Consider the following 63,294-nt stretch of genomic DNA (forward strand, 5'->3'; position numbering starts at 1 on the left):
TGGAAGAATAGGCAGCTTCGTACAGCGCTGGCAGCAGTGCAATGTGGCATCTAATAGACTCGAAGATAGGCATTCTCTGGGACCCCGCAACTGGATCTATACCCTAGACACTCCTCAACATGGTTCACAAAAATCCTCATTGCAAACATGTTTACAGGAGCAAAATTTTGAGGACAAATGTCATTTTGAATAAAATATGAATAAAAGTGATTAAGAAGTGGATAAAAACATTGCAACACAGCAATGAAAATGGAATTAGAGCTACATGGATCAACAGAGCTACATTTCAGAGGCATGTTGAGTAAAAAATGTAAGTTGAAGAAAGATACGAACAATATGCCATCTGGAATTTTAAAACATGCAAAATACTATGTTTACAAAATCATGTATAGTAATAGTATGAAACTGCATGAGAATAAAATGCAACAAAGTTAAGGGGTGCCTCGGTGGCTCAGTCGGTTAAGCTTCTGCCTTCGGCTCGGGTCATGATCCCAAGGTCCTGGGATGGATTCCCACTTTGGGCTCCCTGCTCAGCGGGGTGTCTGCTTCTCCTGTTGCTTCTCCCTCATGCTTGGCCTCTCACAAATTAATTTAAAAAAAAACAAAAAACCTTAAAAAAAAAATTCAGCCAAGTGTCTACCTCTGACAGGCAGGAAATCTGATCTGGGAGGGTTAAACAGAGGGATTCAATTATATCTATAGGTGTTTATCTGATGCAAATCAGCATCAGACGAGCTAACCAGTGATGCATATATGGCTTTTTAAAATTCCATACTTTTTCTATATATTTGAAATGGCATTTAAAAAACAACCAAAGGGGACGCCTGGGTGGCTCAGTGGGTTAAGCCGCTGCCTTCGGCTCAGGTCATGATCTCAGGGTCCTGGGATCGAGTCCCGCATCGGGCTCTCTGCTCGGCAGGGAGCCTGCTTCCCTCTCTCTCTCTGCCTGCTTCTCCGTCTACTTGTGATTTCTCTCTGTCAAATAAATAAATAAAATATTAAAAAAAAAAAAAAAAACAACCAAAGGGGCGCCTGGGTGGCTCAGTTGGTTAAGCGACTGCTTTCAGCTCAGGTTATGATCCTGGAGTCCCGGGATCAAGTACCGCATTGGGCTCCCACCTCCATAGGGAGTCTGCTTCTCTCTCTGACCTTCTTCTTGCTCATACTCTCTCTCACTGTCTCTCTCTCAAATAAATAAATATTAAAAATAAATAAATAAATAAATAAATAAATAAATAAATAAATAAAAAACAACCAAAAAAGTGGGGGGGGGGATCTGCTGGCTCCAAATTAAGCCTAATATCAAAGCTTAAGAAATAGGTCTAGGGGTGCCTGGGTGGCTCAGTGGTTTAAGCCTCTGCCTTCAGCTCGGGTCATGATCTCAGGGTCCTGGGATTGAGCCCCACACCGGGCTCCCCGCTCAGCGGGGAGCCTGCTTCCCCCTCTCTCTCTGCCTGCCTCTCTGCCTACTTGTGATCTCTCTCTATCAAATAAATAAATAAAAATCTTTAAAAAAAAAAAAAAAAAAAGAAATAGGTCTAAAAGTGATAATGCCCCAGTTCAGTAACATGACAAACCTAATGATACAGATCATCCCCAAAGTCAGAAAGCGGCACAAAAGCTAGAACATTCCTCTAATTCAGAATAAGTCATTTAAAAAGTAAATTGTGGGGCACCTGGGTGGCTCAGTGGGTTAAAGCCTCTGCCTTCGGCTCAGGTCATGGTCTCGGGGTCCTGGGATCGGCCCCGCATTGGGTTCTCTCTGCTCAGCGGGGATCCTGCTTCCCCCTCCCTCTCTGCCTGCCTCTCTACTTGTGATCTTTCTGTCAAATAAATAAATAAAATCTTTTAAAAAAATAAAATAAAAAGGAAATTGTTTTTGGACATAAGCAGGATAGGAAGCCCCAGAACTGAACACCCCACAGAAATACAGACTTAACAATATATGGTCCAAAAAGACCTTGTATGGTCTCCAGAAGCCAGTTAGGAAGTCACAGATGCCCAGACAATCTCAAAGCCAAGAATAGGTGCACTGTAATGGGTAAGAAAAGAGGTTTTATTGCAACGATGTCAGTCCCTAACCCCATGCCAGCGAAGCTCATGATTGGGAGGTAAAGTCCACCTCACAGCTTCTCCCTTGGAAGAGAAAGAGAAGCACAGAACACTCATCCACTGTGCCAGGTTTTTGGGCGGGCTCCCCAAGAGACTGGCTTCAATCTGGCCTGTCTCAAAGCACTACTTTGGATACCTGGGGGCTGCTAAGAACACGAGAAAGCTTGTGGGTTGTTGAACCAATACCTCAGACCCCCGACAGAGCAAGACACTATAACCTCCTGATAACAAAAAACTAACAAAAAACCCCGTCAAGCCTGGGGTGAGGAGGGGGCTGGATTATGCACACCAAGTATAGAGAAGACATATCCCCATAAAAAGTTTGAGATGCCCCCAGAAACTGAGCTGGGCTAACTGATGAAGATCTTCCCCAGTTCAAAGCCAGCCTATACAGACAGAGAGGCAGCTATTTTCTCAAATGCAAAAATCACATTATTTAAAAAAAAAAAAAAAAAAAAAAAGGTACGTAAACAGGGAAACATGGCCCAATCAAAGAAACCAAAATAAACCTCCATAAAGTAGCCGAAAAGAAATGGAGATCTATGAATTACCTGACAAAAAATTCAAAATAATAAGCTTAATGTGCTATAAGAAAACCCAGATAACTTCACAAAATAGGGAAAGCAATCTGTGAACAAAATGAGAAAACAAAGATCTCAAAACTTTATATTTAAAAAAATGGCAATTCTGGAGCTGAAGAATACAAAAACTGAACTGAAAAATTCAGATTCGATCAAGCAGAAGAATCAATGAACTCAAAGGCCATTCATTCGAAGTTATCACATAAGGGACGCCTGGGTGGCTCAGTTGGTTGGGCAGCTGCCTTCAGCTCAGGTCATGATCCCAGCGTCCTGGGATCGAGTCCCACATCGGGCTCCTTGCTCGGCAGGGAGCCTGCTTCTCCCTCTGTCTCTGCCTGCCATTCTGTCTGCCTGTGCTCGCTCTCCCTCTCTCTCTTTCTCTCTGACAAATAAATAAAATCTTAAAAAAAAAAAATCTTAACAAAGTTATCACATAAGTACATAAAAAAGAATGAACAAAAATGAAGTAAAGTCTAAGAGACTTATGAGATACAATCAAGCCAGCTGATGCATAGGACTAAGTGAAAGCCAGGTGGAAAAGGCTGCATAGTCTATGATCCCAAACATATGACATTCCGGAAAAGGCAAGAGTATGGAGAGAATAAACGATCAATGGCTGTCTGGGGTTAAGGGAGGAGTCAGCAGAGCACGGAGAATTTTTAGGGCGGTGAAACCACTCTGTAGGATACTAAAAGGGTGTATACATGTCATTATACTTGTCTAAACGTACAATATGTACAACACCAAGAGTAAATCCTAATGTGAACTATGGACTTTGGGTGATAATGATGTGTCAGTCTAAGTTCACTGATTGTAACATATGTTACCACTCTGATAAGAGATGTAGATAATGCCCGGAGCTGTGCATGTGCAGTGGGGAGTAGGCATATCAAAAACCTTTGTACATTGTGCTTAATTTTGCTGTGAACCTGAAACTGCTCTAAAAATAGGTCAACTTAAAAAAAAAAAAAAAAGACCTCCAATCACCTCAAGGAACTAGAAAAAGGACAAAATAAACCCAAAGTTACCAGAAGGAAAGAAATAATAAAAATTAGAGCAGAAATGAAAGAGGGAATAGAACATATCAACAAACTACTGGTTACACCAAGAAAAAAGAGAAAAATCAACATAAATCAGAAGTGAAAAGAGGACACATTACAAGTGATATAGAAATAAAACGATATCCTAAGCGGCAGTAACAATTATATGCCAACAGACTAGATAACCTAGAAGAAATGGATACATTTCTAGAAACATGCAACCTACCAAGAGTAAATTGTGAAGAAATTAAAAATCTGGACAGTAACTGAAACTAGTAAGGAGAGTGAATCATAATAAAAATATCTCCAAAGAAAAACCCCAGACAAGATGGCTTCACTAGTTAAGTCCACCTGTTATACAATTAACAATGCTTTTCAAACTCTTCTAAACAACTGAGGAGAGAGTACTTCCGAAGTCATTCTATGAGGTCAGCACTACTCTTATACCAAAATTAGACAAAGGTGTTACAAGAAAACTATGGATCACTAGATCTCTTAGGAGTATTGGTACAAAAACCCTTAAGGGGCACCTGGGTGGCTCAGTGGATTAAGCCTCTGCCTTCAGCTCAGGTCATGATCTCAGGGTCCCGAGATCAAGCCCCGCATTGGGCTCTCTGCTCAGCTGGGAGCCTGCTTCCCCCTTCTCTCTGCCTGCCTCTCTGCCTGCTTGTGATTTGTCAAATAAGTAAACAAAACCTTAAAAAAAAAACCCACAACCCTAAACACCAAGCAGACCAAATCCAACAACACATTAAAAGGATTACACACCAGAGGGGCACTGGGGTGGCTCAGTGGGTTAAGTCTCTTCTTTCCGCTCAGGTCATGATCCCAGCATCCTGGGATCAAGCCCCACATCAGCCTCTCTCTGCCTGTCTCTCTGTCTACTTGTGATTTGTCAAATAAATAAATAAAATTAAAAAAAATAGATAAATAAATAAATAAAAGGATTACACACCTGAACCAAGTGGGACTCCTGGAATACAAGAATAGTTCAACATTTGAAAATCAATCCATGAAATCTACCACATTAAGGATAAAAACCACATGATCACCTCAACAGATGCCATAAAAGCATGTCACAAAATTCAACACCTTTTCATGAATAAAAAACACTCAGTGAAGTAGGAACAGAAGGAAATTACTTCAAGGTAATAAAGGCCATATATGAAAATCTGCAGTTTAATGTCACATCCAATGGTGAAAACCTGAAAGCGTCCACTCTGTTTTTTCTTAAATTTTATTTATTAATTTGACCGAGAGAGACACAGCAAGAGAGGAACACAAGCAAGCAGAGTGGGAGAGGGAGAGGCTTGCCTTCCACCACCAAGCAGGGAGCCCCATGTGGGCCTTGATCCCAGGACCCTGGGATCATGACCTGAGCTGAAGGCAGACGCTTAAGGGCTGAGCTACCCAGACACCCTAAGAGTTTGCTCTCTTAAGGTAACTGGAATATATATTTATTTATTTATTTATTTTTATTTATTTATTTGACAGAGAGAGATTACAAGTAGGCAGAGAGGCAGGCAGAGAGACATAGGAGGAAGCAGGCTCCCTGCTGAGCAGAGAGCCCGATGCGGGACTCGATACAAGGACCCTGAGATCATGACCTGAGCCGAAGGCAGCGGCTTAACCCACTGAGCCACCCAGGCGCCCTGGAATATATATTTAAATTCACAATGTGCAACTGATATTCATCCAGAAAATATTTGTATTTTTTAAAGGTCTGTGAAACCAAATGAAATCAATGAATAGGTCACCGGGAAGGCACAAGTGAGGATATTAATAGAACTGGCTTTGTATAAAAACAAGGATGGAAGACAAACAGAAAAGTGAGGTTAAAGGAAAAAAGGCTTCGTATTTGGATAGGTAAACAGATGAGTTCTTGACCAAAGGAAGGATGATGTATGGCAAAGCAAACACATTTAAAAGAGGTTCCTCTGCTTACACATGCATCTGATAGCTTTGAAATACACAAAGCCTTATTCCGTATTAATGTGTGAGGGTAAGTCAACAAGAGGTTTCTGTGTGGAGGCCAAGAACCTTTTTCTCCTAAGCTGCTTAGCCTAACATAGTTCAAAGTATAGCTACAATTGAGGGGCACCTGGTGGCTTAGTCAGTTAAGCATCCGACTCTTGATTTCGGCTCAGGTCATGATCTCGGGGTCATGAGATCGAGCCCTGCACTGGGCTCTGTATTCGGCGTGGAGTCTACTTGAGATTTTCTCTCTCTCTCTGTCTCCCTCAGTCCTCCCCCCATGCTTGCGTGCTCTCTCAAGTAAATAAATAAAATGTGTAAAAAATAAAGTACAGCCCCAATTTAAAGATGCCAAAGAGTAGAACTAGGTAAAGCCTTTGCTAGTGGTTTTTATTCTTTCTAGCAGGTAATGTGCATTACCTAAAGAGTTCAACAGAAGCCATACTCATTGGCCATGTTTTATTTGTCCTTCTCTTCGAACAGGATAAGCAAAGATACAGACAGTATTCAATAAAATAAAATAAAATAAAATAAACAAATTCTAAGAGACCGCAAAGCACATGCTACATTTAACCTAATTTTATTCATGCTTGCCTTGGGATGGGGAACAGATCATTCAGTAAAAACATACAGTAAAAACAAAATATGTCTTATCATGTACAACTTTTAAACTACAATAATGATGTACCTTAGTTACTTCCATGCACACAAGTCTAACATTACAGTTTTTTTTTTTAAAAATAAACACAGTTAAGACTTCTAGGAGCATTTTATAATAAAGTAATTCCTAATGTTTCTTTGTAGATAGATCAAGCACCTCCAAAATACAAATTCCTATACACAGTGAGCGCTTTACTTAAAATGAATACTTAAGTAAATTAAGTACGTGGACAGCCTTAGGATGAGCTGACATTATATAATCAGCTAAGTCGGCAACAAACCATAGTGCCAAATGGAAACGTGTGTTTGCAAATAAATTTCAAAAAAACTAAGTTAACTTTTTATAATTAAATACAGAAAATATACTGATTTGCTAAAATAAATAAGATGTGATGTAGTAACACTTCACTATAAAGAATGCATACCAGAACATTTATAAACGGTGCGTGAATCTTATTAAGAATAGTTTACTATAATAAACGCTGGCTAAATAGAAGTGCATATGAGAAGCACTATGGGTGGTCTATGTTTTGCCACATACTTTTGTTACCTTGAGGTAGATAACACATGTGTACCAAATTCGGCATTCATTTTCAGTTGCTGCTGGTATCATGTGTTTTAAGAAATGTGTACAGTATGAAAAACTTGAAAATACTCATGAATGAAAAATGTTTTAGGAAAAAAATAGATATTTTCATGCAATTATGTACAGTCTCACTGTGTAAATTTCAAGGCAAGATTTTTGTTTCCTGTAAAACAGATCATTGTTCTATGAGAGAATGTTTTTTACTTGTCTTAGTGCATTTCTTTTGTCGCCTCCTGCATTGCATTATTTTGCTCTAATCTTTATTTTTTGTGTGCAAACGACATGCCAGTTAAAATGAAAACCATCTCACATGTAGAAAAAAAGTCTGGATTTTAAAAACCAAGAACTAATAAAATCCTTTCTAAATGACACCATATGATTCAAGTAAAAAAATGACTGAAACACTAGTAATAAAAAAGACAACACATTTCATGAAGAATACAAAGAGAAATGTCTGCTGAGTGTTTTAGTTCAGATGTTTCAGAATGCTGCTATATGTCTTATGAGGAATCTGAGGGGACGATTTCATAGCAGAAGGTGTTAAGGTGGCCTGTATTGACTTAAGTGGGGACCCAACTGGACTGTGAAACTGCGGGATGCCTATGGATTCAAGCTGCTTGTTAAAGAGGAACTCCCCACTGTTGTTCAGAAATCCTTCCTCATTTCCTCTCTCCCCAAGCTTCCCATCCTCTACTGGCTCAGTTTCTAGCATCTCAGTATCTTCCTTCCTGCTAAAGAACTTGTCCAAGTAACTGGTGTAAGTGTTTTCCTTCTCAATTTGTTCATCCTTCCTTACCTCACAACAAAACTGATTAATGAGAAAACAGTCCTCCCCACCACCCACAAACTGGCTATCCCAAGAAGACTGGTATAAGGCTTCTAATTGAGCCAAATTTGCCATTCCTTTTTCCTGCTTTTCTCGGCTTACTGACTTTGATATCAAACCTTTCAATTCTAGTTGGGACACTGAGCTATTCAAGTCATTTAATTTATCAACAACATCAGTAGGCTCATGTTGTGAACTAAGTTGAATAGTGCCTGCAATAAAGGAATCAAAGTCAAATCCCTGATTCTTTTCCCTTTCTTTTTCAGCCAGTTGCTGTGATGCTTCCTCTAGAGCTATCTGGGCTTTAACCAATCCATTCCTTTCACATTTTGACTTGCCCTTCTTATCAGACTTTTCTTTGCTTTGTTCTTTCCAATTGGAAAGATCTATAATAAGCTTGGGTTCATAATAATGGTTAACTTCACTCTCTCTCCAAACTAAGTTATCTAAATATGATGATGACCTTGTTTTGTAGTTACAAGTATGGCTACACTCCAGATCACAATATTTGTTTTCATGATGATCTGGGTACTGCCAACAAGGATCAGTAGAGTAATTGGTATCAAAAGCAGGATCCTCCAAATACTTTTCACGATCTCCATCCAAATATTTTCGAGGATCAACCTGTACTTCTTCTTCATCAGTGACATCAGACAGAGCTCTTGGGTCAAGCTGAACTTCATCAATATCAAAGTTGTTATGTATAGGCCAATCATGCTCTGAAAATTGACAATCATGGTACCTGAAAAAATTAATGCAGTAATGTGAGTTTTAGGTATAGGATTTCATTTTCAAATTCACTGAGTGCCTTTCAGGTGAAAGCACCCTGCTAGGTCTATATGGGGACAACAGGAGTATAACTCATAATTTTAATGGATAGGTAAAATTGTTACTACATATAGTAATATGAGACAATTTTGGTAATTACCAATGAAACATGTAATTACAGTAAAATGCGGAGTCATCTATTCTTAAATTTAAGACAAATATCATTTCACACTTGGTCCATCTTTTCTCTATTTTTCATTGACCTTCAAAGAATTGCAGATAAACATTGGACTGACTGGTATGTCTACAGTTCAATTCCAACAGTTTCATACAGAGAAAAAATACTTCATTTTCCACAAAACAGCTATCTCTAATCTCAATCAGGTCTCTTACAGATTTTCACACTCCTGGTAACAAGTCAGACTAGAACAGAGGAAGCCTTGCTGGGATTCATCAAATAGAAAAATAATCCTCTCCATGTACATGCACTATTGAATGTGGTATGCTCGTATTGACACATCACAGCAAGGTGACTGTTCCATGCCCCACACAGAGGCAGACTGAAACAGACAGACAGACACAAACACACACACACACACTTGGGGGATGGGGAGAAGGGACTAGAAAAGAGACTGGAAAACATCTGAGTACGTATGAAAGAATTACATGTAGACAGTAGAAACGTTCACTCAGACCAACAAGTTGTTGCCAGATGTGTACACATACAAATACCTCAACATTTTAGGAGGGGGACAAAATGCAATAACTAAACAAACTAAATTAATACTAACTACTTCTTTAATTATTAAATATTGTTCTTTTAAACATAGAGATATATGAAATTTTAAAGTTTTAAGATTGTCATTAGTGACTGACACCTGGCTAAATATTGAAATCACCCAAAGAGTTTAAATAATATTGATTCATGGGGTGCCCTGGGTGGCTCATTGGATTGCGCTTCAGACTCCTGGGTTTCAGCTCAGGTCATGATCTTGGGGTTGTGAGATCAAGCCCCACATGGGGCTGTATGCTCCGCTCAGAGTCTGCTTGAAAGATTCGAGAAAAAATCTCCCTCCCTCTCTGAAACTCCCCAAGCTCATGCTCTCTCTCTCTAAAATAAATAAAATCTTTAAAAATAATGGTATTGATTCATTAGTACATGCCATGATCCTACTCAGAAGCAGAATTATATTTAAACTTCCCTAGGAATTTAGAAATCCTAAAAGAAAGCTGAGGGAAAAAAATCTTTAACTAAAATGTGTAATATTATCCATTTTGATATTTTATACTATTCAAAGTAGAAGAGTCTCTTTATACTGAACCTGCATTCAAGCAGCCCAAGATTAATTTTGTGTCATCAGGAAAACAGATCTGAATAGCATATACCATGAATCAAAATAATTTCTATTCTAAGATACAAGAGGTTTTACATAAAAATTTGAGACATTATGGATATACCTATTTGGATACAGTTGTCTTGTTACCAAACATTTAAAAAACAATTGTGATTTTTTTTGTAAGTACAAAAGCAATAGTTTAAAATGGTTCAGATTTCCAACCTTCAACCCTCATGTTTAAATAAGGACCTTTTATTTGTTAACAACTAAACATGCCTTAATGGCTTTGAAAATGTTTCAAAGTAGAATTTACATTTTCCCATTATGTATATCTTACCCAGTAACTATTAAATATTTAAATTATATAAAGGTTATTCAAAGATATTAATAACTTTAGCAGAAACCCAAAGAGACCATTACTAAGCTTTTAAAACATCTATACCGTCCTGTCCTATATAATTCAAAAAATAAAACTCAATTCATTATGGTTTATTGAAAAGAAAATAAATGGGCCACGATCATATAGTAGTCAGTACTCTGCACTATGAAAATACAACAAATGATATTTTTCTAACAGGATCAATTTACCTTTCCCAGTTATAAATATGACTATGAGTTTCATCCATAAGCAAAATATCATCAACTTCATCTTCAATATGAAAAGGATGACTTGAAATTGGCTCATCCATTGGAAAAGAATATATGCTCATGTAAGGATGGGAAAGCGCTTCTTCTGCTGTCAACCGATCCATTGGGCTAAATGTCAAAATTTGTTCCAGGAAATCCAGTGCTGCAAAAGAAAGGGATAAAATACCTTAACTGTACTGGAGGTCCACTATCCAATAAAGGAAAGAAAAGGATTAGATAATTAAAAGGTAAATTAAGTTTATCAGACAAATAAAACTAATTTATCGGATTTACAGAGTAAAAAGAAAAGACACTCAATAACAGTAAATATTTGAAATGTACCCCAATCTCATACTATGGTCAGTTACAAAAAAAAAAAGAATACATTAAGTTGAACCATATAAGACTTCTATTTCTGGGGGCGCCTGTGTGGCTCAGTGGGTTGGGCCGCTGCCTTCGGCTCGGGTCATGATCTCAGGGTCCTGGGATCGAGTCCCGCATCGGGCCCTCTGCTCAGCAGGGAGCCTGCTTCCTCCTCCCTCTCTCTGCCTGCCTCTCTGCCTACTTGTAATCTCTCTCTGTCAAATAAATAAATAAAATCTTTAAAAAAAAAGACTTCTATTTCTGCCAGTCAAAAATGGTAAAATAACAGCAATTTCATATGGTTCAATCTAATACTTTATAGGTCATAATCTCAGCTCTGCAACTCACTAGCTTAAATGAATTACTTACTAGCAGTAAAGGGCTAGACAGGGCTTAAACTTACTGAACTTCAGTTTTTTCATGTATAAAATGGAAACAGAGAAAGATATAAAATTAAATGTAAAGCATAGTGTCTAGTGCTTCATAAAAAATCCTTTCCCCTTTCCTTCCCTTATCTCACTGACTAGCTGTTGTACTAATTTGCTGATCTCTGTTTCACAACAATCACATTCCAACATCACACACAAATGCACTTGATCACTTTAGGGCTTTGGAAGAGTTACCTACCACACATCCAATTCCTCCCACTAACTTAGCTCATAAGCTCCTAACCCATCCTGAACCATTATCGGTCACCAGCCTGAAGGCTGCCCTTATACAACCACACACTTGTATACCAGTCCTTAACTGTGAATCGCTTTGCCCATCTACTTTCCCTGTGCCTAGTCATACAGCACTGATGAAAGCTCAATGCAAAAACCACACACACACACACACAAAGCTCACGAAAAATTCATATTGTAGGGCGCCTGGGTGGCTCAGTGGGTTAAGCCGCTGCCTTCGGCTCAGGTCATGATCTCAGGGTCCTGGGATCGAGTCCCATATCGGGCTCTCTGCTCAGCAGGGAGCCTGCTTCCCTCTCTTCTCTCTGCCTGCCTCTCCATCTACTTGTGATTTCTCTCTGTCAAATAAATAAATAAAAATCTTTAAAAAAAAAAAATTCATATTGTAGGATTGCAATTTGGCCTTTGCTATTGCTCAGCAATGTTCCACACCATCTCTTTATGCTCTCAATTTTTATCATATCTAAACCTACTTCACATTTATCCTAATACCTACTTCTTCACTAATGGCCTGTCATATATCTTCTTATCCTTACCTCTGTCTCAAAGGAAAAGATAATCCTTTTCTCTAAAATTAAGCTATGCTCTAGAAAGGACACTATTCTCAATTCCCAATTTCTTATTTATGTAAACAACAGCTGATTTCTTATAGCCTTTTTATTTTACGAAGTGCTTTCATATACATTATCTTACTCAATCCTCAAATCATTCCAATAACGACTAAAGAAACCTAAAGCTCATTGCTACTCATAACCTTCAGTGGCCTGGGGCTGAGGACTGTTTCCTATACCACCCCCCACTTATATTACCGTAATCTAGGAAGTCATTTCACAATACATCAAGCTATTCTTGGTTCTCTTGCAAAAGAGTCCATCTTAATTAGCCGAGGGCCCTTGTGTCTCAAGGCAAGAGAGACTCTAAAGCACACAGTTATAAAGGGCTTACCCAGCACAATCACCATTCTCAGAGGGAAAGGAAATATGTATTCAACTACACAAGAGGAATATACTCTAAAATCCCTAGCATTTGGGAACTGTAGGCAGCAGGAAGAGGTAAGAAAGAAACTAGCCCCTAAGCTAAGCTCCCAAGTGCATGCAGTATATGCATATGTAAACTATTTCCACAATTGCTGAAAGTTCTATTGGACAGCACTGCTCTAAAGGAAATCAATCTATTGCCTATGATGGTGTGTAGTATGTGAAGATACAGAAAGGCATGGTAAACTACAGCAAAAGGGAGGATGAGAGCTAAGAATAGAGGAAAATGAAAAAGGATATTTCATCTAAAGACAAAAGACCACTAGGGTTCCTAATCATCTTAATATTTTAATTCATATGTACTTAATCTTGTTTTTTTTTACTCTCTGAAGATCATGAACATGTGAGAAAAAAACACGTATTATTCTTACTAAGTACCCAATGCCTCAGAGTATATGCTCTGCCCAAGAGTAAAACTCCAATATTAATCAAGAAAAAACTGGTATAGAATGTATCTACATAGTAAATCTTTAGTTTCAGGAACTTAAAAAACTCTGCATTGCACTTGTATGTGAGCATAGCTCTGCCACTTATGCTCTTTGCCTGATGGTTAATTAACCCATTATAAGAGACATACAGTCAATGCATTATGAATAATTCCAGCCATCAGCCAAATAGTCAAGTTGGTTCACAGCTAAGACATGATCCCAACCCTAATGAGGGCAGGGAAAACGAAGATTCAAATTTGGCTACACTGCAAATGCTGCAACAGCATGTCCTACATTACTAGCTTGCCTCTTTTAATAAGACATAGCAACAGCGACAATGACGCCCAAAGGCAATCAAGTTTATTCCTATCCTTTAACCTGGCCGAGCAGAGCCAAATCTGTAGTGGGTTTTAAAAATACACAGGTGGGGCGCCTGGGTAGCTCATTCTGTTTGAGCATCTGACTCTTTGTTTCGGCTCATGTCATGATCTCAGGGTCATGGGATGGAGCCCTATGTGCCAGGCTCTTCCCTCAGCTCTGGGAGGAGGAGTTCCCCCACCCCTCCCCCTTGCTAACATGCATGTGCTCTCTCTCTCTCAAATAAATCTAAAAAAAAAAAAATAAAATAAGTAAATAAAGTAAAATAAGACACATGCTCTGCTCCCCACCCTCCTTTTGAATTCTGACCTAATAGCCTGCATTTTTAGAAAGCTTCCACAGACGATTCTGAGGCACAGTCAAATGCTATGTGACTACTGTTCAGTTATGAACAAGGATGTCATCACAAGGGCTCCAAGGTCAGGAGCAAGATAACCAGCCCTGGAATCTGATTGTGAAGATAGACTTAAAGGCCAGACAGGAATGTAGAATACTGAAAAGAAAGCCTACAAAACCTGTTGAAATTAAATACAGCTGGTTTCCTTTTTACTTAGGCATTTATTATAGGCGTTTAAAGCACATTTGAGAAAACAAAAAAAGTCATGATTTTGCCATCTAGTGCCTATTTCTCAAAACACTTGCTCCTTTATTTTATTTTTCAAGTTTTTATTTGCTTTTTTAATTTGACAGACAGAGATCACAAGTATGCAGAGAGGCAGGCAGAGAAGGGGGGAAGCAGGCTCCCCGCCAAGCAGGGAGCCCGATGCGGGGCTCGATCCCCGGACCCTGGGATCATGACCTGAGCCGAAGGCAGAGGCTTAACCCACTGATCCACCCAGGCGCCCCTATTCAGTTATTTTTAAGTAGGCTCCACGTCCAGCACAGAGCCTAACGGGGCGGGGTGGGGGGGGGTGCACACAACCAACCCTGACATTAAGACCTGAACTAAGATCAAGAGTCGGTTGGACACAACCCACTAAGCCACCCAGATGCTCCCAAACACTTGAAATTTTAAAACACTTTGATACACAATATCCTGAGCCACATATAATGATCAGAGTGGGTGTTATGAATAAGGGGTATATAATTCAGACAAACCTTAAGATGCTTAGAAAACTGTACTTCCCAACTTGTTGATTCATAAAGAACTATACAATCCTGACACAATCAGACAAATCTTAAGATGCTTAGAAAACTGTACCTTCCCAACTTGTTGATTCATAAAGAACTATACAATCCTGACCTTCTTAAAGCTGTAAGACACAATCAACTTTTTTTTTTAAGATTTTTATTTATTTATTTGATAGAGAGAGATCACAAGTAGGCAGAGAGGTAGGCAGAGAGAGAGGGGGAAGCAGGCTCCCCGCTGAGCAGAGAGCCCGATGCGGGGCTCGATCCCAGGACCCTGAGATCACGACCCGAGCTGAAGGCAGAGGCTTAAACCACTGAGCCACCCAGGCGCCCCAAGACACAATCAACTTTTAAGAAAGATGTTTCTCATGTCTAAACCTCTTCCTTAAAAATGCGTTATCCTGGGTGCCTGGCGGGCTCAGCTGGTAGAGCACGCAAAGCCTGATCTCAGCGTTGTGAGTTCAAGTCCTGCAATGGGTAAAGAGATTACTTAAAAGTAAAATCTTAAAAAAACAATTGGGATGCCTGGGTGGCTCAGTTAGTTAAGTAGCTGCCTTCAGCTCAGGTCCTAATCCCACACTGGGCTCCCTGCTCAGTGGGGAGCCTGCTTCTCCCTCTCCCTCTGCTTGTGTTCTGGCCCTCTGTCAAATAAATAAATAAAATCTTTAAAAATTTTTTATCTTATGGCAGGTAACTACTACAACAGTTAAAGACTTTTGTGTATTATTTACAACAACAAATCCTAAAAACATATCACTCTGAGACACAAAATTATTTGCTTTAGTGGTCAACAAAGGTTTGATTTTCTTCAAGTTTCTATCCCTTCCAAGCTTGCATAAACTCTCACATTTAACACCTAATGTTCCCAACACAATCTGCAAACTCTTACGTAATGTGTTTGCTCACATAGAGTTTTTGCTCTTTCCTCCATCTCTTCCTTGCCCTGAAGTCTTTGCTTTCCCCAACTCAATTTACTTTTTCATAACTAAATCACATTCATGTTCATAGCCACACTTACTTATCATATAACCCTCATAAAACTCCATTTTAGCTTAGTGAGGGACAGCGACTCTAGATGTGTGCCTACGATAGATAGTTATCAGAGGTGTAAGCTGTAAAGTTGATGGAGTTAGAACCAGGAGAGGGATACACTTTATGTAACCTGAAAAATCAGAGTAACAATCCTACAAAGCCCTGCCTAAAAGCCAGACAAAAAGGGGAAAGAGCTTAAGTTTTAGTAAGGTATAGTGTCTAAAGATGATTTGGGACACACAGATCCTGCTTGTGTCCATGTGCCCATGCACATCCACCCCCACCCCCATCACATGATGGTTACTCTTGAGTAACAATACCTTCTCGACTAATTCCTGGAAGCAGCTGAGTTAAAGGTTTGTGTGGCTCAGTCATGTCATTTCTAATGTAAACTGGAATTACGCTGAGAAGCTCCTGACGATCTTCCTCATGTACAACAGGAATAGATTCTAAAATCAGCTGCATCTGTTCAAGTTCATGTGCACCTGAGATTAAATAAACAACAAATATAAACAAACACATTCCTCAAGGTTTACTTACTTGGCAACAGACATTCTAAAGCTATAGGAAACTAACTTAAATACTGTAATGACCACTGGGAGGAAAATGACTAACTGAATCTTTAACCAGTAGATTTCTTTGCTCTGAATATCAATCTACTCAAAAAGTACATCTGTGTCTGCTCACGGACATACTTACTTTTGGCTGCTTTGTTTCCCTAAGAAACTGACCCTTTAAGTTTAGCCTCATATTAAGGTATCACAAAATAGTGAAAAAAGCAATGAAGTGGGATTCAAGAGACATGGATTCTAGTCTTGGCTATACCACTAATTAACTGGCTATACCTCTGGGAGTATTTAGCATGGTTAAGGACTTCATTTCATCATCAGTAAAATGGAGGGCTGGACTAGATTCGCACTACAGGAAGTTTTATAGTTACAGGTCAGGCTCAGGTAGCATTTCAGAACCACTATTAAAGAAATAACAGAGGGAACATTAAGCTAAATAGTGACTAAAAATTCAGTTTGCTTTTCCACAGATTTCTAGAATTCACTGCACCTCTAAATTTTTCTTCAGTATCTACGGTGACCAAGGCACTTTAAAGTACAACTGTGAGCAAGAGAGACCAAGTCCCTGCCTTTGTGGAGCTTATAATCCAGCGGAAGAAGACAGATAATAACTCTGTCAACATTTATGTCAAATGGTGACAAACGCTATGAAGAAAAATTGAGTAAGCAGGGAGGATAAAGGGCACTTTATGAGTAGGACTGCTAATTAATACAGGATGACCAAGTAAGGCCTCAGTGAGAAGCTAAAAATGGAGGAAGTTAGGGAACACACGATGCATTCACTAGGAGGAAGGGAGTTCTAGGAAGATGGGAAAAGGTGCAAAGGCTCAGAGGACAGTGGGCTTGGTGTGCTTAAGAAACAGCAGTTAAGTGTAGCTGAAACAGAGTGGTTGAGGGGGAGGGGTGTGTAAAAGAAATGAAGTGGTACCAGAACACAAAGGGTTTGCTTTATCCTGAATTTGATAGGGAGACACTACAGAGTTTCAAGCAGAAAAATGGCATGTTCTGATTTATGTTTTCAGAGAACTCCTATGGCTGCCATGTGGTAACCAGGCTACAGACAGCAGATATTAAAGCAGAAAAAGCAGTTAAATCCTGCACTAGACCAGGAGAAACATAATGGTTGACTGAACTGTGGGGAGGCGGGTAGTGAGAGAGATAATAACAAGCAGTTAGATTCTATTCATATTTCAAAGGAAGAGCCCATAGACTCTGTACTGACAGAAGTATAGGATGAAGCCAAGATTTTTGACTCAGCAACTAAAAAGGGGATCTGGTTTACTAAGATGAAGAAGACAGCAGAAAAAGAAAATACGAGGGAGAAATATCAGGAGTTCAATTTTGGATAGGTTAAATTTGAGATGCTATTTAGACATCTTAGTCCGTGCCTTTTATTGCACTGTGCATTTGGAACCTGGACTAATAAACAGATCTCCATCATGTTGCTTTTACTGAATGGTTCACAAATCTCCCTTTATAAGAAAGCAGTAGAGTAAACTAAAACTGGATCTTTCAAATCATTTCTGAAACAATTCCCATTAACTGTTAAAAGTTTACATGGGTTTAAGATCAAAATTATGTTATTCAGATGTTTCTTAATCCAATTATTTTTAGTACTATACTTGAATAATTCTAAACAGATTTTTTTTTAAAGATTTTATTTATTTGTCAGAGAGAGAGGGAAAGAGCGAGTGAGCACAGGCAGACAGAGAGGCAGGCAGAGTCAGAGGGAGAAGCAGGCTCCCTGCCGAGCAAGGAGCCCCATGTGGGACTCGATCCCAGGACCCCGGGATCATGACCCGAGCCAAAGGCAGCTGCTTAACCAACTGAGCCACCCAGGCGTCCCATATACTTGAATAATTCTAAATATGCTGAACGAACATTTAAAAATACATTTTAAAAAAAATACATTAAGGGGGCGCCTGGGTGGCTCAGTGGGTTAGGGCCTCTGCCTTTGGCTCGGGTCATGATCTCAGGGTCCTGGGATCGGCCCCCGCATCGGGCTCTCTGCTCGGCAGGGAGCCTGCTTCCCCCTCTCTCTCTGCCTGCCTCTCTGCCTACTTGTGATCTGTCTCTGTCAAAGAAATAAATAAAATCTTTAAAAAACAATAATAAATAAAACAAAAAATAAAAAAGTAAATAAAAATACATTAAGTACCTATGTATAATTAGAACAGCACTAAGTTTTGACCCATTTCAAGTAACACAGAGCATGACCTAACAATTTTAAACAAATTAGTTTTCTTGATAAAATATTCATTATTGTGGTAGCATTAAAATTATGTCCACCCGGGGATGTCTGGGTGGCTCAATCAGTTAAGCGTCTGTCTTTGGCTCAAGTCATGAACCCAGGGTCCTGGGTTCGGGTTCCACATGGGGCTCCTGGCTCCACGGGGAGGCTACTTCTGCCTCCACCTGCTCCCCCTGCTTGTATTCTCTTTCTTTCAAATAAATAAATAAATAAATAAATAAATATCCTTTTTTTAAAAATTAAATGTCTCAGAATCATGAGTTCAAGCCTCATGTCAGGCACTGGGCATGGAACCTCCTTAAACAAATAAAAATAAAATAAATGTGCGGTGCCTGACTGACTCAATTGGTAGAGCATGTGACTCTTGATCTCAGGGTCGTGAGTTCAAGTCCCAAGCAGGGTGTGGACCCTACTTTAAAAAAAAGTCCACAAATTCTTTGGCCCTATTCCCTTCAAAAAGTGGAATTCAGGGGCACCTCGGTGGCTCAGTGGGTTAAAGTCTCTGCCTTTGGCTCAGGTCATGATCTCAAGGTCCTGGGATCCAGCCCTGCACCTGGCTCCTGGCTTGTTGGGGAGCCCGCTTCTCCCTCTGCCCCTGCTTGTGCTTGCTCGCTCTCTCAAAGAAATAAATAAAATCTTTAAAAAAAAAAATCTATCTAAAAGTGGGTCTTTCTGCCCTAGTAAAGCCAACCAACATCTTGACTAGACCCCCCCTAGCTAAGTCACCTCCCAATTACTGACTCATACCAACTTCAAGAAAATCAGTGTTTTTTGTTTAAGCCACTGTGTTTTGATGTAAGTGACGGGAGGGCCACTCTAAAAAATAGTAATGTCAAAAGAGAGAAAAAGACCTAAATTCGTCTTTTCGTCTCTTCTCTAACTAAAAAAATCTTCAGTACCCTACTATTTCCTAGTTTTCCAAATGGAAATTCCTCTGTCTACTTTCTAAGTATTCTGGCCCTATTTTAAACTAGTCTTAAATGTGTTCATTATTTGACACCTTGCTTTCATCCAACTTTTCTCACTAATTTATGCACATACATGTTTTTTTCATCAAACTTTTCTCACTGATTCAGGCTCATACCCTCATTTATATAATACCATTTTTTTCTCTCTTCCTCCCACCAAAATTCTTCTTCACTATTCCTAAGTAGTGGAAAATCTTTTGACTTCTTTATGCCTTTTGTTCCAGACATCAATGATGAACACTCTAAGTTTATAGCTCCTATAATCTATCCTAAATAATTTTATACAAACTCATTCTATGTTTTATAACACCTGATGTTTTTTCATTCATGGGTTATTCATCCCTTCCCATCTTGACTAAATCCTCTCTCTTACATTTCTGTGGACTCCCCATAGCACCAAACTCAGCAAAAAATTATTTGTTTGGTTGTTTCTATAAGATCACAGCAGTGAGAAAACAGGATACGGCAGTTCAGGCAACACAGATGACAGGGGATGAAGAATCATTACATTTTCAATGACAGCTAAAAATTTTCACTAGGAATGACAAATACTGACAGGATTACACAACTCAGGTATTATTTAACACAGATTACCAATGAGCATTGTGAATCCACAAAATATAAAATTATGTTTAAGAAATAAGATAATTATAAAAGAGCACTAGAATTCTGACTAAATTTGTTGAGTGAACAATTCAGTGAATATATTAGTAAGTTTTTAAAATATTTAAATATTAAAAACACCATTTATCTTTTCATTTCAGTATCACAGACTATAGTAAATTGTGTTAAATCATACATATCTTGCTTCATAGATACATGCAAAATTATTTCTTTGAGGTAATTTTTTTTCAATATATTTTAAAATTTCTAACCTGCAAAGAGGGTTTTACCAGTCAGCATTTCAGCAAAGATGCAGCCTGCAGCCCACATATCAATGGCTTTAGTATAATTATTAGGAGAAAGTAAAAGACGTGGAGACCTGTACCATTTAGTAACCAATCCTTCAGAAAGATGACCCTGGAAAAGAAACAAAAACATACTTTAATTTTTTTACTTTAGCTGAAGAACAGTACATAACACTTGATGCATTAAAGAATCTCTCATCTTAAAAAAAAAAAAAAAAAAGTACTGTGAAATCCTAAAACAATACTGTTGATTTCTATGTCTATTTTCAAGGCTTTTGTACTTTTCAGGCTGAATGAAGGTTCAATTCCCCCTGGGACTGATCATCTATAAGAGGATATTTACATGAAGTCTGCTGACCAAAATATACCATAAGAATTTAGTGCTGATTCTATGTCACAAATTTCTAACATGTTTCACAAGAGGAGCTATTTTTCACTCAAGTCTTAAGTTACTTAAAGAGCTGGGATGCTTTAAATCAATGAGGGACAGGTAAAGACAGGTAAAGTATAAACCACTGTCAACCTCCTGACAACCTAGTGGACCTGGCTCTACTATGTATCCCATTCCTAATCAGTTTTACTACTTCACATTTATAAAGCATTTAACAAAAATAGTTATACATATATGACCTTACTTCATCCTTAAAACAACCCTGAAAAATTATGAAGGTAGATATGAACTCTAATCTAGAGGGGTGGTCGATGGATTAAGGAATCTGCTTAAGGTCATATAGCTTATTTGGATGTAGAAATAGCACTCAATTTTAAGATAGTTTAACTCTCAGTTCAGTGATCTACCCACCATTCTTCATTAAAAGATGTGGTGAGGGGCGCCTGGGTGGTTCAGCGGGTTAAAGCTTCTGCCTTGCTCTCAGGGTTCTGGGATCAAGCCCCGCATCGGACTCCCTGCTTAGCAGGGAGCTTGCTTTCCCCTCTCCCTCTCTCTCTGCCTGCCTCTCTGCCTACTTGTGATCTCCGTCATATAAATAAATAAAATCTTAAAAAAAAAAGATGTGGTTGTCCATTTCATTTTAAATACTAAATTTCTACATTCAAGTTCTTAAAAAATAAATTATGCTTAATATGAGATGATACATGTAAATGAGAAGGTTTGCTTGTTTAGATGTATGCTATGGGAAGCCAAGCTAGCAGGGAGTTCCCAGAGGTTCTTTATAACCAAAGGAGCTCCACTTTAATATTTTAAACATCAGGGTCCCACAGACAATTTCATTTGAAAACTAAGAGACTGAAGTTCAGCTCAGAAAATATTAACTTCTTCTAAGAAGGCAAATTGTTACCTAAAGTACAGTTACTATAAATCCTTTTAGCTATTCTTTTTCTTTTTTATTTTTTAGATTTTATTTATCTGACAGACAGAGATCACAAGTAGGCAGAGAGATAGGAGGAAGCAGGCTCCCCACTGAGCAGAGAGCCCAACGTGGGGCTCAATCCCAGGACCCTGGGATTATGACCTGAGCAGAAGGCAGAATCCTTAACCCACTGAGCCACGCAGGCACCCCCTTTTTAGCTATTCTTACTTCCATTTTATCTTTATGCAAATTTAGATACTAAACAAAATTAAATTTGCCTAAACAAGGCCTAAAAGAATAGTAGAGACTCAAAGGGACAAAAGACCTAGGAGTTGAAATAGAAACTTCTCTTACCTTCAGATAGGACCACAACTCTGCCCTAAACACGTAAGAATATATTCCACTTTTAAATAAGGGACAGTTTTAATTATAGTAAATAACCATACACTTTTAGGAATTTGTAAGTAATCAGGATCACACTCCAACTTCCTTTTATAAACATATGGACATTCTGAATGAAAGTAGATCTGTATCAGAAAAAAAGATACTACATAAAGTTCAATACAATTAACGATAAAAACCTGTCACAATATACTAAGAAGATACAAGTACCTAGTCCTTCCTGATGATGTCCATTAGTTTAAAGGTCTGTCTCACCTAGCTTTCCACGTACCTTATGGGAATAATGGGGATCCATGATTCGTGCAAGACCAAAGTCACCTATCTTCAGCACCAAGTCTTCAGTATTAATGAAAAGATTAGCTGGTTTGAGATCTCTGTGCAGTACGTTTGCAGAGTGAATATATTTGAGCCCACGTAGCAGCTGATACATGAAAAGCCTGGCATGCTCTTCCAGTAAAGGGCCCTGCTCCAGCACATTAGCCAAGTCTGTCTCCATGTACTCCTGAACAATGTAGACACTGTTCAGTTCGGTAAGAGAGCCTACATCGTCTGTTAACTGGCTTCCACTAGGACCAAGAATTTCAAACACTTTCACAATGTTATCATGGTCAAGTCTTCTAATAATTTTGATTTCACGTAGAGCATGTTTGACACTCTGGGGATCAGTAAGGACAATTTTCTTGATGGCTACTCTTTTGTCACAGTCATTGTCTACAGCAGAAAAAACCAAGCCATTGCCTCCACAACCCAATGGTTTTAAGTCCATATACCTAGAGCCCAGATCAAAACCATGAATGTTCATGAGACTTTCAAATTTCTCTGCCATTTTGAAACCTTTACTATTGCCTTTTCCTTTCGAATTGCTGAACTTGTGTAAACAAGGAAGAAAACTGACATCAAAAGGAAAGATCTTTCAAAAAAGGAAAAGAAAAATAATTTTGCTTCCACAACAAGATGATTTCTTGATGTTCATTGCATATGCCAACCAGGCCCGTTGAGTTCCCCTTAGATTTAAAGCTCAAAAAGCTCTATTCATACTGAGAATTAAAAAGATTGCAGTACTCATAGTTCAAGAAAGGGGCAGCAACTCTGCAGACATTTAAAGAAAACACTCAAGAAACTCAAACGGAATGAAATGACATACTATGCACTCAGATTTACTGTGCTAAACGATTTAACATTTAACAAAAATGTGAATAAATATGCACACAACAGGCTTCTATGAACATTCTCCTCACAGTGCAGATACATTCAGTGTTGGACTGGTCCTGAGCAGCATCATTCTAAGGTGCTGGTAAGCACTATTTCCGTTTTGCCTCTTTTCTTCCTTTGTTGCTGTATATTTCAACAGGAAGCCCTGGCGGCTGTTGGTTAACAGAAGATGTCTTTTGTTAGTGATCAGGTGGCTCCAGCTCACCACAATCACAATCAAAGCTACCGTCCATCTTACTCTGATAAAACCTGGAGGATGAGAAAAAAGAAGGAAAAGAGTCACCAACAGGAAATACTAAATACTCTTCAACTTTGTAAAATGACACAAATCGGGCAGTTAGCTATAAATGACTTACTGGTACAGAAGTTATTTATTTATAGTTACTAAATGGAAAGATGACCCTCAATCAAAAATAGCTATCCATGATGTAAGCAATTCACATGTACCGGGCTCAGACTCTAGATCCTACCACATTAGATTCTTTATATTTATGGTCAGTGGGTTGTATCATTTCTTAAAGGCCAAAGAGCAAAGGAAGGAAGGTTCACAGCATTTTTACAGAACTCTTTAGAATTTGAGCAGTACTACATTACAACCATTTCTCTTAAAAAAAAAAAAGTATACACACACACACACACACACACAATAAGACTGCAATGTGTTACTTCCTTAAAGAACATGTTTACTACTACATTTATTAACTACACCAGTTAACAGTGAACAAAAATCAGTACAAATTATACTTATATACAAATTATACTATATATATTTCAATTTATAATAGAGTGAACTCAAACAGTGAATAAACCAATGAAAAGGTGTCTGGAGCTTCATCGATAATCAGAAAAATCAAACCACCTCAAGAAGATACATTTCAGATTAGAAAAAACATTTTTAAGAGTCTGTTACTATCAAGTCTGAGGAGGAATGTGGAAAAACAAGAACTTTCATACAATTCTGTTGAGTTTAAATTAGTAAAAGAATGGCAAAGAGCAATTTAGAATAAATAAATGCATAAATAAGTAGCCTACCTATGACTTGGCTATTTTTCCTCCAAAAAACACTGCCTAGAGAAATACCTGAAAATGAACATACAAATGCCCACTTTTTTTGTAACGGCAAAATATTTTAAAAAACAGCCTAAACTTTCAACAATTTGAGGATAAATGAATTTTATTTATAGCGTACACTATTACATAATAGTAAAAATGAACAGAGATGGTTGAAATCACAATACAATAAATATAAAAGGCAAACTGCAGATAGAAATGTACATGCTGGGGCACCTGGGTGGCTCAGTCATTAAGCGGCTGCTTTTGGCTCAGGTCATGACCCCAGGGTCCTGGGATCAAGCCCCACATTGGGCTCCCTCTTCCCTGCTCCTCTGGAAAGCCTGCTTCTCTCTCTCCCACTCCCCCAGCTTGTGTTCACTCTCTCGCTGTCTTTCCCTGTCAAATAAACAAAATCTTAAAAAAAAAAAAAAAAAAAAAAAGGAAAAAGAAATGCACATGCTAAAACCACTTACTTCAGGTTTATAAGCATGTATGATGTTATTTTATGAGTGCATATATAAATATGGCAAAAGTATTAAAAACATATTTGGCTGTTAAGTACCAAATTCATGATAATCATTGCTTTGAGGAATGAGGGAAGCAATTACCATAAGGGTGGGATTACACAGTATGCTCCAACTACATCTTTAATGTGTTCTTTTTTTTTTTTTAAAGATTTTATTTATCCATTTGAGAGAGAGTGAGAGAGAGTGAGAGAGAGCATGAGAGAGGAGAAGGTCAGAGGGAGAAGCAGACTCCCCGTGGAGCTAAGAGCCAAATGCAGGACTCCTGAGACTCTGGGATCACAACCTGAGCCAAAGGCAGTTGTCTAACCAACTGAGCCACCCAGGCGCCCCTTTAATGTGGTTTGTGTTTTTTTTTTTTTAAAGATTTTATTTATTTATTTGACAGACAGAGATCACAAGTAGGCAGAAATGCAGGCAGAGAAAGGAGGGGGGTAAGCAGGTTCTCCACCAAGCAGAGAGCCCAGCACGGGCTCAATCCCAGGATCCCAAGACCATAACCTGAGCCGAAGGCAGAGACTTAACCCACTGAGCCACCCAGGTGCCCCTAATGTGTTATTTCTTTAAAGAAAAAATTGTGGAAGTATGACAAATTATTAGAATCTCATAGAGCTCAGAGGTATGTATATGAAGAAATCAAATCATAGTGTGAGAAGACAGGCTGACAAATAAGCAAAACACAGATATCAGATGGCAATAAGTGATGGAAAAAAATAAAAGAGAAAAGAGCCCAGGAGAGTGGTTAGGGAATGCCTCTAGTAAGGTGGTACTGGGAGCAAAGCTCTAAAGTGGGTGGGTCTCAGGGGTGCGATGTGGGAGTAACTGCTATGGACAGAGGGGCTAGCACATGAAAGCCAGAGGGTGAGTATGTGTCTCATGTCTAAGAAATAACTAGGTAGTCAACATAGTAGCTCATTTACGTGTACATGCCGATAAGCAAATAATACAGCCTAAACCTTAAATGCAAAGGCTTCTTGTTGCTGGTTTTTTATCTAAAAACTGGTATAGGTGTATATATAGTGTTATATTCTGATTGGGTCTGAAGAAACTGGAAGTGGGACAGGTGCAATATTCATTTATTCAAAGGGCTAATCATTTAAAGGCAATGAGAAACTGTACCAAGACATGAAATAAAGCAGCCCACTCTGAACTTGAATTATGTGACAACTTTCAATCACCTTCGGGCTTAAGAGAACTGCTAGGACTCTCAAACTCATCAGCTGTTTCACAAGGGTGAAGCTTTTATACAACAAGGAATCTGCCTTTACTTACTTCCTGCTACATACTCCCACATAACTCAACATGCGGAAATATAAGAATCTGAAAAATACAAGGTAACAGCTACTTGCCACAATCTGAGCCAATCTTCAACTTCAAGAAATCCACACCCATTACAACTATGTGACAGAGAAACAGATGACACTGATAACTCAGAGACTAAGTAGATACAAAATCCTTAAGGCAACAGCTTTTTTAAAAGATTTATGAGAGAGAGAAAGTGTACATGCAGGCGCCACAAGAGAGAGAGTGGGGAGGGGCAGAAAGAGAGAACCCCAAAAAGACTCGCCTAACACCTGGCGTGGAGCTAAATCTCAGGACCCTGAGATCATGACGAGAGCCGAAATCAAAACTCAAGACACTTAACCAAATGAGCCACCCACTTGGCCTGGCTACAGCTTTATTTAATAAAAATTGATATTTACTATTGCTGAGTTCTTTTAATAAATATGAGCACTTCTTGTATCTGCTTAACATTGTAAAGGACATTAACAGCATAACAGCTTTCTTTGTTTTACTCTAACAGTTTCTTCTGTTTGCGAGTTTTTGTCTGCTTCTCAAGGAAAAAAAAAAACCTCAAGGAAAAAAAAAACCAAGAGGACTCCTAAAAATTCTCTACTTTGTCTGTATAAAACATTTAAAAGTTAAATTTTGCAAATAAACTTTTGAATTAAAAAATATTTCAGACTTGGGGCGCCTGGGTGGCTCAGTGGGTTAAAGCCTCTGCCTTCGGCTCAGGTCATGATCCCAGGGTCCTGGGATCGAGCCCGGCATCGGGCTCTCTGCTCAGCAGGGAGCCTGCTTCCTCCTCCCTCTCTCTCTGCCTGCCTCTCTGCCTACTTGTGATATCTATCTGTCAAATAAAATAAATAAAATCTTTAAAAAAAATATTTCAGACTTTTAAAGGACTTTAATGAATACTGTCTCCCCTTCCCAATTTTTTCTATTTGTATACACCTTCATGTTTCCAGTTCCCTACCAAATGTCCCTTTAAAAACAGTATTTTTTAAAGTCTCCAATACTTCTGAGATCTTACATTTCTAGTCTCCACCTGAAACAGATGTTTGTTCATACAAACATGCACGCGCATGCATACTTTCTCTCTTCTCTGTTCTTGCCCTTCAATGACCAATCCCGTAAACCTCAGCTTTTAGGTTTTTGATAAATGTACATTTTAAAGTCAGTTCTACAGACTTGACATAAGAACGTTAAAATCTCTAAGTACTCTCTTAAGCTTCTAGTTCACTAGTGGAGCAATCATAGTCAAGCACAAATAATTTAGTTTTGCTAAAAAGGACACCACTATCATTTGACAGTTCCAGCACGATTACGGAACTGCAGTCAGATTACTGGAGAGAGGTAAGAGAATGAGAGCTCTACTCAAGACTTCCACCCACATCTGCTCTCTTTAAATTACAGTGAAACCAAGAAGAAGCACAGACCAAAAACTACAAGGATGACAATACTTTTTCAGAAATCTCTGTGACTGGTCAGCACTCAACAGGGGTAAAGTAGGTAAAAATTCACCTTGGGGAAGGCAGGAACTTGTGCCTAGGCTGAGAACTGCAGAGTCCTCATTATAGATTCAGGTGATGACTATACTGAAAGACTTGAACAGACTTTTCAGAAATACAAGACCATTCTAAGAAAGAAAGGAATATTAATCACCCAACTGTTAACTCTAGGTCAGAATTATGCCAATAAAAAGTTGGGGGTGGGGGGTGGAGCAGACCAATAGCAGTGCTTGCCCAATGGTATGCCTCACTGCTCTGCACTATTCTTCAAAATCCTTCAATAACTATTAGACCAGAAGCTACTGGAGCATGTTTTCATCCAGGAGCTTGGAAAGTAAGCCCACCTTAAGCAGTAAGTTGAAGGTAATGTTACACTGGTGTATGATGAAGTGGATCCAGTGAATGTTTCCAATTCAGTCATGCTCCATTCAGCAAGTAGTTGCTAACAATGTTATATACCTGTTAATACACTAGGTACTGGGGATAAAATGGTAAGTAAAAACAGACTTGTGCCCTGCCCTCATGGGGTTTACAGTATGGCTGGGGATAAACAATAATAAACTAGTAAGAGGAAAAGGGGGGAGGCAAAAGGGACAAGTGGTACTAAGGAATGGTACAGGATGCTGAGAGCCTGCACACTGGGGGATTTGACCTAATTAGGGAGACCAGAATGTATGCCTCTGGAAGCCATAAAAAGGCTTAGTGACCATGAAGATCCTCCTTATCACCCTGATACCGGATTGTGAGGTGTCCAACTACCTTCCACTTCCCACATCCATCATGGAATTCTTGGGCCAGACTCAAATATGCAGATACAACTCAACTGGACCAGCAGATTACTGGTCAAGCATGCTCCATTTGAATCAGCAACCTAGAAATGTCCCATTTACACCACTTTCTCTATTATCTTTGACATTTAACTTCATTAAAACAAGTTCAAAGAAAGATCTGGGGCTCCATATTCCTTTTGCACTTCCACACACTTCAAGGGAGGAAAACAGTAACTAAGATGAGACAGTAACTTAAAATAACACTTCCCAGCATCCAGTTTCTCTGCCTCCAAACCTCAGTGCTGCTAACTGTGCTGCTTGCAGAGGGATCCTTACTTAAATTTTAATTAGCTGGGCCAATGTTTTGCTTTTAACAACGAGGTAGAAAAAAATGAATTATAGGGAATGATTTACAAAAATAAGGTTGGCTTGGGTGCCTGGGGGCTCAGTCGGTTAAGTGCCCAACTCTTTTTTTTTTTTTTTTAAAGATTTTATTTATTTATTTGACAGAGAGAGATAACAAGTAGGCAGAGAGGCAGGCAGAGAGAGAGAGGAGGAAGCAGGCTCCCTGCAGAGCAGAGAGCCCGATGCGGGACTCGATCCCAGGACCCTGAGATCATGACCTGAGCCGAAGGCAGCGGCTTAACCCACTGAGCCACCCAGGCGCCCAAGTGCCCAATTCTTGATATGGACACAGGTCATGATCTCAGGGTCCTGGGATTCAGCCCTGAGACACACTCTGCACAGCGGGGAGTCTGCTTGGGATTCTCTTTCCCTCCCCCTCTGCCCCTCCTTCGTCTCTCTCTCTCTCTTTCTCTAGTGCATCTTCTCTCAATAAAGAAACCTTTTTTTTTTTTTTTTTTAAAGATCTTATTTATTTGAGAGAGAAACAGTGAGAGCGAGCATGAGAGGGGAGAAGGTCAGAGGGAGAAGCAGACCCCCGTCAAGCGGGGAGCCCAACACGGGACTTTATCCTAGAACTCTGGGATCATGACCTGAGCAGACGGCAGTTGCTTAACTAACTGAGCCACCTCAACAAATAAATCTTAAAGCCCTCAATAAATAAATCCTAAAAAACTAATAAAGTTGGCTTTATGCTTTCCCCTTTGGCTTTCTTTCCACCATAAAATGGAAGTAAAAGTTTTCTATGTAGAACAGTCTGGGCACCGGCTTCCTACATTTATAAGGCAGTTCCCTGAAACTGCATTAGCCACACTGGTCTCCTCAAGCGCTCCTTTCGTTCCTTAATCACCACCTGCTTTCTGTCACTGAGCCCACCTCTAAGCCAAGAGAAATGCAGGTACTCTGAGTCAAGTCTAAGCATATTCAGTCAAGTTATAAAATGCAAAAGAAAGAAGACAGTAATTTTGCACCATTTCTCCATCCTGTAGAAACTGGGTTTTCCTTCCCTGCATATCAGAAAAGGAGTCTGGGGACGCCTGGGTGGCGCAGTTGGTTGGACGACTGCCTTTGGCTCAGGGCGTGATCCTGGAGTCCCGGGATCGAGACCCACATCGGGCTCCCAGCTCCATGGGGAGTCTGCTTCGCTCTCTGACCTTCTCCTCGCTCATGCTCTCTCTCACTGTCTCTCTCTCTCTCAAATAAATAAATAAATAATCTTAAAAAAAAAAAAAAAAAAAGGAGTCTGGATGTGCAAAGCAAGTTTGAGGTGAGAACCTTAAACATAAACCTTACTTACCTGGTTTTCTCTTCCATCTTCCACCCGGCCGCTTAAATGTTGACATGGGTCATAGGGCCTGATCACATGCACTGACAGCTCTCCACCTTCCCCCTCCTCAATGGCTCTTGCCTATTTTGCTCTTCTCCCAGGTCAAGTGAGTAACTTGAGTTAAATGGAATCCAGCCAGCCTCACATCTACTCAGCCAAAATCCAGTTGCTTTTGGAGAGAAGGGCAAAGTTGAGCTCTACTTAAATTCATATAGGACTATCTCTTAACCCTGGCACAGAGAGGGGTTGTTATAGCAAATTCATCCTTCCCTAAGATTGTATCTCAAGCTCTCACCAAAGTTACTAAATTTCTAGGGCAGAGAAGGCCAAAGGCTACAGCTTAACTGCGTGTTCTGCGTGTTCAGATGCATTCTTGACAATGCCCTTGCTCCTGATGTAAGGTAGCCATTATAGTTATCAGAGATCCTTCTCGGGATTTGAACCTCAAGGAGGCTCATGGTGTAAACAATGTCAATGAATGATCTTAGTCATCTGGAGTGAGAGAAGGGACCTTGCAACTCAAACACCAAAGTCTAACAAGCCCTTGCCTGCTACCAGTAAGCAGTGTGTGCAATAGAACAAACTTAGGAAGTCAAAGAAAGGATTGCTTGGCTTCTAACAAAGTATCCAAAAACTCTTCTACTCCCCAAAAAACTCTTCCACTCCCAACTTCTGTTCTTAAATTGTCTGAAGCTTTGCCTAAATACACGTTAACACTAGGGACTTGCATTTGCCTTTGACTGTTTAAAAAGCCAGTATGCGGGACGCCTGGGTGGCTCAGTCAGCTAAGCGGCCGCCTTCGACTCAGGTTGTGATCCCAGGATGAGCATCGGGCTCCTTGCTCAGCGGGGAACCCACTTCTCCCTTTGCCTCTGCGGGCTACTCTGCCTGCTTGTGCTCTCTCTCTTTCTGACCAATAAATAAAATCTTAAAAAGTCATTATGTTCATTTTGATGCTCATCTCTAGTTGCTATTTCTTCTAGGGTATCTGTATTAGAATATAAAGAACTCCACAGATGAGATAAATAGGTCAAAAAATCTTTAAAGACCCTTCCAATTCTCAGTCTATCATCTATGAAAGTCCTGTACAAGTCTTTTACTTCACTGGTCATTTGTTCCCAAGTACTTATTACGGTGGTATGCCCAGACTGGGGGATATGTGATTCAAACTGCTGTATATTAAACATTAAACAAACACAAACCTCTCTATATATTTATGGCTAGAAATTTAAAAATAATTATAATAACCCTTCATCCCCTCTCTTATCTTTCTCCTCCCTAAGCCCTCATTTCTAAGACTCCTCTCCTAACTCATGTTAAGGAAACACTGGTGCAGGGACGCCTGGGTGGCTCAGTGGGTTAAGCCGCTGCCTTCGGCTCAGGTCATGATCTCAGGGTCCTGGGATCGAGTCCCACATCGGGCTCTCTGCTCAGCAGGGAGCCTGCTTCCCTCTCTCTCTCTCTACCTGCCTCTCCATCTACTTGTGATTTCTCTCTGTCAAATAAATAAATAAAATCTTAAAAAAAAAAAAAAAAAAAAAGGAAACACTGGTGCATATATATAAACAGGAGACATGTGGGCAGCCTCCTTCTTCAAGTATCTTTGGCCATATGAGGATTCCAACCAGAAGAAAATATAAAATTTCTGTAGCAGTCAGGATAGGTTAGAAAATTGTATAGTTAACAAATAACCTCCAACATCTACACTTACAAGAGAAGTTTTAAGTCTTGCTAATGCATCAAGTCCCAACACAGCTGTCATACAAGTTGTCAAAGTAACTACTAGCTCTGTCCACTGCAAAGAACAAAGAACAGGGAATATTTCGCTGCTCTAAAGCTTCCATCCAAAACACACTTCACTTCTGCTCACCTTTTACTGACCAAGGCAGATCACATGGTCACACCTACTTCAAGGGAGTAGGAAAATGCAATCCCAACATGGTTTCAGTAGCAGAGAACCAAGATGTTCTGAACAGCTTTGACTAAAACAGCTTCAATTCTACCATCCATCCATTTTTATTCTACAAAAGCTTGCTGAGTGCTTATCATATGCCAGATGTTGTTTTTGGCATAAAGGCATAGCAGGGGTCAAAACAGGTTAAAAAAAACAACAACAAAGAAATCACCCTGACCTCATGGAGCACAAACTCCTAGGTCATTGTAGTTGCTTCCTCTCTGTCCCACTAACTTCTTCCTCCTCTCTTTTCTAATACTATTCTCCTTCCCTGTCTTGGGCCATTCTTCCCTAGTCTAGTCTAATCTCTATTCAGGTGCCTCTACTCTTCTAGGGTACCATTTCCCAGGGCATCACCTTCCCACTTTCCCCTCTCTTCGCTTTGCAGTATGTAACTCTATTTTAAAATAAAAGGTTTGAGGGGTGCCTGGGTCGCTCAGTCAGCTAAACGGCTGCCTTTGGCTCAGGTCATGATCTCATGGCCTGGGATTGAGTTCTGCATCAGGCTCCCTGCTTAGCAGGCAGCCTGCTTCTCCCTCTCCCTCTGCCTGCCGCTCTCCCCACTTATCCTCTCTCTAATAAAATCTTTTTTTTTTTTTTAAGATTTTTATTTATTTATTTGATAGACAGAGATCACAAGTAGGCAGAGAGGCAGGCAGAGAGAGAAGAGGAAGCAGGCTCCCTGCTGAGCAGAGAGCCCGATTCGGACTCGATTCCAGGACCCTGGGATCATGACCTGAGCCGAAGGCAGAGGCTTTAACCCACTGAGCCACCCAGGCGTCCCGTCTAATAAAATCTTTTAAAAAATAAAATAAAAGGTTTGAGGGGCACCTGGGTGGCTCAGTCAGCTGAGTGCCTGACTCTTGATTTCAGCTCAGGCTGTGATCTTGGTATCATGGGATCAAGCCCCACATTGGACTCCACACTCAGCAGCTTGAGTTTCTCTCCCTCTAGCCCTCCCTCTACTCCCTCTCTCTAAGTAAATAAATCTTTTTAAAAAAATAAATAAAAGATTTGAAACTCAGTTGCTTTACTAATACTTTCTGAGCATAGTACCTGGGTGCTTAGTAGGCACTTTATAAACTGTACTAACTGAATTAATGTAAACAGCATATTTTATTTGATAGTAAAACATTCTGCAGAAAACAAGCTCTACCCTCAACTTCCTCGGAATCTGCTCACACTTTGACCCACTGGGGGAACATCAGTGATGACTCCTAGATATGGTACTTTCCTTTCCAGGAATTCCCCCCAGGAGCTTCACTGTATGGTAAACACATAGATTTGTCAATATGTGAAGAAAGCAAGGATTTCAAGTAACTCAGACTGAAGAAAAAAAAAGAAAACTTCAACTTTGTTATAGCTCCTGTTTTATTCTGTTGAGGTAGTAAGAAGGAATTATGCCACTGAAATAGTGTCTTATATTAGCAGACAAGCAGGATTCTATAAAAAGTCCCATTAGCCCATGTGATACCAAGTAGGTATTGTGAAGATATGTGAGACCTTGACATTATTCTAATTATTCTTCAGTCCATCCTAGCAGGCTCTATGGCATTTAGCACCACAGCTTTCCAGACTGCACACCAAATATAACTGCTGTCATTTTTCAGCTAACCCTAGTGAGGGTATGAAGAAGGCCACAACATGCAAGGCCATCCATATAAAATATTTCTGGACTCTCATCAAAGGGAGAACCACATGCTTTATTGGTTGAGTACCCAATTTTTAAAAAATGAATCAGAATAGCATATAACTTTCCTGGAATATCCTTCTTCCTTTGTTTCTCATTTTCTTCAAGGCTGAACAAAGCTTACAAGATTAAAAAAAAAAAAAAGTGTAAGTTTCCTATCAGATTCACACTGAAGTTTCATACTACTGAAAAATTCCTCTCTGGTTTTACTATAACCATATTAAAAGGGGGAAAAAATGAGTTAAGGAAATGTAACATCTAGTCCAGGGTCCATGGCTAAATTCGTTTATAATCAAAGCATTTCTAGACCTCAGTTCCTCATCAGGAAAATGACGTAGCTAAACTACATGACTTCTATGGCCTCTTCCAGCTCTAAAGTTTTATCATTTTAATGAAAAGTTCAGGATTTCCACTTCTTATTAGAATGCAGAAAAATTACAAAACACCATTACTCACACCATATAACATGATAAGATAGATAAGCTACAATACCGTAGTTTTTGAAAAACCCATCAGGAAAGCTAAAGATGCAAAGAAATCTAAATAAACTAAATTCTAGAAAATATTAAGCCTTTCATAAAAGAGACCATGGCTATTCTCATTCCTGGCAAAGTGGCAAAGCAAGGAAATTTCCACTAACAGAACTGAGAAGAAACCAGCCAAATTTATAACCAACTTTTAATAGCTGAATGAGGTTGCAATTAAAGATTAGAATTCAGAGGAGGCCCAGCTATAAGTCCCACCTGCCAATTCCTTCCCACAGGTCATCACAGAGAGCTGAAGTCTGAGGGCAAGGCAGGAAAGCTAAGAGAGTATCTCATAAAATATACAGGCCTCCACCACATCCAAGGCAGCTGCTCTGAAGGTGGAGGACAAGTCAAAAAGCATGAGATAAACCCCTCCAATTCATTCTGAGTACAAGGCAGATAGTATCCCTAAGGCAAATAAACAGGGTACAAACATGAAGTAAAGAAAAACTGAGGTGAGGGGTGCCTGAGTGGCTCAGGGTTAAGCCTCTGCCTTTGTCTCAGATCATGATCCCAGAGTCCTGGGATCGAGCCCTGCATCAGGCTGTCTGCTCATCAGGGAGCCTGCTTCCCCCTCACTCTCTGCCTGCAGCTCTGCCTACTTGTGATCCTCTCTGTGTCTAGAGAAGGAAGGAAGGAAGGAAGGGAGGAGGGAAGGAAAGAAAAGAAAAAAAAGAAAAGAAAAGAGAACCTGAGCTGGTATTGGAGAGCAAAGAAAATATCCAAGCAGTCCAAAGAGCTGCTGGCAGCTAAGCTGAACAGGTTCAGAAAGCTGACAGGATAGAAGTATAAGAAGAGATCACAGAAAATTTTTTCTAAAACCGAGGTGTCTGGGTGGCACAGTTGGTTAAGTGTCCGACTCTTGGTTTCAGCTCAGGTCATGATCTCAGGGCTGTGAGACTGAGCCCCATGTTAGGGTCTCTGCTCATTCCAGAGTCTGCTTGAGATCCTCTCTCCCTCTCCCTCTGCCCCTCCTGCTCTCTCTCTTTCTCTCTCTAAAATAGATAAATCTTTAAAAAACAAAACAAGGTGGTATGGTTGGTTCCGTCAGTTAAGCATCTACCACTGGCTCAGGTCTTGATCACAGGGTCCTGGGATCGAGTCCTACATCAGGCTCCTTGCCTAGGGGGGAACCTGCTTCTTCCTCTGCCTGCTGCTCCCCTGGCTTGGGCATGTGTGTACTCTCTCTTGACAAAATCTTTTTAAAAAATAAATAAGTAACAAAACAAAACAACTTTCCAAAACTGACAAAAGATACCAACTCACAGACCGAAGTACTCAAATGAACTACAGGCAGAATAAGTAAAAGAAACCCATACCTAGGTCTATCATAGCCAAACTGTTGAAAATGGTGAGTTGGGGGGTGGGGAGAGCAACTGTTAAAAGGAACCAGGTGAAAGACAGTTAACTATATACTCGTAAGTACAATAGGAGGGATACCTGATTTATAACTAGAAACGATGAAAGCCAGAAGACAAGAGAACATCATTTTTCAAGTGACAAAAAGAGAAATATCAACCTAGAATTTTGTACCTAGGGAAATGAAGATGAAATGAAGATATTCATTCAAAAATGAAGACGAAATAAAGACATTTTCAAAAGGGACAAAAGTGAAAAGAATTGGTCTCCCTCACAATGTGGGAAACAAAGACGGAAGAATTATTAAATTTCCTTACTACCTACAGCCCACTGACAAGTCCTTGAAACACGCAGAGTGACATTCCTCTAGGGACTCAACTGCCTCCACATTAACACTTTGCCAAGGGCAAAAGGCAATCCTAGTTGGACACCCCCACCCACCAGATCCAGTAAGCCTACTTTAACATATAAAAATTCTTTTGGAAACTTCCTTTATCTCTAAAACACCCAAGATACATGTTAGCGGGCACCTGGGTGGCTCAGTGGGTTGGGCCGCTGCCTTCGGCTCAGGTCACGATCTCAAGGTCCTGGGATCGAGTCCCACATCGGGCTCTCTGCTCAGCAGGGAGCCTGCTTCCCTCTCTCTCTCTCCCTGCCTGCCTCTCCGTCTACTTGTGATTTCTCTCTGTCAAATAAATAAATAAAATCTTTAAAAAAAAAAAAAAAAGATACATGTTAGTAATCACCTCTCCCCCACCCCGCAACCCAAGGATATGGCCTCCAATATACATCCGAAGGGTCTCATGACTAAGGTTTTATTAGACAGTAATAAACGATCTTTTCCTAACAATAGGTAGCCCCTTCAAGGTCCTGGAAACCTTGCTTCCAAATTCCTTTGAGACTTACACTATCCCTAACCCCCTCCCAACTTGAATTATATAACAGGCCACTCTTCATGACCCCGGTGCAGCTCTTTCTGCCCATGGGTCCTGTCCCCGTGCCTTAATAAAACCACCTGTTTGCACCAAAGATGTCTCAAGAATTTCTTGGCCATCAGCTTTGAACCCTAACATCTTTCCTATAGCACTTCAGAGTTTTGTTAAAGAAATGTTAAAAGTTCTTATGCTGAAGGAAAATGACAACAAATGGAACCTGCATAAAGGAACAAAATCTCCAGAAAGGATAATTAGAAAATATAAAAGGTCTTTAAAAAAAAAAAAAACAGAAAATTTATCTACAAGTTTATTATTTTTTTTAAAGATTTTTATTTATTTATTTGACAGAGATCACAAGTAGGCAGAGAGGCAGGCAGAGAGAGAGAGGGGAAAGCAGGCTCCCTGCTGAGCAGAGAGCCCAATGCAGGGCTCCATCCCAGGACCCTGAGATAATGACCTGAGCCGAAGGCAGAGGCTTAACCAACTGAGCCACCCAGGCACCCCCTGTCTACAGGTTGAAATGTCTAAGAGACTACTGATTATTTAAAGCAAAATAATAATGTATTACAAGGTTTAAAGCACATGTAGAAATAAAAGACAACAAGCGCTCAGTGTTGGAAGGGGGTGAACCGAATCGTGTTATCATAAGGTTTACAGTATTGGTGAAATAGTTTATTTTTAAAAAATTATGATAACTATTGAAAGGCTCATGGGTCATCTTTAAACACCTTCCTTTTTGGTCATTATGTTTACTTAATAACACGCCCATCAGTGGAAAGTAAAAGGAAGGTTAAAAAGAAAACTAAATTAAAAAAAAAAAAAGAAAAAGAAAACTAAATAAATCACCAACTGTAAGTAGTTTTTGTGTACTTTTACATCAATCATAATATAAACCAGTATGTTAATATTAAAGTACCATCACAGGGACGCCTGGGTGGCTCAGTTGGTTAAGCAGCTGCCTTCGGCTCAGGTCATGATCCCGGCGTCCTGGGATCGAGTCCCACATCGGGCTCCTTGCTCGGCAGGGAGCCTGCTTCTCCCTCTGCCTCTGCCTGCCTCTCTGTCTGCCTGTGCTCGCTCGCTCTCCCGCTCTCTCTCTGACAAATAAATAAATAAAATCTTTAAAAAAAAAAAAAAATAAAGTACCATCACAGATTCATGGATAGTTCCAAAGGAAATGGAAATTAACCATGTTAATCAAGGTAAACATATATATTTTAACTGAAATAACTTTGAGGAGCTGTACTTCCCTGCTTTAAAAGTATACACTTTCAAGATAGTAAAAAACTGTATTATGGACTATGGCCCCAAAGTTCAAAATGGAGGATATAAGTAAGTTTGGCACATATCTATCCCACATTATCAACTATTATAAAAGCAATTAATGGGGAAAAAAAGGATTTGTTTATATAATAAAGGCACTGAACATGAGAACGGCATTTTTAATATCTGAATTTTCAAAGAATATAAAAAACAAAAATAACAAGCTTAAGAATGTATTATGCGTAAAGCAGTATACTGGACATATACTCTTATAATAAATCCTAACTAGACTATATGGGTTTTATGCACTTGACTTCAGAGGATTTAAATAATACATTCAACATTACACATCAATGAAAGAACTATGATTTGAATCTCAGATTGTAAACCAAAGCCCAAGATCTTCTTTCAAATAATGATGATTTTTTTTTTACTGACCAGTACACCAAGAGAACTTGGTGATAGATTAGATATGGGGGATAAGGGGAAGAGGATTTAAGAATAACTCCTACATGCCAATTACTGAGATGGGGAAAACTGGGAGAATGATATGGGGAAAAGAGTTCTATTTTGGATACGTTAAGCCTATTCATGTAGTGTCTATTTAAATAAGTGAGTGGTAACATCAAGCACGCAATTGGATTATGTGTCTGGAGTTCAGGCAAGAAGTCTAAATGTAAGTCTGAGAATTACTCACATGTAGATAGTACTTAATAAATTGAATGAGACCACTTGGGGAAAGAATTTAGAAAGGTGGAGGAGGGCAGGAACTAAACTCTGGGATATGCCAATACATGAAGGCAAGAAAATGACAGAAGCCTGTAAAAACTTATGCCAAAGTGTGAAGTAGGAGAAAAACAAGAATACGTTTCATAAGCTAAGAAAAGCAGGTGAATATGCAGAAAACAATGATCAACTATATTGAAAGCTGTCACAAGATCCTGTAAGATGGATTTGGTAAATTAAAGTCATTGATATCTTGATTAGAGCAATTTCAAGTGGTGAGATGGTTTAACAGAAGTCAATCAGGAACAGGCTGAGGAGCAAAGTGAAGAGAACACACAAAGGCAACTCTTGAAAATTTGCTTGAAGGATGATCAGAGAAATGAGAAACTAGACAATAGCTAAAAGAGAAAATGGAATCTGAGAGGGTTTGTAACAGATTTTTATATCCACACTGTTCAATATGGTAGTCAATTACAGAATAAATGAAAACTGGTGAGCAGGGCTGAGAAACTGATTTTTTTCTAAATACATTTTTATTTATTTGACAGAGACACAACGAGAGAGGGAACACGAGCTGGGGGAGTGGGAAAGGGAGAAGCAGGCTTCCCACTGAGCAGGGAGCCCGACACAGGGCTCGATCCCAGGACCCGAGGACCATGCCCTGAGCCGAAGGCAGATGCTTAACGACTGAGCCAACCAGATGCCCCATACATTTTTATTTGAATAGCCACATATGGGGTGCCTGGGTGGCTCAGTCAGTTAAGCATCCATCTGCCTTACGCTCAGGTCACGATCCCAGAGTTCCAGGATCAAACCCACATGGGGTTCCCTGCTTAGCAGGGAGTCTGCTTCTCCCTCTGACCCTTCCTCCTTCCCTCCCCACCATGCTCTCTTTCACTCACTCTCAAATAAATAAAATCTTTTTTTTAAAAAATAAATAAATAGGGTCGACTGGGGGGCTCAGTGGATTAAGCCTTTGCCTTCAGCTCAGGTCATGATCTCAGGGTCCTGGGATGGAGCCCTGCATCGGGCTCTCTGCTTAGTGGGAAGCTTGCTTTCCCCTCTCTCTCTGCCTCTCTGCCTATCTGTGACCTCTCTCTCTCTCTCAAATAAATAAATTTTTAAAATCTTACAAAATAGGGGTGCCTGGGTGGCTCAGTGGGTTAAAGCCTCTGCCTTCAGCTCAGGTCATGATCCCAGGGTCCTGGGATCGAGCCCCGCATCAGGCTCTCTGCTCTGCAGGGAGCCTGCTTCCTCCTCTCTCTGCCTGCTTCTCTGCCTACTTGTGATCTCCGTCTGTCAAATAAATAATAAAATCTTTGGGGGAAAAAAAAATCTTACTAAATAAATAAATAATAAATAGCCACATGTAGCCAGTAGCTACCAGACTGGACAGTATAGTTCAGAGCACGATTGTATACTAATAAAGACAACCCAACAGAAAGGGAAAAATGCATGATGCAAGCAAGAGAGGAGTCCTTAAGAAGTGAAGGGAAGGAATCCAAAGCAAAAGCGGAAGAATCTACAAGGGATCAACATGAGTGAAGCAAAGCCTGAAGTTAGAGCAACCAGTGGGAACTGATTAAATTTAACATCAGAGTATCACTTAAGCCTGGTTGAAATCTCAAGCAGAAGAATAAATTACAGAAGGCTAGAAAAGCTAAGCAGGAGAGCTTGGGAAGGTAATTTGTATCTACTGAGTACACATGGAGTGCCAGGCATTTTCTGTGACAAATTATTTTGCTACTCAAAACCATGAAGTGCCTTGTCAGTCTTACTTTACAAACAAGAGTATGGATGCTCTGAGAAGTAAAGCAACTTCACCGAAATCACATATATAGTAAAGTCAAGATTTAGTCTCTGGCCAGTCTGATTTACTTTAGGATTAGAATCTTACCACTACCTAAGGTGGCAGGTTAAGAACCAATGTTTCCACACCTGGAAATAACATTAAAAAACGGCAGATAAATCTGACAGCTAACAAGTACCAATGAGCCTGGAAGTAGTAGGCCAGAGGTAAAAACAGTCCCCTCCACGCTATCTATAAGCTAATTAAGGAACATTTATTTAACAACTATTTTTCATTTCTTTTAATCTAAGTGAAAATACCTTTATTAAGACAAACAGGAAAACACATTCTTGCAACTTATCTATTTTACAAGAGTAACAATCAGAAAACTGGCAGTGCTTTATAATAACTACAAAATCGTATCTGGGCAAAAAAAAATCCTATCTGGACATACTGAAAAAGTAGGCAGTTAGAAACTGACCATCTCTCCAATTTGTAAATGAAGGACGAAATTATTATTTTTTTTTTAAAGATTTTTTATTTATTTATTTGAGAGAGAGAGACAGTGAGAGAGAGCATGAGCGAGGAGAAGGTCAGAGAGCGAAGCAGACTTCCCATGGAGCTGGGAGCCCGATGTGGGACTCGATCCCGAGACTCCGGGATCACGCCCTGAGCCGAAGGCAGTCGTCCAACCAACTGAGCCACCCAGGCGTCCCGAAGGACGAAATTATTAAACTGAGTCTAATCAGTTATTAAATTACAGCTTAGATTACTTTAAATTTAGTGTCAACATAAATCACCCAGATCTGAGCTGTCCAATATGGTAGCCACTAGCTACTTGCAGCTATTTAAAAATAATTAAAATTAAAAATTCAGTTCCTCAGGTGCACTAGCCACCATTGTTAAGTGCTCAACAGTCACATGCAGCTAGTTGGCTACTTCAATGGACAACAAAGAATAGAGTCTTCCATCATCATAGCAAGTGCTAACAGTGATTAATTAGATCTTCAATTTTTCTTATGACTTTTTTCAGGAGAGCCAATAAAAGGAATAACTCAGAAGATCTGAGTTTTCCAAATCAGCACTAGCCAGCTGAGCAACGATGTATGTGCATCATTTAATAGTGCTTCTAGAAATGAATGTGCATTTGAATCACCTAAGAATCCTGTGAAAATGTAGATTCTAATTCAGTAGGTCTTGGGATGGAGTCAAGAATTCTGCACTAACATATTCGTAGGTGATGTTAATACTGCTAGTCCAGCAATCACATTTTGTGTACTAAGATTTTAGTTCTCTCTGGGCCTCAGTTTCCTCAGCTGTCAAGTAACTGGGAAAAGACAATGGTCACGAACTCCCTGTAAACGCTAACATGTAGTTTGTACAGAATGAAATGCAGAGATTTCGCTTTTTGCAGAGTAAGGTTCTTCCCTGAAGTAAACACCAGGATTCTAACAAACAATATTTGTGCTACCATTTTTTTCCCCATGAAAAGACATTCTAAATTTAAATGAAAAGCAATGGGAAAATGTGATTTGCCATATAAATATTCAATCTCTGTACAACTTTTCAGGAATAGATTTAAAAGGCTGACATGTATGGGCGCCTGGGTGGCTCAGTGGGTTAAGCCGCTGCCTTCGGCTCAGGTCATGATCTCAGGGTCCTGGGATCGAGTCCCGCATCGGGCTCTCTGCTCTGCAGGGAGCCTGCTTCCTCCTCTCCCTCTCTCTGCCTGCCTCTCTGTCTGCTTGTGATCTCTGTCTGTCAAATAAATAAATAAAATCTTTAAAAAAAAAAAAATAAATAAAATAAAATAAAAGGCTGACATGTATGAAAGACAAACCACTAAGAATCACCAGAGGGGCACACTGTATTTTCTAAATACACAGCTCATGGAAGAAAAAAAACAAAAAACATAAAACAATGCAGGACTCAGCCTGTACTACTGTTACCTTAAAAGCAACAGTTCTACATGAAAAGCAACTCCCTGGAAAAAACTGTTAACTACAATAACATTACTGTTGTTTTGTTTTTGTGAAGTTTCAGTCAAGGCTCTGAGCAATAAAAAAGTGACCAAAATCCCCATGCCACTAACAGGCAACAAAGTAATGTTAACAGTCCACAGAACAGGCTGAAAGAGATGACACAGAGCAACCAACAATGCCACAAAGAACTACCCTTGGGACAGCCTCCTATTTCAACAGGGACCCTACAGTCATACATGGTTCAAACAGGCAATGCAAACAATGAAATGGACAGCAGTGGTGTGGCTCACCATTTCATAAAGCAGTATCTCATAAAAAGAAGACAGCCTAAAATATCCAGTCTGTTAATAAATTGTGAATTATGCATGATAGGTAATTACTTATATTCTTAAAAAACAAGCAAACAAAAAACTGGAGGGCTCCTGAGTGGCTCTAGGTGGTTAAGCATCTGCCTTTGCCTCAGGTCATGATTCCAGGGTCCTGGGATTGATTCCAGGGTCCTGGGATCTATTCCCCTGGCAGGCTCTCTGCCCAGTGGGGAATCTGCTACTCCCTCTCACTCTCCCTCAATGCTTCCCCTGCCTCTGTGCTCTTGAATAAATAAATAAAAACTTGAAAAACAACAACAACAACGCTGGAAACACATGTTCAACTTCTAGGTGATAGGATGTTTTGAAAATCTATACTTTTTTATATTTATATTTTTATATTTCCTTTAATAAGAAATATATTTTAAAGTTTAAATTAAACTTCATTAAATTTCTTCTATATAAATCATGTCAGGCACTTCCAAAATCTTTCCAAAGATTTAATTCACTTTAACAATACACTTTACTACTTAGGAAACTCTTCAAATAAATCACTTTGAGAAGATAAACAGTGTATTAAAAAACCCAAGACACGAGGAGTTTTTTCTTCTCACTTTTAAAACAAACTGCTATTCTCACTTTTTTCCCTCCCAATCTTAATTTAGGACAACCTGCTAAAAGGTGTTTTTTTTTTTTTTTAAAGATTTTATTTATTTATTTGACAGAGAAATCACAAGCAGACAGAGAGGCAGGCAGAGAGAGAGAGGGAAGCAGGCTCCCTGCTGAGCAGAGAGCCCGATGCGGGACTCGATCCCAGAACTCTGAGATCATGACCTGAGCCGAAGGCAGCGGCTTAACCCACTGAGCCACCCAGGCGCCCCTAAAAGGTGGTTTTTTAAAAATCAGTCAAAATATCTTATTACCAAATTTCAGTGTGGGTCCTAAATTTGGAACTGTACATTCTGCTTATCTTTAAAAAAGACTGATGAGGGTCGCCTGGCTGACTCAGTTGGTGGAACATATGACTCTTGATCTCAGGGTTGTGGGTTCAAGCCCCATGATGTGTGTAGATATTACTTAAAAATAAAAATTTTTTTAAATCTTAAAAAAGATGGAAAAGTGCCTGTAACAATACCTACTTCAAGTTGTCTTTATTAAAACAGAAAATTCATATGTATCATAAATACACATAGAAAATCCATACAGATTGGGAGAAAGCACTATTGTATAATTCTGTCTGAATGAAATGTTCATGTTCAGAGCTATATCCGATTAATACTTCTGCACTTTTACAACACTTAAACTAGTTTCTAGATATTATAAAGGTAACTTTTACATTACCAATGAGAACATAAGCCTAATTTCTACTCACACCATAAAATTCTTTTATAAATAATCTGTAAATCTTTCTCAATAAGAGAAAACTGCTAGCATCAAACTTTTAACAACTGACCAGCAATTAATTTCACCTTTTCCTCTCAACAAATGTTATAAAATTCCACCTGTAGGATATCTGATCTCCTTTTAAAATGCAATTTAAGAAACCATTACTCTTAGAGAAACTGTGGTTCTTTTTGAGAGAATTATAATGTGGATAGAAACATTTTAGCCCTATCATTTAAAAAAATACAGTGTATAAAAAAAAAGGGCCACGTAGCAGTCCGTGGGCAGTATGAGTCATCACCCAACTCAAAACTTGAGCACTTCTGAGCTTCCTCCTACCAGACCCCATCCCCTTCACCAATGTACCCTGAGTCAGCAAACCTCACTATTTTGTCAGTTATGAATTCTCACGATGTTTAAATGAACTTATGCAAAACACTGCAACACATTTAGTACTAACACTTGTCATAAGAACATGTACTGTTTCTTTTACAAAATTAACCCGTCTTCAAATCAATCTTCTTTAGATTCTTTCTCAATCACAATAGTCCAACACTACATTGAATCCTCCTCTGCAAGTAACCAAACTCCAAAATATATATAAAGGGTTTTTTTTTTTATAAACAATTCTGTTTGCCAGTTGTTTTTTCCTGAACAGTGAAATCTAAATAATAAAACATATCCTGCTCAAATCTGGCATATTTCCTAGATGACTGCAATTACTGAATTTAGAACACCAATAAGCAATTTTACAAGTTTCACCAGGCAATTCTTATTAAGTGATGTAACACATATATGTGAAAGGACTTTACACTCCCTGGCACATAGCAAGCAAACCCTTCATAAACGTGTTTGAACAACTACCCGTTAGAGATCTTAGAGATTCTTCCACCCAATTCAAAATTATTTTTCAAACGTTAAAATCTGACATCTCTAATAATATACTCTAGAGGTAGTTGCTTTTCAGGGCCAGGCCCTGTTTGGATTGGACCCTACATTCTTCTAGTCAAATTACTGTTTCCACCTCAGTTTCCCAAGGTTGAAGAGAAAGACTATGTCCAAGCAGAACCTTAAAAACTAACAAGGCTAGAAGCAGCAGCAATCAGAAAATTACTCTGGAGAGGTCTGCACTCCATTTTGTCCCCCGTTAATTTTTTTTTTCCCCCTTGACAAATTATCTTCTATCGTTAAAAAAAAAAAGTTAATACTGACTTTTAAGAGCATTTTTAGCATTGAGGAAAAGAACAGGAATTTTGGTGCAAATGCAGTAAGGCTTCTAATCCCACCACTTCACTGGACCTTTGCCAATGAGCAAGCAAAAGAGAAAAAACAGGAAAGGAATCAAAAAGATCTTGCTTCACAGAGCTCCCACGTAACACCTGAACCAGTGGAGTCCTACGAAGCCGAGGAACAAAAGGCGGCCAAGAGACCTCTACTCCTCCACGCACCTCACCAAGGCAGGCAAAAACGCACGGCCAAGCCAAGAGGCCCTTTTCGTGACGGACAAAACAAGTTCCCACTGAGGCACTTTCACAGACCAGCGCTCCGCGTCCCGAACAGCCAGGGAAAGGCTGCAGCAGGGTGGGGGAGCGAGGGAGCAGAGAAATGAGCAATTCCGAGCCGGACAAGTTTTCTGTACCTCGTTTACGGCCAAAACTCAGAACTTGGGCAGAGGACTCCGGGGCTTCGAGACCAGCCGGGCGAGCGGAGCGCGCTACGCAGTTCGCCGAGTCCGCCGGGGACTTTGCCCGGCCGGAGTCAGCTGAGGCCGAGTCACCCGAGTGGGATGGGGGAGGAGACGCGGGAGCATTTCGAGGGCAGCGCGCCAGGAAGGCGAGACGCCGCGCCACCTCACGCTCCCCGGGCCGCCCCTCCCGGCCGCCGCCCCTCGCCCGCCGCCCGCCCGCCGGGGCGGGCTTCGAACCCGCGGAACCGCGCGCGGGCGGCAGCGCCGCAGCGGAGCGGCGGGGCCCCGGGGCTGGCGGGTGCGGCCCGGCCGGGAGGCCGGCGAGGGGCGTGCCGGGTGGGAGGGGCGCGCCGGCCGCTCCGCCGGCCCCACGCGGGGACCCCGGCCCGCCGCCCGCCAGCCCGCCAGCCCGCGCCGGGACGCGCCGGCCAGGCCCGAGCGGGCGGGCCGGCGGGCGGACGGGCGGGCGGGCCGGAGACGGAACAAAAGCGCCTTTGTTGAGCGGCGGCCGCCGGAGGGTCACACACAATGGAGGAGGGAGCCGGCTCCGCCGCCGCCGCCGGGCCCGCCGCGGCGCCCTTCCGCGCCGCCCCGCCAGCGCGCCCCGCACACGTACACACACACACACGCACTCACGGGACTTCTCCGGCTCATCGAGGGAGTGCGGGGCCCGCGGACAGCCCCCAGTGTCGGCTCAGGTCTCCGGCTGTGCTGGCGGCAGCGGCGTCTCCGAGGCTCTCGCTTTGCCGCAGTCGCCGCCATGTAACCCCGACCCGCGAGAGAGGGCGAGGGAGAAGGGGGCGGGGATTTCGCGAGCCACGCCCCTTCGCGTCACAGGCTCACTCCACGGGTTCCCCCGCCCCCGCCCGGCCCCGAGCGCTTGCACGCGCCGGAATTTCCAACGCTAGTGACTGGGCTCCGTGCGCTACGGGGGCGGTGGGAGAGGCACGCGGTCTAGTCAGCCGCTTCCGGGGGGCTGGGCCGGGGGCTGGTGGGAGGTGGGCAGATAGGCCCTCCTAGCTCTGACCTTAGCCCAGCACTACAGCTCAAAGTGACCAAACTCCTTGGAGGGGAGTGGGGGCGGTGGTTTACGGCGCACCTCCGACTGGCAAGCTTCTGGGCGATCCGAGAGGAATTAGCCTCCGTCCATGTGCCTAGGGATGGGCCCGGAACGCTATAGGGTGGGCTTGAAGATGGATTGGCTAGAAGGCAACAGCCGAAGTACCAGGCAAACGCTGATGGAGGCCCAGTACTTAGGCGGTCATTAATTCTGCCTGAGGATACGGAGGAAGGAGGAATGCTTCTAAGTGAGGTAGCCACGGGTGACCTTTCAGCTGGATCAGAAGGAGCCCAATATAACCGGAGGAAGGGGGGGTGGTACTGTGAAAGCAAAAACAGGAAGGAGGAGAGCACCTGGCTTGTTGCTGAGCTGTGGCTAGGCCTGAATCGTAGAATTTGGGAAATGTAGATTGGTGCCTTCCTGGGACCACTTGGATGAGAACAAACTTGTTTTATTTACCATGGCTTACTGGGTTCAAGGAGCCTTTCCAGTGTTTATGGGAAATTTATGTAGGTATTTATGAAATTAGAGACGCGGGTCAGCATATTTTTTCAATGACTTAATCATTTCTGATGAGAACCAAACGTTTGGCAGTCCCTTATCCATTATTAGATACATCTTCAAGCTTCAAGCTTAAGACAAATAACCACTTTAAAGATCACGTAGTACCTTGAAGTTAAGTGGTTGGGATGGAACTTGAATTTCTATTTTCTATATTTAAAGCAATGCCTTCTGAGTACCAGGTGTGAAGAGGAGATGGCGAATAGATAAAACCAAGAGAAAGGAAAGGCCTGGTCCAACAGCAGAATTTCTGATTTGTGGTTGCAGCTTCTCTGCAGCAAGAGCTCCTTACCTGTGACCACTATAGGTCCCTACTGCCCCTGCAATAGGATACTCTCTGACTTTGGAGACACCTTTCCTTCCTCATCAGTGTTCCATCACTGGGAGGAGGTAGGAGGAAAATAAATAAATACTGTGGGTTTTTTTTGAGAGCCTGTAATATAGTGTCAGCTCCTGACTTCCCGCAAAGACCAGCAAAAGAAACTGTTGATCAAACAAAGCTAAGTTTATTGCTTACAACAGCAAGTGATATCACTATGTTGATAAGTCTTAGTAGCCTCTCAAAGAGGAAAGTGTAGAAGAGTTAGAAGATTCAGGGCATCTGGTTTAAGACAAGTCTTGCAATGAAAGCACGATTGGATTGGACTAAATTTGTAATATAATCATTTAAGATGATTACAGGCAGGGGAGAGTTTTGAAGCAAGGCTAGAAGAGCCAACAGTTGTTTGATAAACCCAACAGTAATTGTGTTGAGGAGCAGGCTCTTTATCCTGATGAAGGCTATGTCAGTCAGTAGTCTCTTGTTTAGATAAATAGTGAGGAAGTTCCTGAAACTGCAGTTAAGTTATTTGCAACTTCATCTTCTTGGGCAAGAATTTCTTGGAATTCAAGTCGTGTTTATGCAAACAGTGGAGATGTAAAGTCATGTTATGCAGTCCGTCTGAGTTCTTAATCCTATTGTGTCTCAGTAAGTAGTCTTAATTTTTCACACTGCAGGTTATGATCAAGTAGTAAGTAGTGAAATGATTTTGGTGGATTATGACCAGCATTTTTCTTCTTAAGGAAAGAGAGCAAAAAACTACAAAGCATTGCCCACAGGGTAAATATGATTTTGTGAAACTTTTGTTTCCATTATGTACTCTATTTCAACAAATCTGAAATGTCATAAATTATGACACACCATTACTTTATGTACTATTGTTTGAAAGGAAAAACAACAAAAAAGGAAATAAAATCTCTTATCAAAATATGATACTCTGCTATATCGTGATTTCAGAAATATTAACATAGAAGTATTTCTTAAACTTGATGAAATAAGATATATATAAATGTGCCAATTGGATAAACAATGTAAAATGTATTTCTACTTATCACCCATTATTGCTACAAACTATGCTACTGTTAAGAGTCTGAAAGCCACTATTGTAGTGGAGTAATGCAGGAGAGGATCAAGTAAATACACCATAAATCAGCATGACACTAGGGCTTCCAGAGCAGAAATGCAAATTACCTGCTCTTATTGGAAGGAACAATTAATGAGATCAGGAAAGATTCAGCTGGAAGAGAAAATAACTGAGCTGGGTGTGATTCCATCAGGAAGGATCAGGAAGATTTCTGAATGAGAGAGCAGAACATACAAAGGCAGGAACTTGGGTGGCTCAGTCACTTAAGCATCTGATCTTGATCTCCGCTCAGGTCTTGATCTCAGGATCATGAGTTCAAACCCCAAACTCAAGACCCTGAGACCAAGACCCACACTGGGCTCCACACTAGGTGTGGAGCCAATTAAAAAAAAAAAGTACAAAGGCATGAACGCGCAGGGCATACTTTGGGAATGAAAGAAATCTGACAGGCCCAAGGGAATGAAGACAAGTTAGCACCAGACTGAAAAGGCCTTGATTTTATGCCAAAACTTTAGGATTTATGCTAACGGAAGTAGGAGACACATTGAGAGGATACAACTAGTATTTTAGACCAATGATTCTGGCATACATGGGAAGGGTAGGTTAGATGAACAAGAAATTGGAGACAGCAAGAGGGTAGGAGAATCCATTGTTTTTTCTGCCCTGCATCCTTAATCTGATAACAATACTCTGATGTCCTCTAAGAGCTGCTCTTTCCTGAGTAAGTCAGAATTCTGTCACAGTGATGGAAAACCCAATCCAAACTCTGGTTTAAGCATGAGAAAAAAGAAAGGGAGAGAATGTGTCTTTACTGGGCACAGAAAGGTGATGACAATACAAGTGATATTCTTGGGGCAGAATTAGCTAGTCTTGGTGAATGCTGAGATGAGTGAGGGGTGAGTCTGGAGTCACCCAGGAGCTCCCACTTAACCTGTTTGAGTTTAAATTCCCACATTGGGTTACTTGTTTAATTTTTCCCAATTTGATTACTATCTTCCTATTAAGATAAACTGCTAATGTCATTATTTGCAAGATGGAGGGAAAAATGATAGATGACAGAATAAGATGGAGGGAAAAACAGATTTTAAAAATACAGACCATTGGGGTGCCTGGGTGGCTTAGTGGGTTAAAGCCTCTGCCTTCAGCTCAGGTCATGATCCCAGCATCCTGGGATCGAGCCCCACATGGAGCCCCACATCAGGCTCTCTGCTCAGCAGGGAACCTGCTTCCCTTCCTTTCTCTCTGCCTGCCTCTGCCTACTTGAGATCTCTCTCTGTCAAATAAATAAATAAAATCTTAAAAAAAAAACAAAAACAGACCACTAAGCTTGATGCCAGTCCCTGGAAATTTTACAATATAAATCATTGAACACATTGTGTTAGGGAAAATGTAACAGTTAATGGGAGTCATTGATTGTTTTTGAGTAAATCATTACAAAGAAATATCACTTCCTGGGGCGTGTGGGTAGTTCAGTCGGTTCCATGTCTGACTTTGACTCGGGTCATGATCTCAGGGCCCTGGGATGGAGCCCCGAGTCAGGCTCCCTGTTGGGTAGGGAGTCTGCTTCTCCTCCCTCTCCCTCTGCTCCTCCCCTTGCTTATGCTCTCTCTACCTCTTTCAAATAAGTAAAATCTTAAAAAAAAAAAAAAAAAGAAAAGAAAGAAAGAAAGAAAAGAGAAATACCACTTCCTTTCTTGATAGGTTTATTATGTCACTGAACAAGTGTTGGGCATTTCAAAAAGTCAAGACACCTTTTGGATGAGATGAAGAGATATGAGTTTATATTACCGCAGAGAGAGGTTGATTCAAACAATGCTGACTAATGGAGTGACACAAATCTTGAGGTTTTGACTTCTCAAAAAAAAAACAGACTTTTTTCCCCCTTTTGGCTAGTCCTGAGTAATATTTTTGTCAATGTTTTGAGTTAAGATACCAAATTTAAGAACTCAAAGAGATCAGAAATGATAGATGACAGAATAATTATTCAAAATCACGTTTTTTTTCTTAAAGATGACATTAATGCTAATTACAGTAAATATAAAGTTTAGTATCTTCGTTCATATAAATCATTTGAGGGACACCTGGGTGGCTTAGTCAGTTAAGCATCTGCTTTCAGCTCAGGTCATGATCTCAGGGTCCTGGGATTGAGCCCCGGCATTGGGCTCCCTGCTGAGTCGGGAGTCTGCTTCTCCCTCTCTCTCTATCTTCTCCCCCACATCATGCTCTATCTCACTATCTCTCTCAAATAAATAAATAAAAATCTTCAAAAAAAAAAATCATTTGGAAAGGGCCAGGATTTGGGAGGTTCAGCTTGACCTGGTACTGTGAGAATAAGTTACAGATACTCATGCAATGTGAGCAACCACCAAAAAACTAACGTAATGTAAACTGTGTTAAAGCAAAACAGCATTCAAGTCACAGTGTTGACTGTGTTGTTGAGCTCAGGATTTCTGAACTTATGTGTTCAAATGTAGATATCACATAAAAAGAGCTACCATATGTAAAAAAAAAAAAATAGGATTCATTTGGAAGAGACATCCAGGAAAAGTATGGAAATCTTGCCCTCTGAAGAAAAGATGAGGGAATTGGGTCTACTTAACCTGCAGAGGAGAGAGTAGATTTATTCCATGCTAGAGTTCAGATCTAAACCATCAGGAAGGCAATTTCCAAGAGGAAGATCTTGGCTTAGCATAAGAAAGGACAGTTTTGAATATTGGAACTGAACCACAGTGGACAGGACTTCCTGGTGAAATGAGCTCCACATCACTGGAAGCATTCAATCAGAAAACAATGGCCACCTGTCAGGGATGCTGTAAAAGGAATTAATGGGGGGAGGAGGGGCCTGCAGAGAGGTGATAACATCCAAGGTCTTTGCTAACTTAAAGCTTCTATGTGTCTATGTTTATACTCTTAATTTAAAATGATTGCTCTCTTAGATATGGTTTCTAAAAGAACACATTGTAATTTGATTTGTAAGTTAAATAACTTTCCACTGAAGAAATTCTTTGCTAGGTACAGTTGACTCTTTGTTCATGGTAGCTTTGTTCTATAAAGTCACCAAGAACGCTGAATCAGTGGCTGCGGAGCCATTGCTCCCACGGAAAATACAGGGTTAGGTTCCCGCAAGCCTCTGGTCACAATGTTTTTATCAACCAGTCAATATATAATTTTATGTGTGCTTCTCTTTAAAGATACCCCATTTAATATATATTGTTGATTTGCTAAGTGACCTAAAGTACTATAACTCATGCTAAGTGAAGATTATCTAACATATTTTCTCTGGAAGGCATATCACACCTTTCTTACACTTAGGGACACTACCCATGACATCAATATTATGCTTAGAGGTCATTTTAAACAGCTATATCACCAACAAAGAAGAAGAAAAGGCAAAAAACATGGCACTAAATAGACCATGGAAAAGACACTTGTTTATAGCATGAGAGTTGAAACAAGAAGGCAGAGTACCGCCTCGTTCAACCTCACTGGGAACAGTGAGGGTAACAAATTTTTCACCACTCTGTGCATGTTGGTAAATGACAGCAAAAAAATGCTGACTACTGATTTTGCTTTTCTTAACGGATTGTTCTTAACGGATTGACATCTGGTTTATAGTTCATACACTTTGGGACATATAAATTAAAATATTTTATAAATTTATAAATATAAATTTATAAATATTTTATAAATTTATAAATATAAATTTATAAATATAAATTATATTTTATTATAATATTATAAATTATAAAATTATAAATATAAATTTATAAAATTTATAAAATTATAAAATTATAAATATAAATTTATAAATATAAATTATATTTTATAAATATAAATTAAAATAATTAAAATAAGTAGTCAAATTTGCATACAGAATACAGAATTTGCATACAGCATTGACTCTAGTTAAGATTTTTGGAAGTTGGGGCAGCTGGGTGGCTCGGTTAGAGGCCAACTCTTAGTCTCAGCTCAGGTCATGTTGTCGTGGGTCACGGGATCAGGCCCTGCATCAGGCTTCACACTCAGTAGGGAGTCTGCTTGAGATTCTCTCCTTCTGCCTCTTCCCCTGTGCACACGTGAACACACACATTCTCTCTCTCTCTTTTCCAAAATAAATAAATCTTTAAAAAAAATTATGAAGGAGAGATACCTGGGTTACTCAGTGGGTTAAGCATCCAACTCTTGGTTTCTGCTCAGGTCATGATCTCACAGGTCATGAGATCAAGCCCCCCATCTGGCCTCGTGCTCAGCAGGCGGTATGCTTGAAGCTTCTCTCCCTCTGCCCCTCCCCCCACCTGCATGGGCATGCACAGTCTCTCTCTTAAATAAATAAAAATAAAATTTAAAAAAATATGAAGAGGATGTTTCCAGTCAAAATCAATTGAAGCTGTATATAAATTTCATTAAGAGGCAGATCAGTGGAATGCTTTTTTGCCGTGGGAGATGCCTATAAATGAAAATCAGAGATCCCGCATTTCACTTGATAGAACAACAAAGAGCTTTCCCCTCAGGAGAATGGTAATAGTGTCATTTATCAAGTTCTCACCAAGTAGCCTGTTTCAGGTAAACACTTTATAAACATGATATCATTCTCTTAGGCTATGATAAATGGAATTTTGTAGAAAAGCTGCAGTATGCTACTTAAATTTTTTAGACAGAGCCAGGCTTTCTGTGTAATAAGATTGCTTTATGAAACAAAAATCTGTGCACTTCTTAAATAATGGTGATGTAACTAAACACTTAAATGTACTGGGAAATACCTATTGGAGTAATTTTGAGAACAACCCAGACTTCTGCCACATGACCACTGTAAAATAAAAGGAAAGAATAGACATGATGTCCTTCAGCCGATCCACGGGGAGTGATAAATATTTTGAACTGTGGGGACAAAGCAGCTTTCACTATACAAGGCCATTCCCTTCCCTTTTACACTCTGAAATAGACAAGCTATCTGTCACTTGGGGAAGAACGGAATCACTATCTATAACTCTAAGTAAACTTGTGGAAGGTTTGTTTACATTGATCATTCTGAGTACTCAAGTTATCAACTAGTTTATAGTATGCTTTAGTAGTTCTGCCTTCCACAATCCTCACCTCCTATTTGACAAATATTTTACCACTCGGTCGTTGTTATTACTAGAGTACACTTCCCTGAAAATGTCATCATCCCTAGAGGTCAGTACCTGCCTCTGGGGGTTTGACTGAAGCCATCACAGTGTCTAACAATACCCTAGGTGTGGTGTCCTGAAAGGAAAATGCCCAGGCCCTCAAGAGGCCTAAGATCCATCTGCCCACTCTGGGTAGCTCTATCTTTGTGAATGCCCCCACCTAGGATGCCACAGGCCTCTTCCCCCTCCCCCACCTTCCCATACCTAGGGCATTATACAGAACCCCACATTCAGAAAGACCCCAAGCTTGGTTCAATACCCTATTGCTGCCTCCTTGAAATTCCTAACAAATTTATCTTTGAACTCAGGTTCCGTAGTGCAGTTGATGAGACAATGGGGTACACACGTGAGCAAGAGAAGACACAATGTGCACGTGCACCATTCCTTGCTGCCCCATTCACACATAGCATTCTTGGGGCCCCATGAGCACAGAATTCTGGTAGACCCACAACGTGCTGGATTCAGCAAAACAAAGCGAATAAATGCAAGATGTGTTATGCCTACAGCTGAGTAAGTAGGGGTGCTGATGGCTCTGAAAGGCCGTGCTTTCCATTGAAACCAGAACTTGCTTTGAATGCAGAAAGAAGGCAATGGTATTCTAAGAAACACAAAAGACCAAGGAGCCCTATTGTACCCTTTCTTTCTTGTGTTTCTTCTCTGTACACCTATGCTGAAAAAGTTCTCATTTCCTTTCAGTCCTTTCTTACCCCTCAGTAAGGCAAAGTGGTGGAATGTGTGTGTATCAAGAAGTGAAATAATAATGGTTAAGTTAGTTTTCTGCAATGTTCCCACTGCTCTAGTAAGAAGAAAATATATATCCCTGTATGAACTACAAAACAAAAACTGTGTCATTTTTGGTGATTTCACATAGGAGTTAAATGCTCTTGTATTTCAAACTGTCATTGTACAATATAAAATTCTTGCTAATAACAAAATATTTCCTTACTTGGAGTGATATTAAATAGTTGTAATAAACTGTCTATCTAAATTAAAAAACCAGGGCAAATCGAGGGAGCGACCAGAAGAAAGGAAAAATCTTTCTGTTTCAGTACCTTTAGCTGCATTTTTTTCTTTTTGAACAAGGATCCCCAGAAATTATGACTTTGCACCCCTCAAAAGAATCCCAAGAACCCTATTTTGGAAAAGGTGAGATGGGGAATGACTGAGCACCTTCTCCCACTCCCCTCACTGACAGGCTTAGGGCAGGAGAGGTGAGAGACTGTCTCTACCCAGTGCATAAGGCATTCCAGGCTGCCACAGCGCCCAGCCACCCACACTGGGAGCTGCACTTCCTGTAGTAAACACACTGGCTTCATTACTCATGGAGGTAGGAAGTGGAGGAGGAAGGAAGACCTTCTTCCGCTGCTGCACCACATTTTCCTCATAGAAACAATGTTGTGGTCACAGTTCTCATCCTCTCCTAGAGTTGCACATGTGCTAATGGGCTCCTAAGCATGGGCCTGAGAATCTAACCCCGGTTTGTCACCTTGTTTCTCTGGGGAAAATGCATTTGCAAACAACCAAGTTAGAAGTCAGCTTTTGGAACATATCTTGATCTTACAGGGCCCATCTGTACCTTCCTAGCTCAGAAATGCTAACCACAGAGAAGGATGGTATCTGTAAGACCTATGTAAACATTAATGAGAAGGTTATTAAAAGTAATAACTTCATAGGGCGCCTGAGTGGATTATTCAGTTTAAGCATCTGACTCTTGATTTCAGCTCAGGTCAGGATCTCAGGGTCCTAGGATCAAGCCCCATGTCAGGCTCTGTGCTTGGGACAGTACCGACTTTGGATTCTCTCTCTCTCTCTCTCCCTCTGCCCCTCCCCCTGCTCATGCACGGCATGCTGTCTATAAATTAATAAATTAATTAGTTAATGAATTAATACAAGTAATAACTTCACTTCATCCTCATGGTGGTATGAAGAATCCAGTCCTGTAGATCTATAGCTCGAACAACTTGACTGAAGGTTCCCCAGGGCGTGCTTGGTCTCTGGCAACCAACAGCACCTACCAAACCTGAGACAGTGTGTGCAAACCGGATGCCAGTCCGCTTAAGACACAAGAAAATCTGTGCTCATCTGGCCTGAAGATCCAACCAGTCTGGTATTCTCTGACAGTGCTGGTGAACTTCTGTGTTTTATTCATTGTAAACTCTAGTGTTGAGCATAGGGCCTGAATATCATATGTTCGCTCAATAAATGTTTGTTGGAAATGAAGTGTTTTTTGAATACTGTAATTGCTCTCTATGACATAAACTTCAGAAAGGTAAGGATTTCCTCCACATCTCCACTTATTTATTTATTTAAGATTTATTTATTCATTTATTAGAGAAAGCGAGCAAGAGAGTGGCGGGAGGATCAGAGGGAGAAACAGACTCCCTACTGAGAAAGAAGCCTGATGCAGGACTTGATCCTGGGACTCTGGGACCATGACCTGAGCCAAAGGCAGTCACTTAACCAACTGAGCCACCCAGGCACCCTCCACTTATTTAATAATTTTTTAAAGCAACTGTGTTCTTGGGAACATACTTGGTTATTTTAGTGGTCCTTTACTCTGACCTCATATATCTACAAGGCTCCCCCCACTTTTTTTAAGTTTTGGGGCAGAATTTGGTACACGATTCCAGGTCTAGCTTCATTATCATTTTGTCAAATGCAAGATGAAATAATGCTTTCAGTTTTATTTTCCACATTCTTAGCAATAACCTAGCATTTTATATGACTTTAAGAAACAGTCAACAATAACTTGTGGTTCTCTTTCTCTCTCTTTCTCTCTCTCTCTCTTTTTTTAAAGTAAGCTCCATGCCCAGTGTGGGCTCAAACTCATGCGCCTGAGATCAAGATCTGCAAGACTGACCCAGCCAGGCGCCCCTCATGGTTCTCTTTCTTGAAATAAAACATAGCTCCAAACTCCTCTTCTTTTGAGTATGCTTCAGACTAACAATCCTAAATACATTATCCAAAATTAGTACAGAATAAAACTCATTTGCCATACTTCTGTCCACTCACAGAGGTTTGTGCAATTTATCTTTTCCTCAATTTAGATCCATCTGCTTGATATTTACTACTCCAGAGAGCCTGAGGACATCTCAGCCCCGTGACTTTTTTTTTTATATGAGCCTGCTTGCAAGCAGTCCCTGCAAGTTTTAAATAAGACAAGTTCCCCAGCCGTAACCCTTGAGGGCTCCATTCTGAAATCAGGAGAATCTGTCTGGTATCCCAGCACCAACAGTAGACAGCTGACCTGAGTCGTGGCCCTAGGTCACCACTTATTATCATTGAATTTTGTTCTTTTTTTTTTTTTTTTTTAATTTGACAGAGAGAGAGATCACTAGTAGGTAGAGAGACAGGGCGGGGGCGGGGGGGGGTGGAGGGGGAAGCAGGCTCCCCGCTGAGCAAAGAGCCTCATGCAGGGCTCGATCCCAGGACCCTGAGATCATGACCTGAACTGAAGGCAGAGGCTTAACCCACTGAGCCACCCAGGTGCCCCAGAATCTTGTTCTTTCAATGGTATCAATAATACCAGCCTCACCTCCCTCGCAGGGTCCTTCCAAGGATCACCTGGGACAATGTGCGTGAAAATGCTGAACGACCACATAAATAAGGGGTGCTATTAATATTTCACCCAGAAGCTTGACAGATTAAAACATGGTTTCCTGAAGTTAAGCCAGCTCTTCCTTTCTTTCATTCAATTCATTCCCCAGATATTCTTCAAGTGCCTACTTTATCCGAGATAGAACTTTCTTGGTAACTTTGATGACTAAGATTTTTTTTCCCATTGTTTATTGGGTAATTTGGTAGAAACTTTTAAAAAAGTGCCATGTTCCCTGTTGCCATGTTATATCTCTCTCAAAGAAATGTGGTCAAACAGTGAAGCATGAGACATGCTCATGCCTGTTGCTGCGAAGGTGGATGGCCAGAGCACAATCTGTTCCTGCCATCTCCCCACAGAGAACAAGAATGCCTTCTACCACTCTCAGGTGAGGACAGGCAGAAGGGAAAGTCCAGCAGAGGTGCAGCAGAGGGGACAGTGAAGAGGCGGTGAGCAGTAGCTGTACACAACCTCTCAGATCCCAACACTCAGTATTACAATAAATAAATTTACTTACATGAAAGTGGTTTAAGGCAATCTCCTTTAATTTGGCCTCTGGTCCATTCAGCAAAGACAAATGTCTTCCATTTTTAGAAGCTTCTGATGAAGATTGATAGATTCTGTTTCCAAAAGAAAAATAAAAGGCAAATGATTGTTGAGGAAGGGGGGGAAAGACACAATTTTAAAATGATTTAGCTGTACAGCAGGTTATGAAGGAGGGGAAAGGAAGAGATTAAAATGGTTCTTTCCCTCCTCCCTCTGTGACTCAGAGATTCATCCTAAAAATAATTTTCATCCCAGTCTGGGGAAGCTGAGCAAAGACTCACATCTTCACATTCCAAGTTCCAGGATGGCCTTAGACAGGGAGGGAACAAAAGGAAGATGAAAATAGGAAACAGTAATTATTAAAAGTAATCTGGAAAGGACTTTACCTATTCCGAACAGGTGAGGTAAAATTAAAGGCCTGGCTAGCTGTGATGAAACAGGCATTTTCTTTTCTTGCCCTAGTCTGAGGTATGTCGTGTCAGCAAGGATGAAGCCTCAACTTGCCTTTCAGCCTTATTTCTCACCAGCTTTTCTGGTGATCTGTATTTTACTCACACAAATGAATGTTTGTCTTTCAACATCATTCTCCTTGCTTGTTCTTTTTTATTTTAATTTTTTATTTTTGTTATTTTTTAAAGTTTAGGTATAATTGGTCATTTCCCTTTCTTTGTATCAGCAATAGGGGGTTCTTTTTTAGGTATTTCTTTAGTCATATTTAATTTATAGAGGTATGCTCATTTTAAAAAAATATATTTTAAAAAAATATTTACAAAAATATTTTTATTTTGAAAGTATTTTTTTGCTTTTTAAAAAAAATTAAACTTACAGAAAAGTTGTGCATAGAGCATAGTGTATAGCATAATAAACATTTTTTCTTTTCACCCGAACAATTTGAGATAACCTGACATATCTGTGGCAGACACTGAGATGCATGGACTAGATGCCCTTCAAGGAAGGACTTATTGCCCAGCTGTGGGGACAGTGGTCAGCACACAGCTGTCAGCTATCATTGCCGTCAGGGTTGGCTTCATTGGTAGAGAGCCCAGGGAGATGTTCCTTTTCTCAGGTGACCCAAATTCAATGGCTGATCATGGAAGGACAGAAAGGACTAGCTATTCTGTCCCCGTGTAAGACAACCTCGATGGGCCACTTGCACTCAAAAGCTCCCAGTGGGGTTAGCAGAGGCTATCCCCCTGCAGCTCAGATCAACTTCTACCTCTGCCCAGTCCTGTTTGCTTCCCCTCCCATCCACAGATGCTGATCCCAAGACTCTCCCTAATAATTATTCTGAACACTGAAGTCTGCCTCAGAGTCTGCTTGCAGGGAAACCCAAACTGCTGCCTTTGGAGCCAGGAGAGGTCTGAGAAAGCAGACAATAAAACAGAGTTTTGGATCTGGATCACTCGCCCCTCTGCTGGTAGGAGGACCTCGCCGCTGGTGATAGGTGGAGTACAGATTGCTACTAGGAGGTAGTAGCCCAGCTGTTAAGACCTTCACCAGTGGTGAACTGGGATAGTATAGCAGTAAAACAGAGTATTTCGCTGGTGCACTATGTGGGGGAAAGAGTAACTGTAAGACAGTTAATGGTTATTGTTTAGCTCCGCTGAAACTCCAGGCAAAAAATAAAAAAGTTGAGAGAGGCCTAGCAGACAGCTGAAAGCCAAGTGTGAGTGCCAGACGGTCTCTTTCGTAGCAAGAGGCTTTCATCACCGGCAAGTAGAACGGCAGGGAGCTGCAGACCAGGTCGAGCTAAATCATCAGGTAGCCGAGCTCCAAAGGTTAAACTACCGACTGAACTAGGTGTCCTATGCTAGAGACAGCACTATGGGTGAGAAAGAATGAGACCCTGACACATGGAATGGGGACATCTGAGTTGATGCTCCCCCAAATCTTGAATTCCCAGATTTCTCTTGAACCTCTGTGCCTGCAGAAGTGAGCCACCCTTCCCTACTAAGAGATGCATATTCCCTTTGCTTGAGATAATGCCAACGTCTCTAGGCCAGACAACATGTCAGCCCTGGGTATCTGCCTGTACCTACCCTCCTATCCACTAAATCTATAATTAAGGTTAAGGGGCAGTACAACCCAGCTGGAGACATGCTAGGCATGATAAAACAGGAAAGAAACCAGACCCCAAAGGCGCAAAAAGATCTAACTAGCACGGACTGCAGGAGGTGGAAGAATACATGTGGGACTAGATTTTGAAGGTCCTTGATTAAGTGGGGGGTTAGAACTTGAGATTAGGTAAAAATTTGTGTGTGCTTTCCCAATGTATAAAATTTACACCCTGAAAAAGCCCCCAGGAAATGGTGCAAACTTGCTGTAAGACGGCTTCTATGAAGCATGGTAAAAGTGATGACCCAACCTAAGTGAAGCCAAAATACCATAAATGTCTTGGCAAGTGGTAGAAGAAAGGATTAAAATGTTAAGAGAAATATGGGATGCCTGGGTGGCTCGATCAGTTAGGCATCTGCCTTCGGCTCAGGTTATGATTCCCAAAGTCCTGGGATCGAGTCCTGCATCGGGCTCCTTGCTTGGCGGGGCGCCTGCTTCTCTCTCTGCCTGCCGCTCCCCCTGCTTTTCCTCTCTCTCCTTTCTCTCTCTCTGACAAAGAAATAAATCTTTAAAAACAAAACAAAAACGTAGCCAAACAAAGAAAAATAGGTAATTTGGACTTCATCAAAATTAAAAGGCTTTGTTCTTTGAAGGATACCATCAGGATGCTGCCTGTGGCTCAGTTGGTTAAGCAGCTCCCTTCTGCTCAGGTCATGATCCCAGGGTCCTGGGATCGAGTTCCACATCAGGCTCCTTGCTTCCACCAGGAAGCCTGCTTCTTCCTCTGCCTGCTGTTCCCCTGCTTGTGCTCTCTCTCCTTTGTCTCTCTCTGACAAATAAATAAATAAAATCTTTAAAAAAGAAGAAGAAGAATACCATCAAGAAAGTGAAAAGACAGGGGTGCCTGGGTGGCTCAGAGGGTTAAGCCTCTGCCTTCAGCTCAGGTCATGATCCCAGGGTGCTGGGATCCAGCCCCGCATTGGGCTCTTTGCTCAGCAGGGAGCCTGCCTCCCTCTGTCTCTCTGCCTCTCTGAGAGCCTGCCTCTCTGCCTACTTGTGATCTCTGTCAAACAAATAAATAAAATCTTAAAAGAAAAAGAAAGTGAAAAGACAACCCACAGAATAGGAGAAATTATTTGCAAATCATTTATCTAATAAGGGTCTAATATCCTCTATCTATCTATCTATCTATCTATCTCTGTATCTTTATTCAATAAAAAGAAGAGAAATAACCCAATTCTCAAATAGGCAAAGAATTTCAATAGAGATCTTTCCAAAGAAGGTACACAAGTGGACAAAAAATGCATGAAAAAATGTTCAACATCAGTGGTCAGTATGTAAGTGCAAATCAAAACCACAGTGAGGCGTTGGTGGTATAGTGGTGAGCATAGCTGCCTTCCAAAACCACAGTGAGGGGGCACCTGGGTGGCTCAGTCAGTTGAGTGTCTTCTTGATTTCAGCTCAGGTCATGATCTTAGGGTCCTGGGATTGAGCCCCATGTCAGGCTCCATGCTGGGTGCAGTGTCTTCTTGATATTCTTTCTCTCCCTCTTCCTCTGCCCCTCCCCCTGCTTGCATGTGCTCTCTCTCTCTAATGCACATGTGCTCTTTCTCATAAATAAACAAATAAAATCTTAAAAAATAAACCACAGTGAGACGCCACTTAGCACCAACAGGATGACTATTATAAGAAAAAGATGGAAAATAACAACTGTTGGTGAGGATGTAGGGAAATTGGAGACAACATGCGTTGCTGGTAGAAATGTAAAACAAAGCAGCAAGTTGAGAAAACAGTGACAACTGCTGAAATAGCTAAACATAAAGTTAGTATTGGCCTAGGAATTCCACTCCTTTGTAATACCAAAGAGAACTGAAACATACATCCCCACAAAACTTATATACAATTATCCATAGCTACATTATTTATAATAACCAAAAAGTGGAAACACCCCAAATGTCCCTCCACTGATGAATGGATAAATGAAATATGCTGTATCTGTACTATGGAATACTATTCAGTTATAATGGGAATGAAACTTTGATCCATGCTACAACATGGATAAACTTTGGAAAACATTATGCACAGTGGAAGAAAGCAGACGTAAAAGGCCACATTTATGATTCCATTCGAAAGACATGTCCAGAAGAGGCAAATCCATAGTGACATACTGTGAATGAGTGGTTGCCAGGGGTTGTCAGTAGGGGAGAATGAAGGGTGACTGCTAACTGGCACAGAATCATGTTTTGGTGGGATGAAATATTATAAAATTGATTGTCGTAATGACCACACAAACTTGTGAACATACTAAAAACACTTTTGGGGTGACTGGGTGGCTCAGTGGGTTAAGCATCTGCCTTTGGCTCAGGTCGTGATCCCAGGGTCCTGGGATTGAGCCCCGCATCAGGCTCCTCACTCAATGGGGAGCCTGCTCCTCCCTCGCCCTCTGCCTGCTGCTCTTTCTTGCTATCTCTCTCTCCCTGTCAAGTAAATAAATAAAATCTTTAAAAAATAAAAAAATATATTTTTAAAGATTTTATTTATTTATTTGACAGACAGAGATTACAAGTAGCAGAGAGGCAGGCAGAGGGAGAGGGGAAAGCAGGTTCCCTGCCGAGCAGAGAGCCCGATGCGGGGCTCGATCCCAGGACCCTGGGATCATGACCTGAGCTGAAGGCAGAGGCTTTAACCCACTGAGCCACCCAGGCGCCCCAAAAAATAAAAAATAAAAACCACTGCTCTATGCTTCAAAATGGAGAATTTTGTGTATGTTCATGTTACCTCAATTTTTGAAAAAAGGATTTAGGGACATGGGAGTGCTGGTGTGGATATATTAGTAAGTAAGATCAGAAACTCCCAGATGACTGCTTTGCAGGAGAACCTGGAGTACAGTGTCTACCAAAACAAAAAGCATGTGTTGGTAAATGGCACCACGATCACTGTGAAGTCTAGTAGTGGCTTTCTTTTGAAAGCTGAACTTATAAGTAGGGGATGCTGTTGTAAACCTGAGATCCTTATTAACAATGGACATAATACAACCCAGAAATAATTGAGCCAGATGGCATCATGCAATTGTCAGAAATCACGTGGATACAATTATGATAATGAGTGGCAAGATCAAAGTGGCAGCCCTGAGTACCCGACCTACCGAGAGTTATGCAGGTAATTAATAAAGCATGGTGTCACTTGCTGAAAAATGGATGTGCAGCAAATAAGGATACTGCTCAGTCTGTACAAGCAAAGGAAAACAAAGAG

The 63,294-nt window shown here is 40.6% G+C and overlaps 1 protein-coding gene across 3 annotated transcripts; it reads right to left on the bottom strand.

Annotated features, from left to right (window-relative positions):
• Positions 1–6,151: 6,151 nt before the first annotated feature.
• MAPK6 (mitogen-activated protein kinase 6) lies at positions 6,152–46,453 on the bottom strand. Of its 3 annotated transcripts, none has more exons than XM_044231823.1 (6): positions 46,291–46,452; positions 22,243–23,432; positions 20,227–20,371; positions 15,884–16,048; positions 10,473–10,674; positions 6,152–8,521 (listed from the first exon to the last, which is right to left on the bottom strand). In XM_044231823.1, the coding sequence occupies exons 2-6, from the start codon at positions 22,795–22,797 to the stop codon at positions 7,420–7,422; spliced, it is 2,169 nt and encodes a 722-aa protein (XP_044087758.1). In that variant the 5' UTR covers positions 22,798–23,432; positions 46,291–46,452; the 3' UTR covers positions 6,152–7,419. The 3 variants fall into 3 exon arrangements, with proteins under 3 accessions (XP_044087758.1, XP_044087759.1, XP_044087760.1); XM_044231824.1 differs by lacking the exon at positions 46,291–46,452 and adding an exon at positions 45,607–45,772; XM_044231825.1 differs by lacking the exons at positions 6,152–8,521; positions 10,473–10,674; positions 15,884–16,048 and having other exon boundaries at positions 20,222–20,371; positions 46,291–46,453.
• Positions 46,454–63,294: the final 16,841 nt, after the last annotated feature.

Source organism: Neovison vison, chromosome 13, assembly GCF_020171115.1.
Source record: "Neovison vison isolate M4711 chromosome 13, ASM_NN_V1, whole genome shotgun sequence".
Taxonomy (NCBI): domain Eukaryota; kingdom Metazoa; phylum Chordata; class Mammalia; order Carnivora; family Mustelidae; genus Neogale; species Neogale vison.

Excerpts from the sequence above, each read along its gene's own strand:
- MAPK6 (XM_044231823.1), bottom strand. The coding sequence starts at position 22,797 with ATGGCAGAGAAATTTGAAAGTCTCATGAACATTCATGGTTTTGATCTG. Across the intron at positions 20,372-22,242 it reads ATCCCCATTATTCCCATAAG|GGTCATCTTTCTGAAGGATT; the intron begins GTACGTGGAAAG and ends TTTCTTTTCCAG. Across the intron at positions 16,049-20,226 it reads TGGTAAAACCCTCTTTGCAG|GTGCACATGAACTTGAACAG; the intron begins GTTAGAAATTTT and ends ATTTAATCTCAG.